Source organism: Lutra lutra, chromosome 5 (genome assembly GCF_902655055.1).
Source record: "Lutra lutra chromosome 5, mLutLut1.2, whole genome shotgun sequence".
NCBI classification, from domain to species: Eukaryota; Metazoa; Chordata; class Mammalia; order Carnivora; family Mustelidae; genus Lutra; species Lutra lutra.
In genome coordinates, this window is record NC_062282.1 from 98,221,317 (window position 1) to 98,293,405 (window position 72,089).

The 72,089-nt window shown below is 40.1% G+C and overlaps 1 pseudogene; it reads right to left on the bottom strand.

The window, feature by feature from the left end:
* Positions 1-25,548: 25,548 nt before the first annotated feature.
* Positions 25,549-26,033, bottom strand: LOC125101178 (stathmin-2-like; annotated as a pseudogene).
* Positions 26,034-72,089: the final 46,056 nt, after the last annotated feature.

The window sequence follows — 72,089 nt, forward strand, 5'->3', positions numbered from 1 at the left end:
CAAAGATGTGCCACAAACCAGTTTGAGAACTTCACATTCCTTCTGTTGCCTAATGCCATGGAGCCAAAATGAACCAATTTATTTTGAATGGGTTGCTGTAAATTTGATCTCTAAATTACTGGTTGGTAATTTTAGTGTCCATGATCTAAAAGTACCCTATGATTGTAAGGAGGAACTTGATATAATCAGTGTCATCAAAATAACAACCTCATTTCACACGCTAACACCTTGAGTTTGTTGACATTATTGGTAACTGTGCTACACATCTATTCTGCTTTCCACAACACTGGTGTGATTAGTGTCCTGAAGAGCTGCGGGCTCTTTGAAGTCTATTTGGAGACTTTTTCTGCCCCAAGCATCCATGTAGCTAGAAACAACAGGGAGGTGTTGATTGGTAGGTATATTTTTAGTCAAATTACTTCAACCCCAAACAGGGAGTGCTTCAGGCAGTAAGGAGTGAGATATATCTGATTAGGACTCATAAACTTTGTTCAAGACGACTCCTACAGCCAAGTGGCTGGCATGGCGTGGAATGGCTGCAGGTCTGTGTGTTTTGGTGGACTCCCTTAGGTGACCCACTCTCATATGAAGAAATAATGTTTCTGTGACAGACTACCTTGATTATCCCACAGAGCTTCAAAATTTATTCTCCAAAAGATAGCTTCCTCTGTTCACATCTCTGTGAGGTAGTTAGAAGCCCTATGCCAACCACCCTGTCCCCCACCCAATCCACACACACACACACACACACACACACACACACACACACACAGAGAGAGAGAGAGAGGGAGAAAGAGAGAGAAACTGAAAGTCAGCTTCAATATGGGCCAGTTCTCAATTACTTTCATAGAAGGGTCAGAAATCTATGAATTACATTCAGATGCACAAAAGTAAACATAGATTATTTTCTCTCTCAGATCTTATCTTATTGGAGGGTGCTTTACTTCTACAGGTAGCAGAGAAAAGTTAATATTGTTACTCCAGGGTTACCGTATCTTTGTTGTTCCTTGAATGTTCCAGGCCTGACATGATGTGACTGTTGGGATCGTGTCTCTGTTGCCCATTCTTGTCTCTAGTGTGATACAGCTTACCTCATTTGTACCTAGCACTTGAAGTAGAAGTTGTGATTTCTACCATAGGCTTCTGACCCCACACCATAAAATAACCTCCTCATTCTCCATCTCTCTCTGGTTCAAGGGCCTATAGCACTTCCTGATTCTTCTACTAGGACACATGAGGGTTCTGGAGCTCCATGTGGACCAAGAAGGGTACCTCTTGCCTTTCTGAACTCCCATGTGTGTGGTGCCATGCTGCTCCAGTGCTAGGCTGAAAACAGGGAGCTCCCCGCTAAAGAGGGATTAGCTAACATTTTTAATTAACTAACATTTATCTTGAGATGTCTGGGATGTGTCAACCTGCTGGGAGAGTTTCTCAAACCTTCTTCCACTGGGAATTCTGATCTTGATGGTAAAGTCATGTTACTCAGTTCTAATATTCTGCCTCTCTTTCTTCTCCCTTCCTGGACTCCTCTCTCTGAAACCTGAAGGGCTTTCTTACTTTCCCTTTCAGTCAGATAAAATTTATTCTTACATCATATCTCCCTTCTTCCTTTTTCTAGGTCTGATAAATAAAGCTCTGGAGTCCAAATTTACCAGACTTCACTCCAGATAAGCAAAGGGAAGCTTTACAAAGTAGAAGGCTTTTTTTCCCCCAAAAGCTTGGCTTTCAAGGTTATTGTCACACTATGAACTCAAAACATTAGCTTTTCAATTCAGAGGGAAATGATAACCTCTGAGTTTAAATATCTGCCTACCCTCTTTCCCTGTGGCAATCAACTGTAAACGCCAAAGGAATTTAAGGAAACAGGATTTGCTAGGGATTAATATTTGAAGGGAGGAGGAAGAGAGGGTAGTTTAATATTTTAAGAATATACTCCACTGAGTTTATGGGAGGGCCACTTGTTGCATATTAACAATATGCCAGGCACTGTGGTAAGAGTTTCTCTTGCTTTTCTTCATGGGATCCTTACAGTTCCCAAAGAGGACTTTACTAATGAAGACACTAAGATCTTAGAGAGGTTAACCTCTCTTACCTACCAATCAACACTAACCTTTAGAGAGGTTATCAATCTTGCTGAAAATCACAGAGCTTTTCAGGAATGGAGCCAGGATTTGAGCCTATGCAGAATGCAGTGACAGTGACCCGTGTCTTAGAGAGGACAGAAGGGTGATGACAAGTAAATCTGTCCCATGTCCAAGAGCACACACCACATATCTCATTATACCTTGCTTTCTTGTGTTTTCCACTAAAATTCTCATGCTCTTTGAAACACATCTGGCAAATCCAAGTATTGCTCAGTGGAAGAGAAGAACTGGCAAAAATCTGGCAGAATACAGGAGGAGGGCATAGAATGTTCACAAAATACCAATTCCTAGGAAACAAATCTCATTTTCCTGGTAAGTTCATTAAGTTTTCATCCACACCATTTTTGAAAAAGATTTTAATGAGCCATTTATTGGAAGTTTGTTAGGGGCCTACATTGTAGCTGCTATATTTTTATTGGTTTCTTTTTTATGAAAAGGCAAAACCAAAGTACACAGTGTTCAGAGGACTTTCTTAAAATGGGAGGCATCTGAGTCACAGAAGTTAAATTCTCTAAGCTTCCGGTCCCATAATATCTTTCTTTAAATACACTTTTGTCCTGCAGCTTCGCTTTACCAAGATCACAGAATGATTCTGTAGGAAGAGGAGACTCCATGTGACCTGCCTACACGGCAGTGAAGCAACCTTCCTGGAACGCGTTTCTTTTCACCCTCCGAAGAAATCATGTTTTAAACAACAGAGGTGGCAGGAATTTGGAAGGAAAAAAAAAAAAAAAAGAGTAAGTCCAATGTTCTTTTAAAAAATAGTGTTTCTTAAAGTATAGATCAATAGCATAAGCCCATATTTCAATACTGTCATGTTTTCTCACTCATACTATCTATAACTTAGTAGGCTCTTAGGAAGAAAGAAAAGCAAATAGTCAAACTTGTCTAAAGATAAATGACAAAATGTTCCAGAACAGCAGTGAAAACCATTAAGATCAGTGGTTGATGCATATGAAAACACCTCAGATTACTTAAGAAGGGTTCTTTTATATAATCAAAGGTTATTTTAAAAAAGATGAAGACCCCAAACAAACAAACAAACAAAAAAACAAACAACAAAGAAGGGAACTTTAAGAGAAAATGGAGCAAGAATTTTATACAAGGAAACAAGAATAGATTTAAATACATAAAGTGGAGGAAGATGAAGGAGTCAACAGGGCTATTAAGAGAGAACGCAAGAAATTTCTTTTCTTAAGTGGGAAAGATGGCTTTAGAAATGAAATGACTTCTTTGTCTCAGTGTGTGAGCAGGATACATGGGGACAGATGCCAGAAACAGGCACATTTCCCGAAGGAGGAAGAAATAGAAAATTGGTTTCCTGCCAGAACAGGTGGCGTGCTGACATGGACATATCTGACAGGCAGCATTCTGAAGCTTTCCAAGGGTCTGACCAGGCCAATCTGAGGTTGTCTCTGAGACTTGAGGGCAAGGCAGCACGGGGAAGGCTCAGTGAGATGGTTTCAGATGGTTTAGGACACATGGGGAATAGCAGTAGAGGGTGAGCACAAGGCTGAAGGTTGGGCTAAACTCATTTAGAGCTCACGGTCTGATATTTTTAACCATCCATTTTGGGAAAAGAGCCAAATGTCTGGTTAATTTCAGGTGCAGTTAGATATTAACTCACTCAACTCCCTTTGACCTTCTTACTGTGAAAGCTTTATCAGGACTTTTCTTTCTTCTTTCCTTTTTACTTCTTTCTCCTTTTTTCTCGGCAGTGGTGGTACTGGTGGTTAATAAGTGGGTGGGTGGGTCTGAGATTGGGAAAGAATATGGAGGTGGGGGTGAAACACTGATGTACAATGTTCCTACAGACCAGAATTCTGTGCTGTTTGTCTAACCCCCTTTCATTATCATCCGTGACTAGGACTCTAAATGGCACTCCTACCCAATCACAAAAATGTTTAAATAATAATCTGGGGCTAGGGGCACCTGGGGTGCTCAGTGGGTTAAGCCGCTGCCTTCGGCTCAGGTCATGATCTCAGGGTCCTGGGATCGAGTCCCGCATCGGGCTCTCTGCTCAGCAGGGAGCCTGCTTCCCTCTCTCTCTCTCTCTCTCTGCCTGCCTCTCTGTCTACGTGTGATCTCTCTCTGTCAAATAAACAAATAAAATCTTTTAAAAATAAATAAATAAAATAAAATAAAATAAAATTACTATCTTTCCCTCCACCTAACATTTAAAAAAAATAATAATAATAATCTGGGGCTAGATCTGGGATAAAATCATCAAACCGAATAGTGATGACTTGAGAATAACTTTTCTGCCTGGCAGTAACTGAGAGGCAGTAGAGAGTGTAGTTACATGCATGGGCTCAGAAATAAGACTACTTGGTTTTGAATCGTCAGCCTGCTTATTGACACTGACATTGGGTATTGAATGACATGATCTTGGGTATCAAAACTTCCAGTGCCTTAATTCCCTCAGCTGTAAAGCAGGAATAATAGCAGCACTTCCCTGGGGCAAATGTATCCCTATGCCTCTACCACACTGTTTCTTCTCCCTCCTGGGAACACAGGAAAACCACACTTCTCATTCTCTTTCTTCATCTGTGTGGGGCCCGGTGACCAGTTCTGACTATTAGAATGTGGGCAGAAGCAGGAATGACACTCCTGGGCTGACCACTAAAACCTCCCACGAGATCCTCTGGGCTCCTTCTCTCCTTTCATGGTTTTCTTCCCAGTTGCAGAGATCCAGGAGAAGATTCTGAGACCCCTAAATCTGCTGCTGCTTTCCCAAACCATGGTGTGAAAATATGTCTGCCAATCATGTACGTGACAGTGAGGTATGGAAGAAATCAATCTTTTACTGTATGAAGCCACTAAGATGGGACGGTGTTTGTTATAGCAGTTAGTCCCTTCTAATACCTCAAAGTATTGGTTCCCCATGACTAAAGAATATAGCACGAAGTCATTATAAAGATTAAATTAATTACCATCCAAGGAAACTATCACAACAGTATACATGCTAGGCTCTCAATAAATATTACCTCACATATCAATATAGAATTGGCCAATTGGGAATATCCAAAAATACCACTTGGTCCATTAACTCTAACAAATACTATTTGCACCCTTTCAGCAAATTTGGGCATGGACTGGGCCACCGATCCCTCACAGTTGTTGAACTGCCTCAATGATATGCTGCAAATAATCACTTTGGGACAGACTGGGCAAGACACGATATTCACATGGTTGGAAATCTGCAAGAACCTCTAAGTCTCAGGCGTTCTGGATGCTCAGAGATACCTTTCCATAAAACATAAGTTTCAGATGATCAATAACATGACTTCAAGATATCAATCAGGAATCTTGTGAGAGAAATCACACCAACCGTTTAAATACTTATACTGCAGTGCGTTTAGGTTTCTCAACGGTATATGCAAAGGGCTTACTTAGCACACAACATGCTAGGTAAGCCCATGCTAGGGATCTAATAAATTACAGCAATAAAAATGATAACAAATAGTATTTCTCACTATTATTTGAATACTTCTTTTTTCTTAGAACTTCAAGGGTGTGTCTGTTGTATGCTTTCTATCTGGCGCTCTTTAGAAAGCAATATTCTATCCTGAGGCAGCTGTGGCCTTGCTTATTACACATTGCCATCTTTCCTAACACTTCATCTACTTTTTCCTTCCTGCAGTCAGGGGCCATCACTTGTTCTTAGGCTGGCTTGACCTAATGAGGCTAATCGGTTCCTGCCCTTGTTAGAACATCCTTTACTTACTTATCAACTCCACCCTTGTTGTATTATTGAATATCAAGCACTAGATATGCCACATCACAGAGATTTCAACAATAATTAGGCAGCAGAAGATGATTTTTCCAAAAAAAATTAGTCTCAGCTCTAGAATTCCCCTTCTTTTGTATGTAGGTTCAGGTCAATAGATAAAGACCTTAATGTTCCTTTAATATGGAGATGAGCAAACCGGCTGCTTTTAAGTTTGGCAAACTCTATCTGGCTATTTTTCAAGCATTATATGGCTGGCAACTTCTCAAATGTATTCTGCCAAACACTTTTTCCCCTTAACCTCCAAGTGTGTATGTATTTCAAAGGGAATTTAAACCATAAATTTCTGATTTATTCTTAACTGATCAAAGTCATGGCATCAGTCTTGATCAACACTTATAGGTTCTAAATTCTGTTTCTTTGACCCAGGAAACCTACAGAGGCTAGCAACAACCACCTCCTAGCAAAGAAAGAAAACCAGCTGTCTGGGCCTGGGATACAGCTAGCTCACATCTGTCTTTCAGATAATATATATATATATATATATATGTATATATATATATATATTTTAATTTATTAAGATTTTATTTATCCTTTTGAGAGAGAGAAAGCAAGAGCAGGGGTAGGGGGAGAGGGTGAGGAGAAGCAGACTCCCTACTGAGCAGAGAGCCTGACGTGGGGCTCGATCCCAGGACCCTGGGATCATGACCTGACCTGAAGGCAAATGCTTAACTGACTGAGACACTGAGGTGCCCCATTTTCAGACAATATTTAAAGTAACTTTTCCCCCTTTGAATTCTAAAGGAAGGGTCAAGAAAAAGATAAAAATGTTCCCAAATCTCTCTTTTGATATCAACATGAAATGGAAGAAGTCCCAGACACTCTCAATGAGAGAGGTCTGGGGGCAGCAGTGTGGTTGGAAGAGGGTGGATGCCAGAGTCTAGTCCCACAGCTTAGTTGGCATGGCACTTTACATAAGACTGAGAAAACACACACTGTCCGTATCAAGGAAAAAGCAGGGCAATAGGGAAGGGAGAATGGTGGGGGCTGTTGGGGGGAGTGAATATGGTAGTAATGGGGATTCTTGGTACTCCCTCCAAGCCACTCTTTGGGACTGTGTCTGACCTGACAACACCAAAACTGGGATCTAGTATTTTGGGGGCTCCAATTTCTAGAAGCAGAAAGAACCACTAAAATCCTGGCTAGGCAAGAGTGACAATAAAAGGCAAATGTTTACTAAAAGTGTACGGACAAAGCATGCCAAATTCAGCCTGGTTAAATGCCCAGGTTACTTTGCTGTGATCCATTTTTTTCCCTGGCAACGTTTTATACTATTGGCTCTCCTCCCAAAGATGACAGAGCATCATGTGAGTATGTACGGAGGATGGTCACTCTGTAAATATTCCAGGGAAGGCTTGTCTCCTAGAAAGGCAGGTTAAAAAATTCCATGGATTTATTTTGGCTGCTTGTGATATAGAACAGGATGAAGTGGTCTTACCTCAAAAAGATGGGAGATAGCTTTGGACTGTCCCAAGTATCAGTAACCATGCAGACATTTGTCAGTTTACAAACCAGCTTTAAAGTCATGTTTCAAAGATGTACCTCCCCTTCTAGTCCCAGAATAGATCCATAAAGAACAAAGTTTTAATTTATAAAAGGAAAATGTTTAAGATGTCTGCTTATCAACAACCACTGAATGTTATTACATTAGTTATAACTTCCAAAGACAAGTTTGTTTTGTTGTTTTTTTTTTTTTTTTAAATAAAACCAAGTATGGTGGACAGACTCTAAGATGGCCCCATGATTCTTAGTTCTAGATTCTTGGTGTGCATATTCTTGTGTAATCTCTTCTTCTTGTGTATGTGTAAGACCTAGAACTTGTTTCTGACCCAACAGAATATAGCAAAAGTGATAGGCTATGACTTCAACTGTTATGTTGTGTTATGTAAGACTCTATCTGGCTGGCAGATTGGCCCACATGGCAAGGGGATAAAGCAGCCTCCAGGGCAGCTTCTGGCTGACAGACGCCAACATGCCAGAGGCATCAATCTTACAATTGGAAGGAAATGAATTCTCCCCAAAACCTGAGGGAGCTTAGAAGCAGATTCTTTCCCAGTTAAACCTCTAAATGAGAATGTAGCCCAGCAGATACCCGGATGACAGCCTTCTGAGACCCTGAGCAGGGTACCCTGTTAAGTTGTGTCCAGACTCCCAACTCACGGAATCTCTGAGGTAATAAATGTGTTTCATTTTAAGCTGCTAAGTTGGTAGTAATTTGTTGTTCAGCAATCGATAACTAACACATCAAGTGTCCATCACACATTTCTACTTCTCAGAGGTTTCATATTAAAACAATGAAAAAGCAAGCTGAGCTCTGTAGTTAGCTGACGTTATAAATGGCACAACGAACCACAACTCCACTACTGCCAAGTTACCACCAGAGTAAAATGAGATGAACATTTTGTCAGGGATAGGCCTTTCCTCACCTCTCAGCACAGTTAGGGAAAAAACCCATAGTGAATGTTAATGTGTCCCTCAGGCATTTGAACACTGTGTCAAGGAAATGTTTTTTGGAACAAAGAGAACCCAATACATGGAAGCTTTCCTTACCCTAAATTCACTAGTAGAATTTCCTTAAGACCCCCGATCCAAATAGAAGAAAAAATTAGGAAAGCCAACATATATTTATATTTGCATCATCATTTGACTGTGAATTGCAATTTTCAAAAATCTTATTATACCCACAAAGAAATCCATATTTCTTACTCTGACATTCAAGGCCTGTAGACTCTGGCACAACCTGCATCTTTGACCTCCCTACCACCCTTCCTGTTCAGTATGTCTGCCCTACACAGGTCTCGCTCCTATTCCTTAAGCACACAAAGTTATGCCTGCTTCTAAGTTTTCTATCTGGAACATGCACCAGAATTTTCATGGATATGTCCTCAGACTACAGGCTCAATTGTCCTCTCCCTCAGCAAGACCTTCCCCAGTGATCCTGAAGGCCCTCTTCCCACCCAGTCACTCATTTCTATGTTAACTACTTTTATTTCCTTCAAGATTCTAATACTATCTGAAATGACTTGTTTATGGGTTTACATAGGTGATAATTCTATGTCTCTCACTAGAATATGATTGCTACATAGCAGATGCTCAATAACTACTTACTGAATACATAAATAGAGATACAATTATCATAAAAGACCACTAATACTTGATTTATTTTTCTTCATTGCTCCTTGCACACTCTCTCACAGGCCTGAAATCCCATAGTGGTTTTGCCACTAACTAAGCCGGCATTTTGCATACACCCGCACACACACACCACTATACAAAGTATCTTCAGGCAAACAGAAGCTGGAGAAGTCAGAGTTTTGCCCTATACAAATCAACTGGGCGGGGAGATGTAGCACCCATAAATTGATCAAAATCTAACTATAAGGCATTCTCTACACCACTATCTGGGCCAAACTATATACAGAGTTACTTAGGGAGTGTAAAGGGGAGTGATTTGATAATCCTTGAGATGGGTGCGTCTGAGGGAGAGAAGGCTGGGCATTCAGAACGAGGTGAAAGGACTGAGGGGAAAGCACTAAACTCCTGGAGATGATGTATCCATCTCCCAGAAGAAACTATATCTCTAATCCAGAGCTTGCCTGGGCTTTGGGATCACTTTAAAACAAACAAACAAACAAACAAACAAACAAACAAAATGCTAGCCTCTACCTAACTGAAGATAATCGATATTGGCCTCAACTCCAAGTAAATCAGAATCTCTGGGGACTAGGTGGGTTTGGGATGAGTATTCTTCCAAAGGTCCCCCTGAGTCAATGTGCATGCAGGGTTGAGAGTCCCTGTCATCCTGAAACGCCATTACTGGGCTCAACTGATGAGAAGCTCTCCAGGATGACGAGCAGAGGCAGCAACAGGTAACAGGTAAGGTTCTGGAGTCGAATAGCCCATGTTTAAACCGAGGCCCTGCATATGACTGGGTACTCTTTGGCACGTGACTTAACCTCTGTGAGCCTTGTGTATATATCTGTTGCCTAGGGAAAAGAATTGTAGTTAACTCCTAAGGTCAATGGAGAACTAAATAGAGATAAGGCTTATAAAGCCTCAGACACTATGCCTGGCACATGGTCAGAAATCAGAAATTTTCATTGTCTTTATTATCTATATCCAAGAGTGTCTATTCTTCATTAAGGTACTGGGAAGTCCAATGTGTCCTTCTGAAGTCTTTGCTTCTGTCAGCTTTAACAAATTCTCTTAATTCTGACCAAAGCCTGGACTTAGCACAGTTACAAATTCAAACACATTTAAGCAGGACCACAAAGAAATAAGACAAGGCTGAGATAAGTCCACCTGGGAGCAAATGAGCATCTTAACGGAGAGTGAAATCATGAGCGATGGGGCCAGCTGGCTCCTCTGATGAAGGTGTCCTGGAGCTCCCAGTGTCAGAATAGCCCTTTCTGGAAAAAAAAAAAAAAAAAAAAAAAAAAAAATTACAGGGCGTTTAAGTGAAACATGGCAAAGATTTTCCACATTACTTGGATCAACAGTGCTGTCCTTCCCCTCATTAGTGTGGACACAGCCCTAGAACCCAGATTGTACCATGAGTCACTCCCTATCTACCTCACCCTACTTCCCATCACTTTACTCCAAAGTGCCCTAACATGTGGCGGGCCTAATAGTTTTCAGACAAGTCATTTAAACATTTTCCTCAACTTCTCAAAACTAGCAATGTGCCAAGAATGAAACCATTTAGATCATTTCTACTTCTCAGCGAGGAAGTTTATTCATTTAAGTGTTCAGAATTCACAGCATAATTCCAGTTTCACATTTCTGTATTATGTTTAAGATGCCTACCCTGTGGCCACATAGGGCACCAATTTGGAAATCTTGAGCATAGAGACCTTAAATCCTAGAAGGGAAAAGCTTTAGGAGCAGTGGGTTTTAGAAACGAAGCCGTAAAGGGGCTGCAGAGGGGGAAACTGACAAGAAACGTAAGAGCTCAAAGAGACATTGGGTCAAAAGTTTCAAAGGCTCTGGAAAGTCAAATAAAATAGGAATACAGAGGTGTCCTTTTAGCAAAGCAACACTCTGTGGTGTTCAGCAAGTTTAACCTCAGTTATTGTAGTTTCAAGGTCTAAAATATACATTTGGGTTTTCTTCTGTAGTTTAAAAAATGCACTTCTTGTATATTGCTAAATGCTTAGAAAATGAAGGTTGGAAGCAGACCTTCTGATCCTTTGATGATGGTCAACGCTGGGGTAACATTCAGGGTGACTTTAAGTCTCTTTATTAGTCTCTTTAGTGGCATTTGAAGCTTGTATAATGAGCATTTATTATTTCTGTACCACTAAAAGATACATTTCTAGGCAAAATGTGTGTTTTACAAAAAGGCTCTGGACACTTTGGAAAGAAGAAGTGCATTTAGAAAATCCCCAAAATCTTCTGCTGAGTGAAGAAAGGGCTGTCACTGAGTACAAATTTTAAATATTTAGCGAGCTGGGAAAATCTTTCTGCCCTGGAAAGAGAAGATGAAAAAGACTCCTGGTCAGAAAAGCACAGCCCTTCTGGCTCCCCCGGGTGGCTGTGAGCGACTCAGCTCCCTTCCAAAGGCTCGTGGCCGCCAAGGTGACAGTAGACACCCCACCACATGCATTCATGGAGGGCAGACCTCCGAGAAGCCTTCTTCTCGCCAAAGATTTAAGTCTCTGTTTCACAAATTCAATCAGTGCTTTTCATGATTCCAAAGGACTCCGGTTCACCTTTTTTTTTTCCTCTTCGATCATTCAACTCGGAAACATTCCTTTCTGTGGATTTTCGTGAACTCCTGCCCAACACCAGGTGCAAATTGAAAAACTCCCACTGGCCAACTTCAGCATAGGGAGGACTACTGTTCTTTCAACAGAGCCCTCTTTCAGGCCAGGGGTTCAGATCTTCACCCCTGGGCACACGAGTCAGGGGTTTCACTTTGATCCGCAAGCATCACTCATGAAAAACTCCCTCTCTGTGGTGGCTGCGTCTGCAGACCCCCCAGCCTAGATTCTCAGCTGCATCTGGCTGTGTGGACCTGGACATTCATCGGGGAGGAAAGCCGGAGGGATTCCTTGCCCATCTTAACCTTGAAATGTACAACCGTCCCTGGCTCAGACATGTAATTTTCCAGCCACCATGGTGTATGTGCAGTTGACATTATCATTTGGCAAATAAATACTTTACAGCAAGTTACCCTCCTTGGCTTGCAGTTCAGAGACTAATGGGTGGTCTTTCCCACTTGGGGCACTCCACAGACGGATCACAGCTGTGCCACCAACATCCAAGGTAGGACATGGGTGCCTTCAGAAACCAGCCGGTTAAAACAGGAATTCAATTCTGGTTTCAACTCAGCTCTGCATAGTACTTGCGGTATGAGCAATCACCCAATTAAATTTTATTTTACGAGCCTTTACTGAGCATCTACTTTGTAATTTCAGCTGCCATAATTAATCCAAACACCTATTATTGAATTGAATTGCCACCTCCAGATCTTGTGGAGGGATTGGAAGAGCAGGATTAGTTCTTTATATTTGCCTCCAGCCTCTGTATAAATATTTTATCCTCTGCTAATTGAGGTTGGGGTACACACGGCTAATAATAAATCCTACTATTAGAGTTTTCCTGATCTGAATTCATTAGATTTGCGCTGTGGATGTGGCAAATAAACATGACATCCAAATTCCCCAGTTGAAGTACAGGAATGGGGAGCTTGGAGTAAGGTTTTCTGGTGTTACAGGCAGGCTGTGTCTACCTGTTTTACAGCTTGAAGCCACAGTTCAGATTACATCTTGGAAGAAAGACACCAAAATAACAGATTATAAACATTACAGAAAGCTCCTGATCTTACCCTGAAAACTAGCTGTATCAGTGAGTGTCCTGCTGGATACAGATGGTTCATTTGTATTGAATTAGACTATTCACAATGGCATGGACAAGGTTTCAGGGAATAGACCAGAACAAGGCAGTGCTCCACGGCTAGTAGCAACTAAGAACTTCTGCTACCACTGGAAGCCCAAATACACAAGAAGGAGATGATACCAGAAGTAGGAGAAGGCAGCTAGAGAGGCAGCATTGCCTAAAAGGGACTACAGCTTTTGGCAGAAAGACAAAGACAAACCATAGCAACCAGAAGTAGGGAGGCAGGGGATTAATAACTCAACTCCCTCCTTCTCTTCCTCCTTCCTGATCCCCTGTTGGTGTCTCCTATTAGCCAAGGCTAACAGGGAGCTGGAAGGTTAAGGGGGTATGGGGTGCATATGGGTCAGCTTCCTGGGGTACATAGAAGAAAGGAGAAGAGTAGAGAGGGGGTGGGGTGAGGGGGCACGCAACACTATCGAGAACACCCCCTGGTTTTAAGTGCAATGAGTACCTGAAGAAGGGCACAGTAAATGCATTCTTTCCTGGAAGCTTAAAGCCAATGTGTAATTAAGGAGTTGATGCCTGAGCCGGCTCTTGTATGGGTAGAAGTCAATCTAGATGGAAGGGGAAGGCACTGTGGGCTTAGAGGGACTGTGGGGAAAGGAATTTCAAAGGTGTATGGCCTAAGTCTAGGGCAAGATGGGAGCGCCAGAAGGTGAGGGGGCCAGATTATAGAATGCCATGCTGGGTAGAGGCAGTGGGATTTTTTTTTTTTTTTCCAGAGACAGCGAATGCACATGTGCACACATGAAAACAAGGGCGAGTGGGCAGGGTGGGTGGGCCTGGGGTGGCGGGCAGAGGGAGAGAGAATCCCAAGGAGACTCCACGCTGAGCAGTGAGCCTACATGGGGCTCCATCCCACAACCCTGAGGTCATGACCTGAGCCAAAATCAAGAGTCAGAGGTTCAACTGACTGAGCTATCCAGGCACTCTGGACGTGGGATTTTTTATGGACTTTCAGCAGTGAAGTGTTATCATCAGACCCGTAGTTCAGAAAGGCTGTCAGCTACGTAGGCATGGGATCAATGACACTGCTGAGCTTCAAACCCTTTTCTGGAAACAAGCAGAGCAAAGAGATTAGATAATCAAAATAAATAAAAGAATTTCTTCTGACTATGACAGCCCCAGAGAACTTGGTGCAGGTAACAGCTGAGGAGTCAGTAACCCAAACAATCATTGGGCTTAATTATCTTCCCAAAAGATAACCTTCCTCTAAGTTCGATATATCATCCTTCCACAGAATCTATGGACATTCTTTGTATCTAGAACAACACTAAATATATCGCACAGAAGGGCTGGGTCCTTTTGTGTCATAGGAAGCTCATAAAGAGCCTTCCTTGGCACCTAAAGTCCCCTCTGGCTGACCTTTTTTGCTGCTCTCCTACACGACTGCAAATGGCTGCCCCATTACTTCATGTTGAAATATGCATACATCATAACCTGTGCAGTTCAGTTAGTTGTTACTTTTGATGAAGTAGACTGGAACCCCCTTGAACACACCATGCCAAATCCTGCTGTGTGTCCCTCACTACCACCCCCAGTGCTAAATATGCTCCAAACATAAGTAGGTATTTGGTTTTTCAAAAGCATATGCTCATTTCTTATGCAGGAAACAACTCGTGCTTTGAAAGGAGGGGTTCCCTACAACTCACCAAGGTGTCTCTCCCTAAAACAATCTATGCCTTTAGGTATCCTAATCTCTGAGCACCAAACATTTATTTAATCAGAACAACTATTTTTAACATCTATAATATACCAGCCTAGAGAGTCAATGAAAAACAATAATTTTGAACATAAAAATAAGGAAATGTGTGTTAATGTGTGAGTGAATTTAAAAAATGACCTATTGTGTTACCTTTCCCAAATAATATTTAAAATTTTGCAGACCTTCAAAGCCTATTCAAAGACTGAATATTGTAGAAGTTTTAAACACCGTGGCAGGGCTAGCAGGGAAGGTATTTTTGGTTAGGGAAGCATTTTAGCATTTGCCATATTATACCTCTCACAGCACAAAGGGCTGCTGGAGCTCTGGATTTAGGAGAACCAACTCCCACTCTTAAAACCTTGCTGAACTGTCACCTTTTCCATGGAGGCCTTTCAGAGGACTCCCTGCGCAGTCCCTGGGAGTCACTCCAAATTCCACATCCTTGCAGCTAGTACTGCTTAAAATGGGGTTCTCAGTCATGCTCTTCAGGGTAACCTGTGCATCTTGGTAAGGCTGCATCCCATCAGTACCATCCCTGGTTCAAATCATGCTAGTTCACATACATCTATCACCTCCATTAGACTGTGAACTTCTTAAACATGGGAGCCATAGATGAATATCCTTGTTTCACAAAGCTGGTGCAAGTCCCGGAAAATAGTAGATTCTTGTTAAATGTGATCCTTTTCCCACAACTGTAAGAGGTCCCTATGTATCACCATATTCAGATGCCTTATCTTGCTCCCAGCCAACATATTCTAAACATCAATTTCCACATAACAAAGTGCCACAGAAACACGGTGTTACCTCCAAAGAATTCTACTGGTCAAGCAGTCACAGAGGTTATCCAGATTCAAGCTGAAGACCCCATCTGTCATTGAAGGAACGTTAAAGAATTTGTAGCCATCTTTAACCTACCTCAATAGCACTAGCTAGGCCTGTTAAAAGAAGATGGGCCGTAATTCTTTAATCATATTGTCTGGCTTGGGAAATAGAGTTCAAAAGAGACAGGAAAATGTATAAAACAGAACAGAAAAATCCAAATCTTCTAGAGCCTGTGGCCCTCTATAGCTTACTGCCTAACTCAGCTACATTTAAATCCCATTGTATTCTCTAATAGTTTTCTCTCCCAGAAGTAAACTGGACATTTCAATGGTGGTGAATGCAGTAATTGGTACTCTTTATCAGCGGTGGGGCAGCATCAGAGATTAAAGCTGCAAAAGTATTAGAAAGTCTTGGGGATGGGTCTAGGGTACTGAGCCCAGAAATCCTCCTCTCGGGATTCTTTTAGCTTGACTTGTGAGGGTTCACAACTTGGAATGACCCTTGACTAGAAATATTTGCAAACTGGCAGCTCTAATCCATCCATATACCTAAATCAGACATCTGGTGATCCATTTCCCACAACTGAGAAGTAAAACCTCACCCACCTTGTTCCATGCCTGGACAAAGTGCATGACCTGACAAACAGACATGGGATCAACCAATGTGGTGGGCTATTAGGTAGTCAAAGTGAAGAAATTTACTTGGTCAACACAGAAACTAAAATAAGTCATCCTTGTGAAGTTAGGTTAAAGTGGCATTTGAGCTAAAAGCCCTTTTGTTGAGCTTGAAAATTCTTGACCAAGGGGTGGGAGGCATAAAGTGCTTTATGAGTCATGAGAAGGTCAAAGATCACCTTTCAACTTGTACAGCTAGCCCTAGCTACTACCATGGCTTGCTTGCTCACCCTCTTGCCCCCTCCTCTTCACCAGCTTCATCATCTCTGTCCAAGACACAGTCTATCTGTAATGAATTTGGATCCAGTTCAAGGAATACACAGGAGGACTTCAACTCCCAGAGCAGCCTGCTCTGTAGGAGGGACAGAGAAAAGAAAACACCCTGGGGCGGCTCTGTATATCCAAAAGATTAAAAATAATTAAACAATAAGATATTCAACTTGGATTATTTCAGAACAGTGATTAATGGCTCTTCTCTTTCTAACAGTGCCCTCCCCTAAGCAAATCCTTCCTAACCTCGTTTCAGAGAAAATGTTGGTTAACACTCTATTGGTTTCATTCCACGTACTCTTAAGTAAATCAAGGTTTATTATGGCCCTGACATTCATACCGATCAACTGCCTCCCTCTCTCCTCTCCTGGCATAATTTGAGGGTCAAAGAAAGGAGACATTTTCAAAGGCAGCAGTGCTTAACTAAGAATTACCTAACTTGCCAAGTCAATAAAGGGTAGGTCAACCAGTATGCTGCTGCTGGAAGGAGAGGTCAGAGCCTCGGTGTCTCCTTGCCCCGCGCCATGCCCACCACAAAATAGCCACTCAATAAATGTTTGTTGTACAAATACACTATAGAAACAAATGTTATGGGCACCTGGGTGGCTCAGTTGGTTAAGCGACTGCCTTCAGCTCAGGTCATGATCCTGGAGTCCCAGGATCGAGTCCTGCATCAGGCTCCCAGCTCCACGGGGAGTCTGCTTCTCCCTCTGACCTTATCCTCGCTCATGCTCTCTCTCACTGTCTCTCTCTTCTCTCAAATAAATAAATAAAATGTTTAAAAATAAATAAATAAATATAAAAAAACAAAAGAAAGAAACAAATGTTATCCTTTTTTGAAGTAGGAAAGCCAATCTTTTTCACAGGGTCGCAGATTGAGGTAAAGCAGAGGTGATGTTACATGGCTGCTCACGTAGAATTTCTCAGATACCCTAATGGGCTCATGTGTCCATTCAACAAGCATTCTGAACACCCACTATGTGCCAGACTCTGAATTCCATTTCCTAGTGTATTAAAATTGGCTATGCTCTAGCAGAGGTGGCAACAAATTGTAAATACATATCCCACCAGACGGTAGGTAGCAGTTCCACTGCACTCAGTGCACAGAACATTGAGGCACTCGGGAATTATTAGTTGAATAAATAATAATATAGAAAAACAACAGCCACAGATTATGTTAAGCATGACAACTCCAAAGCTCATGTCCTTGAATCTTAATGTAGCCATCTCTTGGCGGCCCAGTGTATTTTGAAGAAATGGTGGATATTCTTAAGTCATTTAATTTGAACTGTAAGAATAGAACAAAAGCATAGATTTTTAGCCCTTTTGTTTCTCTTTACCTTTCTGTGGTCCTGCAGAGAGCCATGTGCACTGGCAAAGTCAGAAGGTTCACTGGCAAGATGATGAAACCGTACAGGGATCGTGGAGATCATTGAAATGTGGCAAGCCCATTTTCCTAATTTCACGATAAATATAATTTGAAATAAAACCTTGACCTCTGACTAAATGATAAGATTAACATTAAACTAAGCAACTCTTAACACATTTTCAACTACTTCCCCAATAGACTCTGTCAGCTTCCAATGTGGACTTCCTAACAAAAGGCAACAGTTTTGATTCTGTATCTCCAATAGGTGACATGCAAACAACAACGGTTCATTCTTAATCAACTCCACTTGGTCACATCTTCCTTTACTCACCCAAGCCAGAAGTTTCCATGTGGACAACACTGACTCCCTTTTCTGATAGGAAGGAATGGAGAAAGTCCTTACAGGGATGGGTTCAAGGAGACTGAATGGTCACACTGTATGTTAGTTGAAAACAACAACAACAACAAATCCTTCCATCCTGCAGCACTGCTGTCAAAAAGCAACTAAGCGTAGCCTCTCTCTAAGTTGGACCTGAGCCCCTGAGCATCCCATACAAAATATAACTCCCTGATTCTGACTGAAGTCCCTGTCCCTGCATAAGCAAGGAACTGATCCCACCACCCAGAGAATGTTCTGAGGAGCCACAGAAAGATTGACTCCATCAGTTATAGCAAAGACTCCCAAGGCACTGTCCTCCTAACAAGCACAGAAGCACTGGGCTGAGTGCTTTTTGATAATATTATCAATACTTTCTTTCATTAATACCACAAATCAGATTTCTTAAAGGATGAAGCTTCTAATAAAACAATCTTGATATGTCTACCCAAGTGCCTACCTCATTGGCTATCAGCACGCTCACCTAATTTTTGGAATTCAGGAGGGGGGTCAATAAGGGAAAGCTGGCAGCTTCTGTAACAAACCACTCTAAACTGTAGTAGTTCAGCACCACAACCATTTATTTCCTGCTCATGTCAGTCTGTGAGGGTTGGATGATTCTCCTAGATAGTTCACCTCCATGGAATAACTCAAAGATCTTGTCTCCTCGTAGCTTGTACCACTGTCATCCATAGGAAATGGACTCCTTAAACATATCAAACGAGGAAAAAAAGAGCAAAGAAAACTGTCTAGAGAAATTTATATCTAGGCTTGGAAGGAACATATGTCATCTTTTGCCCCATGCCATTGGCTAGTATGCAGCACTGTCTCCAACTTAACTTCAAGTGAGAATAGGGAATTTAGACTGCCAGTGTGCCTGGTAAGAGGAGAGGGATTAGTAAGCACCAAACTTGTGTTTGCAATGAGGTTTATGTTTTATGACACTGATAGAATGAGAGGAATAGAACCATCCTAACAGTTTAAAAGTGCTGAAGAAAAGATCATTCTATGTAATGCTCCCTCTGCTGTAACAGCAAAAAGCGGAGAAGCTTAGTGCTGGGAGCATGTGCTCAGAAGTCATGTTGCTTCTGTCCACATCATGGCTCTGTCATGTATCAGTTATGTGATGGTGGGTAAATTGGTCAATTTCTTTGTGTATCAGAGTAATCTGCAAAATGGAGTTAATAGTATTTACCTCAAAAAGGGTTACTGTAAGGATTAAATAAGATGAAATATTTGAAGCACTTGTCATCGACTTTGGAGGCTGAAAGAAAGGGTAGCAACAGACCCATGGAAATATGAAGAACCCAACCTCTGAGATGGCATGAAATGAGAGGTGCTAGTGGACACGCATGGCAGGAGGAAGGGGCGGGGGGTGGGATTAGGAAAGTGTCCTCAATTTAGACCAGGAATTCCCTGGATTTCCAAAGATACAAGCCAGCCAGACATCAGATTAACCAGGCACCTTGTTAAAGATGAAACTGTTTTCTGCAGGAGCTAGTAGAAATGCACCCTTAAATGGATACAGAGATGTCTCATGGATGGCAACACAGGGGGAAAATGAATCTCCAAATAAGGACTGGAGCAACTGAGGGAACCAGAGTCCCTTTCACCTTCCCTTATCATTGCTTCTCTCCTCACGTTTATTTCATTCTTTTTCCACACTGCAACCGACTTTCTTTGTCATGATGGAAAATAGCCACTACCAATGTTTACATCTCTTCTACAAAGGTGGATAACCAAACAAAACTGGCATCTTACACCCAATTCCAAATCCCTAGGATCTGACTGGTCCAGTATTGTCAGGTGCCACCCTTGGTCCATTCAACTTCGGCTAGGCAAGTGGGTTCATAGTATGGGAACATGGCTTATGTAGTAATCCTGTGGATCAGGATGGGGAAATGATGGTTCCTAAAAGAAGGGTAAGTTCTGGGTAGACTCTTTCCTTCAGACTTCCAACATATTTTTAAGTATTGCCATTTCCACTGGGGATCACCTTAGTTTTTCATGGGCTTATAGTATCCTTTCTCTCCTATCAGGTTATACTATGATATGTATGTGTACCCCCCAAATTCAAATGTTAAAACCTAACCCCCAAGGTGATGGTATTAGGAGGTGGGGTCTTTGCAAGGTCATAAGATCAACACCCACGTTCTCACCAATGGAATGAGCACCCTTACAGAGGCATCTCTAGGGTACTCCCTGGTCCCTTCCGTCATGTGAGGACACGATGAAAAGTCAGCAATCTGAAACCCAGAAGAGGGCTCTCACCTGACTGTACTGGCACCCTAGTCTAGGATTTTCACCCTCCAAAACTGTAAGACATAAATTTCTATTGTTAATAAGCCACCCAGTCTATGGTATTTTGTTATAGTAGCCTGAACAGACTAACACAGATTGTAAGTAATGAAAGTTAAGAACCATGTGTACAATCTTTTTTTTATTCTGAAGTGCTACCACAGTGATCTATAATAGGCATTTAAAAATATGTAATGAATGAAAGAATAAATGATTAGTCTGGGGAAGGGACAAATCTTCCCAATTTAGTGGCTTTAAAAGGTCAGTGTCACACCCTTAAAGGACTGATTTACTTAAAGAAAGCGGATGAGTCATAAAGAAATGGTACAAAAGTCAAGCTGATATTTTTTAACTTTTTTTTAACTCTTTTTTTAGCTCCCTTTTTTTTTTAAACTCTCCTTGCAAATGACTGGTTAGAGGCTTTAAAAATTAACCTTGGCACTGACTACTTATTACTGTTGTATGCCAGTCCTTGGATGTAGCAGCTTCACCGAATACCCTGACCCTTATCCTTCTTGTCATCACATTCCTAAAACTGAATCTTCATGTAAACAGTAAAAAGTATTTTTCATCCTAATGTCACTATCACAGATGCACGTGGTAATTATACTTATTTAGTGCATTTGTTACCATAGCACTCAATTCTGAACTCTTTGTCTTTGTTGCTCCTTCATTCATTTGCTATCTGTTGAGGGCCTCCCCTGAACAAAGCCCTGGGTATACAACAGTGAGAAAGACCCAGGACCTCCCTCGCAGAGCTACAGTGAAGGTGAGAAGTCATCAGCAGGCAGGTACTTAGGAAACTACTAGTCCACCTTTTTCGTATTTGTGGTTCTGCAGACAACCATCACAAATAAAGAAACTTTAAAATATTTTCTGTTCCATAGCATGTAAGCAAAAAGAATCACTTGAAAGGTTACAAATAGGTCAAAGTAAAAATGTGCACCTAATTTGATGAATGAAATTGTATGCATTCTCTATAGTAACCACAGTCTCTAGTCTCAAGTGGAAGACTGACCACTGTTAAAGTGAAGACCCACTTGTTTTTCTTCCTTTCTAATCTTTTCTTCCATTAATTCTCATTGGCCTGGAGTTCAATTCCCAGAGGGTTTAGTTGTGAGAGAGGGCTCCCTGTGGGCCTGGGGAGTGTGGGAGTGAGAGATAAATGCAGTCTTGAGAGGTCAGCAAAAGAGGGATATGCATTTAATTTCACTTCCCTCCCTCATGACAGTGAACCACCTCAATGCCTCAGGTGGCCACAAGGTGAGAAATTTTACAGTCCTACTTGAGGAGTAGAGTAGTTGGCCCTTTCCTTTGGCTATTTAGCACTTATTCCCATAGCATTACCCAGTGAGAAGGAAAAGTCAATTGCTAATTCCCTCATCCCCTCATCATTGACAAGATGTCTCTTTGGAAACTCAATGGTGCAAATAGTTTCATGTGAAAGACAGAGGTCGCCATCACCCTTTTTCCTACAAATCTACCTGCATACTCCATTCCCCCATCACCACCTTCCAATGTAACTGTGGAAGACACAACCAACAAACCAACCAGCCAACAAACAGAACACTCTAAACGCAAATGGGACACAGACTCGTGATGTTAGCCAGCCTGAGAGGGATGCAAGCTTCTTGTTGGAGTTCCAGACCCCTTGCACATGTAAGTACACAGTTTGGTTTTGTGGTAACTTCTGGATCTCAGGAGGCTGCAGAATTAGCAGTCCTTGTGTGAGAATGTGGTTCCATTATTTATTCAGAGTAAATAGCCACATAAAAGCCCACAGGAGTTGTCAAAGCCAGCGTTCGACCAGGCCGGCGGGCAGAACTGTTCTTTCTTATGTCTTCTTCAGAGGCCCTTTCTAAAGAAAGCATCACCACATATTTAAAACTTGATGGGCTTGGTCTGACTTCATTTTGGGTGGTACAGAACTTTGTTTTTTTCCAACTTGGGAAAACAAGTACTGGCATTGAGGTTAACCTTGGGAGACTCACTACCTACTCTCCTCCCACATTTATAGATTGTTCCATTCTTACTTAGTTTCTTCTTCCAAAGAAATGTGGATTCATTGTTCTACCATTACTCTATTCAGCTTTTGCCAGTTAAGCGGTAACAAATTTCAACCCTTTCTGAGATGGCGGTTCTCTTCCTCATTTCTAGGGCCATATATCACAATGCCGAGGTTGGCCATTATCCACTTACAGCTGGGACTTGTCTGACCTAGACTTAGGTGCCAAATATATGAAGAATAGAGTTTGACAGTAGCCAAGGGCCTTTGTACTATCTTTGTGCACTTTAAAACCTTAGTAATTTAAGTTGTAGGCCTATGAGAAATAATCCAAAAGTGACTTTTAGAAGGCCATTTATTAAGTTTAAAACAACTACATTAGATAAGAACACATGCTGTATTTTCTTCCCCCAGAATCCATGACAAGTAAAAAGGCTTCCATAGATGATAAGGTGAACTGTACCCTGTGGTTAGCAGACAGAAGTCCTTAGCATTTGGGAGAAAAGAATTCAGTTTGTGTTTAAATGCCATTTATAACTTGTTTCTTTCACAGTTGCAGCCTGTTGTTAAACGTTTAAAAGCTGCTCCAGGATTTTATGATGTCTGAATTCTTAAAACAAAAACATGTTCACCTTTTTCAGAATTATTTAAATAATAACTTTAAAAAGTAAAAGGGCAAAAAATTAAGTACAAGGGATTTAATATAACCCATGTAAGGAAGTATCAAGGTCATTTAAGAGCTGGGACCCCTGAGCCAGAGGTGTCAGATGAGTCGTTCTCCTCATCTCTGAGACTCCTGGCCCCATGTGCACCTGGACCCATTCTATATTCCATCTGGATATGAGCTGGGCAGCACTGGGGACTTCAGCTTCAGAGAGTGAGGACTGAGTTTTGCCTTCTCTGTTTCAAGTCAAAGGACTATAGGGGCCTCCTCTGGCACAAAATAAAGGTGTCTTTACAGGCATGATGCAACCCGATGCCAGGAGGCATTTGCTGTTCAACATTGCCCTTATCTCTTCTGAGTAAGTGAGGATATCATCGTGCCCCAGCTCACAGTATAAGCCCCTGAGCTCTCTCAGTATCAGGTCCACACACATACACTCAGAATGACTCTGACATGAAATAGGCCTGAGTTCCAATTCCAACTCCACCACTTAAACCAGCTCTACGGTCTTGTTTCTGAGCCCCCGGCCCCTTCTCTATAGAATGAGAATAATAATAACTAACCCATGGCATGACTCTGAGATTTGATGAGAGGCTACATGCAAGGCAATTCCTACAGTTCCTGCAACAATCACTGGCAGTTATTATAATAAGTGATATGGATGAGGCGAAGTAAATGTTTGCTCTGAAGGAGAAATCACTGAAGTCATAGACTCTTTCATTTTGACATAAAACACCCATTTATATTGATGTTGTGAAAAACAGAGTCTAGAATTCTCTTCTTTGAGTCATTCCTGAACTTAGAATCAAATTCCAATGTCTATGCAGAGTTGGAATATAGCAGCTTCATGTTCAAAGCAGAAGTCCTCAATAATTAAGGCAGCTTAAAAATCCAATAGTTCTCTCCTGGGAGAGCTCTTCTCAGTTCTTTCTCTGAAAGGGTTCTTGAATCTGTTCCTTCTCCTTCTGCACTGCTTTTGTAGAGTTGTAATGGCTTCATCCTGATCTCCCTAACTCTAAAGGTCTACCTCCAGGCAACAGAGATAGAAAATACTATATGAACTCAAAAACATAGTCATTTGGAAATTTGCATTGCAAAAATTTCCATTGCTGTGATTTTTTTGGTCAACATATTGACTGTAGTTGATATTTCAAGTAACTATAAAAGAGGAAATTAGATTTTTGTGTTTATCAAAAAGCCGGAGGCTGGGTTATGAGAGGTATAGGTGTTGCTCCTTAGCAAGGCACACAGAGTCTGCACAATCCACCCCAATGTGTCTTTTCGGGCTCACCTATTATCACTTCCTCTATGAAGGCTACCTCAGTCTCGCTGAATTACAAATTATGTGGCCTAAGCTCCCAAACACCCTGTTCTTTCAACCTTACATCTTTGCATAGTTGGCTGCAACCATCTCTGGAATGACCTAAAGGCTCCCTTTCAATTTACAAACCCTCTTTTCAAAGGTCACCTCACAAAAGGAAAAGATCTGTAGTCCAAAGAGTCTGGGTTTGAATCCTGGCTCTGCTGTGTCCTGGTTCCATGACCATGAGCAATGAATAATCTTCAGTTTTCTCATCTGTAGGCGGCTCAGAGACCTCCATTACACTAGGATTAAAAAATCTAGGCACTTACCTATCCCTGACTCTCACTAGCTTGACCACCCTGTCCCTCCTCCAGCCAGTTTAAAGGCAAATTCAGTTCTGATTTCATGGTTTTGTTTTATTTATTTTTTTTTTTTCAAATAGATCCCATCTCCCCAAGTATTTTTAGGAACTGCTAAGGAAGACTATTGAACACGGACTCTAAATCCAGACCAAGCTAATGCATGCAGTGCATGTGGAGATTGGAATTTTGTTCTCATTGTTAATGCCACAGTCATCTCAGTCACCTAAAGGTAACTGACTTTCCTTGCCGGGTGGAGCAGATTGGCTGCCAGTTAGGAAGAAAATCTACCACCATCCCTGTCACCATTTTGATCCTCCTTGCTCAAGCCTTTGGGCACCATCACTACCATGTTTTAAAAGTTCTTTTTGGAGCAAGAGAAGAAGTTCCCATCAAACATGTTTTGGTCAGTCGAGGATTTCCCAAAATGAAGCAACGACACTGACTGGATTCCAAAGTTTGGTAGCTCTTCTTCCCCAGATACTGATGGATTGGAAATACAGGGCACACTTTATCCAGAAGTCTCCAAACCTTAAACCTTGAACAAATCTTTAATTGGATCAACTCAATAGGCTACCTCTACCCCTTTAGGACTTTTCTCCCAAAGGTTTTTCCACTGTTCCCACCTAAGAGTTCAAGTCCTTCTTAAGCCTCGGGACCCTCTTATGCAAATCAGTATATTCAAATGAATACTGGGAATGTTACAGAGATAGTATTTTATGTCCTGTCAAAGAAGCTTCAGTCACCATTCAGGGAGAATCTATGTGATCGTAAAATAGGGGTAAGAATATTTACCTAAAAGGATCCCAGAAAATGATAAATTATATTAGATGAGAAAATTTCTTTTTTTTTTTCTTAGCCTCATGGTTTTCTTTAATTTGTTCCATTTTCAGGATCAGCTTTTCCTCCACCATTTTGCTGAAGTTGTTCTCCTCCAAAGCCTTCTGAAGGACTTATCGCTCATGTTCCCTCTTCTCTGCCAATTGTTTCAGCACCTGGGCTTCCTGAGACTTACTTCTTTCCTCTGCAGCCTCCAGTTTTTTCTGGGTCTCCTCCAGAGACAGGTCCCTCTTCTCTGGAGAAGCTAAAGTTCGTGGGAATTCTAAGATGGGAGATGGTGGCTTCAGGATCAGCAAATAAGCCTGGCCAGAGGCACATTTGTTGATTTGCTTCACTTCCATATCATCGTAAGTATAGATGTTGATGTTGCAAGGTCTGGGGTAAAAACAAGAGCAGATCAGGGACAGCATGGCAGCTCCTTCATTTTTTCCTTGTAGGCCATTGCTGTCTTAGCCATTGTAAGGATGTGCAGATGCTGAGCGGTGGTGAAGGCAAAGGGTCCAGCTACAGCAGTGGAGAGAGCCTAGATTATTTCAAATGGCTGGTGTACTCCCAGGTACATAGTTCATTCTTAGGCAGATGTAAGCAACCAGTGCTCTAAACACCACATTAAAAGAGCTGCTTCTCTGGGCTCCTACAAAGGTTAGTATGATTTCTGTTTAGCTCTGACTACACTGTGTAAAAATTGTACTGCTCCCTGTTGCACTGGGACCATTTCTTCTTATCTCTATAACCTTACCACTCTACATCACCCTTGGCTTAGCACAGCACCTGGTATATCACAACCCCTAGGAATCCTTAAATGAGTGAGTTAAGAGGAAAATAGACCTGAAACAAGTAGATTCCAATTTTCCTTGCAACATAGATTTTAGCACATCTTCTGAAGCCTCTGCGTTCTTTTCCAACTCTAGGTGAAGGTGTTTAATTATTTTTTTTAGTCTCCAATACCAAGCCCCAGTATCCTATACATGGTTGACATTCAATGGATGTTTGTTGACAGTGATAACTGAGTTAACATTACCTAAGAACTGTTCAAACCATGACAAAATTCTAGGTATTATCATTAACCCAAATTCCTGAACACCTATCCCTCAAACAAACAAACAAACAAACAAAATATCTGTACCCTTATTGCTGACCCCTGTGAGTGGCTGCTCATGGTCTGGCTTATAGGTGAATTTACTCTCTCACTCCTATTATCCTGAAGGCACTGTGTTGCCCTGAGTCTAAAAGAGGCCTCAGTTCCTAATTTACCACCACTGTAAGAGTGATTTCAACATGGAAATCAGAGAGCCACATGAAAACTAAGGAGGCACCAAACTAGCAATTCCCATGCCTAGGTCTACAGTATCACCTGGGAATGTATTTCAAAAACAGACTCACTCTCCTGTCCCCTTCCCCTATCCCAGGTGTTTTATTAAGTAGTACATGGGCCTAGGAAGATGCATTTCCCAAAAACTCCACAGGCAATTCTGATACAGCCTTCTGGTTCTAGGGAGTGGAATCACCTTTGGAAATACAGTTGGGTCATCCATCAGGGCTCAGTTAAGGCTTTTCTAAACCCAATGGTCCATTGTGTTACAAAGGAATGTAGAACCATGGAAATGGGAAGGACACACAGGGAGTGGTACGGCAATATCCTCAGCCAACAGGATCTGTCGGGTAGAGAGATACATTTGGCAGAGATACGTGGGTACAATGGCATGGAATGTGAGAGCATAAGCCAAATGCTGATTTCAGAAAGCTAGGGAGGAATTCGGGATAGGATATGAATATTAAATAATAATAATAATAATAAGATAACTCCACAAACAGAATTCTTAAGGAGCAAGGAAGGAAGGAAGCCTAAGGAAACCTAAGGAAGCCATGCAGCAGTTCAGGAAAGGGTGTAGAGAGGTTCAGCTCTGGGGACTTCCAGTGCACAAGACAGGAAAGATTTCATAGGCACAGCAGTAAGATTGGCTCAAGGCTAGGTTCCTTTCTTGCTGCAAAAGGTAAAGTTGTGAATGCCACCTAGGGCCAGTGTTAGCCTTCTAGGATGTCTTACTCTGAGAGCTCTAGAATAATCCAACTGAATTTGAAGAATAGTAAAATCAGAGAATGTGACTCAAGGAAATGATTTCTTTAAGTGGAAAATATTTGACAGTATTTCACTAAACATTTTCTAGGTTTTTAAGTGGAGAAAAAGATACCTAAATCACATTGTTCCCAAGCCTCTGCTTCCACACAGAGAGGTCTGGGGATGACTCCCTAAAGGCACAAGTTGAGCCAGATGGGGGTATTCTCTGAATGGAACAAGAATCAAGAAGCCAGGCATAGGCAAAAGCAGTCCCCTGACACCATGGAGTTACCTTAGAGACTGGCACATATCAGCTCCAGGATGGTAGGGTGAGACTCACAACTTGGAAATATTCTTAGAGACAAGAAGAGTTCTATGTGTGAAAATGAAACCCCATTTTGAACTCTGTGTCAGGTACATTACACTTGCTGTTGATATTCCTTGTGCCTCTGCTGGGCCACAGGACCTCTCAATACCTCTCTGGCCCCTCTTTGGCCTTCACTAGGGAATGTAGGAATCCTGGGTCCCTGTGTGCCCTGCCCAGGCCACAGGGAATCACGAGTCCCCAGAATAGGTCTATGAGCCTAGACTCCACAGATGCTTTCAGTCCAAAAATGCTGTAGATGTGGCACTGAGACAAATGTGGAGCCACCCATGGTCATCATCAGAGAAACAGGCCACTGACCCTGTCTGATACTCTCTGGTTTGCCTTTACCAAACTAGATGCTTCAATAGCTGTCTTGTAGTGGACAATGGGATTGCCTCCCCTTTCTTTCCTTTTAATAGAAACCCAATTTTTTTTTTTAGGAATCCATGTATTTAGAAAAAGCTGACCCCACTCCCAGCCCCAGAAGTAGACCTGATTGGTATAAGGAAGATTTCAGAAGTGGTTATGGGACCAAATTCTAGCCAAAGAAACATGAGGGGGAAATCTAAGCACTTCTGGGGAAACTTTTCAATCTTCCAAGAGTGAGTGACAGGAAGAAAGTGTTTCCCCCTTCCTCTGTAGATTGCCATGCCTGGATATAGTGCCCAGAACTGCTGAGGCCACCTCACTGCCTGCAAGATGAGGAAGCCAGCATTAAAGTTGAAAGGGAAGAGCGATGGTGAGAACACAGGTCTTTTAAGACACTGTGGAGCAATTGTGTCAACAGACTCTGAAGTCTACTCTTCCTTGGACTTCCAATTATGTGAAATAATACACTTCTTCTTTGTTTAGAGCAATCTGAATCAAGGTTTCTTTTCCTCATACCTGACAGCATTTTAATTGGTGTAAGTCCCAGGAAAATAATAAAGAATCTGAACACATCTTTTCCATTCTTTTCCCAAATCTTCAAAGAATGAAACAGTGGTTTCCACTTGCTATTCCAGTCTCTCAGGGACTCCCGCATCAAATCCCTCCCCTCTTCCTGAAGTGGCATTTCCTCCTCTTTGTAGCCTCCAGTATTTGTACCATGTTTAAAACTTCTGTTTAAATGATCTGAGTCCAAAAGGAAGAAGTTGTCTGATGCAATGTGATTTAGGAAAGGGAAGAAGATGAAAGTAAAGATTAGGGATAAAAATTATGTGCACTGTATTAAATGCTCACAATGTCTCACATGCAGGGATGGTCATGGCACATATACCTACAGTGCAAGTCCAAGTCACCTTTCAAAGTCAATGACCCTAGGACCCTTTCTATAAAGTTGTGCTGTCCTATACAGTAGCCAACAGCAATTAGTCACTTTTCTTGGCCAATAGCTATATATATTTAAATTTTTAATTAAAATCAAATTTAATGAAAATTTATTTTTCAGTTATACTAGCCACATTTCAATTCTCCATAGCCACATGCGGTTATCATATTTGACAGAACTGATATAGAACAGTTTTGTCACTGCAGAAAGTTCTATTGCACAGACCCATTACAAAAGTACCTCTTTATCCAAAATAATATGATAACCAGCAAACCAATCATAGGCTTAGAAAGCATGAAATATGGACCACACAAAGACAAAGATAAAGTTTTGGTTGAGTCCTGGCTCTGTTTGCTTACCTAACCTCTATGAACCTTAGCTTCTACATAGTCAATGTCGAGATAATATTTACACCTTGCTAATGTTATGATGACTAAAGCTGATGTATAGTGAACACCTAGGTAGAGACTTACCACACAGATGATCAATGACAATACTATCCCTGGTTTCTTTCCTTGGGGATCAATCATACAAAAGTTTGTTTTGTCCATACAACCTTCTACACTCTTGATTCAAAGTGTGGTTCATAGATCTGTCCTCGCAGCAAGACCTTGAAACTGAATCAGAACTTACATTTTAATAAGATCCCTAGGTGATCTGTATGCACATTAAAGGTTGGAAAGCATTAATCCATACAGCATAGGCCAAAATTCAAAACAAGTATATTATGTGAGTATAAAATAAAAATTTCAATAGTGGACTATGAAACCCTAACCATAACTTTGAGGCCTCAATTTGACAAGCCTATGACAGCCTAGTGGCTGAGGCTAGCAATGACGGGAACTTAGGTCAAGAAGTAACCCCCAGGACAGAGAGAAAGCGCTTATACCATTCAAGCAAGATAATGCCACAAAAAGCAGAATCAGCCAGCTCCCTGTGTGGGTGATCTGGTAGTACCCATGAATTCTCTAGGGAGGCATACTACTGCTGCATTACAAATTACTCCCCAGAAATAGTGATTTAAAACAGTAATTCTTTATTATCTTTCCCATTTCCGTGGGTCAGAAATTCAGACAAGTCACTGGATCTGGAGCCTCAGCTGGAAGGCTTGCAGGCTGGAGGTTGGGATCATCTGAAGGCTCCTTCAACCATGGTCTGGCAGTGATGCTGGCTATCAAGTGGGGGCCTAGTTAGCACTGTCAGCTGGAACACCCACACACAGCTTCTCCATGTAGGCTGTATTTCTCAGAAAGTGGTGGCTAGGCTTCAAGGACAATCAGAGAGAGCGAGAAGACCAAATAGAACCCCTATTATATATTGTGTCCTAGCTTTGGAAGTCATCCAGCACCATGGCTGTCACATTCTATTGGGCACAGTAGTTACAAAGGTCTGCCCAGGATGAGAGGGAGGAAACATATACCAATGTACATCAAGGTCATACCTTGACATAATAATATAGGTATGTCAGAGTTACATTGTAAGAACATATTGTGGGAAGAGATGGCTATCTAATTGAGGCCATCTTATTATGGCCATCTTTGAGAAACCCAATCTGCCACATGAATATTCTTTTTGGTTCAAGTTATTCCAGATCTCAAATCACCACGCCCACCACCATCATCATAAACAAGTTCTTATTTAGTGTCTTCCATGTGGAGGGCACCATATTCTGATTCATATTTATTTTATAGAAAAAGTTACAGGATATTCATTTCCCGTTGGTGTATCTTGTTCTTGGGAATTCTTTCATTTTTTTTCCCAGGAAAAATAGTTTCAAAGCTAGTTTCACTTTCCATTCTGTCTTGTTCTTCTGCATTATTTCATTATAGTCAAACTCTTTGAGTGTGACATCAAAGAGGTTAGAAAGTAAAGTGAGAGTAAGTGGGATAGGTAGAGATAATGGCTCATTCATTGGCACTAAGTTCCCAAATAGGTTTTTGGTTGGTCTACAGCTTAAGAGTTATTGAGCCTTACTGCTAATGGCAAATAAAATAATTAGAGCAAAATGTGCCCATGCATTAAAATTTAGATTTTCTTTTCTTTCTTTATTTATTTTTTTTAAGCTATCTAACTACCTTGTATTTTCAGACTAAAACTTTCCTCTGTGCATTTTCATCTTTATAATAAAACTTTCTTGGCAAGACTGATCTCAATCTGGTGGTTCTTATATTAGAGTAGAATCAAGAAAGAAGGAGGAAGGGATATAGTTTTCTAAATATGACAGAATAAAAAATACTAGTGTTTGTTTCTCATTAAAAAAAAAAAATCAGAGGCAAAAACTACAATTGGATCTGGCCTATAGCCATTCATCCTAAATAATGGAGGAAGAGAAACATAAGGCAACTGGATATAGACCTGGCACAGACTTTCAGGTTTCTAATTTTACATAATCTTCTGTGTTCCCTTTCATTAGAAAGTCACATTCTAACTTCCTATAGTTAGATGCTCTGCCCCTGTGATTGTCCTTTCTCCCACCCACCTAACTGCTGTTAACATCCCAGGGTTCCCATTACTGCCTTCTAGAAATTTCACACACACACACACACACACACACACACACACACACACTCATTCACCCCACATGTACACATTCACTCACATACATGAACTTTCACAGAGTCACAGTCATTCACATGCACATAGTCACGCACAAAGTTATGCACATGGACATATGTGCACGCGTGCACACACACAAGCTTAAAACAACCCAACTCCTGACTTTGACCACCAATTTAAGTACTCGGCCATCTCTTCCTTGAACATCCCAGCTCCACCCATAAGCAGAAGGAAAACCTTCCACATTTTGGAATCTACCTGGTAATCGCAATATTCACTTTCAAGACTCACTTCCAAAGCTCACCTTCAACTACTCACTGCTGATAGCACGTGATTCCGGCCCATTCTTTTCCGCTAAACAAGACTATCAAAAGCAACTAGAAGTCAGTGAAAACTGCACAGGGTTAACTTGAATCTGTTCTAATTTATTCTTAATTTCTTAAAATTCTACATTAAGTGTTAGATTGAATTGTGTTCCCCAAAAAGATAGGTTAAAGTCCTAGCTCTTAGTACTTGTGAATGTGACCACATTTGAAAACAGGGTTTTTGCAGATGCAGCCAAGTGAAAATGAGATCTTTAGGCTGGCACCTAATCCTCTTAAGAGGAAAAGTTCAGAGACACAGAGGGAGAACACCATGAGACAAAAAAAGCACAGACTGGAGTGTTGCGGCCACCAGCTACCATCAGAAACCAGGCAACAGCAAGGAATAACTTTCCAGTGTCAGAGGGTCCTGCTGATAGCTTGATATTAGACTTCTCGACTCCAGAAGTGTGAGAAAATAAATGCCTATTGTTTAAGCTACCCAATTTATAGCACTTCGTTATGGCAGCCCTAGGAAACAAAAACAGTAAGTATTAAAATAAATTACCTGGAATGAGCCTCATGACCAAGGAGACAAAATGGTCTGTTGTTAGCAAAGGCAAGGATGAGGAGAGAACATGGGAAACAGGCTGGGTAGGAGCCTGGTTGTCTTAATCAGCTTCGGATGCTGTAGCAGAATCCCATCAACTGTGTGGCTTATAAATAACACACATTTAATTCTCATAGACACCAGTAGATTCAAGGTCTGGTGAGTGCCCTACAACCTCATATGGCAGGGCAGGGAAGGGAGCCCTCTGAAGTCTTTTTTTTTTTTTTTTAATAAATTATGAGGGCTCTACCTAAGCACCCTCATGATGTAGCACCTCTCAAAGGTGTTAATAAAGGTGTAAATAAATCCAAATATATTGGATTTAACATGAATGTTGGGGAACACAAATATTCAGTCTACGGCACTGTCCTTGGCCAATCTAGAATTCCTTAAGTCTCCACCAGGGTCCTACTTTAGGGATCACATTTGCCTCAGCTCATCCAGGAAATTTGATTCAGCCATGATGACCAAGTCTTGTAAAAAGATAAATGCTTATCCCTGTGCCCATTAGCATTTATATTTATGGAAGTCTTAGGTATAGCTGTGTGTGTTCTGCATGTTTCTGGGTGAGCATCAGTCTATGGAATGTGCTCTTGGCTGAGTCATTTTCTGTTTACAATGACAGCATGGCAATTCCTGCAGTAAACAATGTACCCTGAATATTCTGCGGCTACCCTTTTAGGTGAACTTGTCGGAAAACATCCAAACCTAGAAGAGAAGATGTCTTGGGAGACTGGGAGTGGAGAAATGGTCAGAGCACAAAAGAGCAGGGAACAAAAGAGAATGGAACAAAAGTTCTCATTTATTCTACCAACTCTATCTGTATTCCAGGTATTTAACATCTCTACTGATACCCAACCCTAACAAAATTGTTAGGTATGGGTGCTATGACCATAACAGGAAAATGAAACTGCAGTTCTGAAAGTTTAAGTAATCTGCTCCAAGACACACAGGTACTAAGCAGAAGAGCTAGGATTTGAATCCAGTTATATCGGATCCTCACTTGTAATGAGAACTCATATATTACATCACCCTTCAGAAGAGCAGTTCAAGATTTATCAGAATCAAGGAAGGAAGCTAGATTCTTTTATTACTAACTTAAAATTGTAGGTAGCCACATCTTCTACTTTGCGTAATGGCAATTTATACAAATGTTGCTACAAAGAAGGCTAGACCAACATGTACTGATTAAATTAATGACTTACTGAGAACTGGGATTTAGGAGATTACCATTGCACTTTCCTTTTTCCATAGTAACAGAACCCCCAATTTTTAGACTCATGACCAGATGTCTTGGTTTCCTTTACAGCTTGAGGTAACCATGTCTCTAGTGGCTGACCAATGGGAAAGAGATGGATCTGTCATGCCATTTCCATGAATTTTCTCAAAGAAAGCTTAAGATACCTTTTGTCCCTTTCTTCTCCATCCCTTCTTCTTTCTTGGAACTTGGGTATGATGGCTTGAATTCTAACCATCATGTTGGACCCTGAGGACAAAAATCTCACTCTAGATACAGCATAACAGTGAGTTGGAAGAGTCCAAGTCCCTGAGGACTTTGTGAAGCAGAGTTGCTAGTCAGTTCTGAACTGCCCACCTCCTACATGTCCACAAGAGAGAAATAAATGTCTATCTTATTTGAGTTACTATAACTTGGGTCTTTGTTACTGGCAACCAGTACTAATCCTAACTGATGTAGGTTCATCCTAGAGAGACACTCCACTAAGACAAAGGATAGAGCCCGGATTGACATGTTCCATCAGCTTCTGATATCATGGAGGCTTCTGTCCTTTTAACTAACTAACTAACTAGATAGATAGATAGATAGATAGATAGGAAAAGGAAGGGAAAGGAGAAAAGGAAAAAAAAAATAGGATGGTTCCTTCTTTATATTTTCTAGGTAACTTCATAGACACTGCTTCCCCCACAAAAAGCCTAAAAGCTCTCAGGTCAAGTACTGCATACTCAATTCCCATCATTTGCCAATAAAGTCAATAAAAATTTTTTCCATTTTTTTGTTTTTCTCCATTTCTTTATTTTTCTCATTCCCTGCTACTTTTACTGGTATATGCTCTATAATCTGACTTATCAAAAACAGTGATGAGAAGGGACATTGTTACCTTGTTTCTTGTCCTAGTGGGAGACATTATGCTAGTACTTGGCATGCGTATTTCAGAAAATCCTTGCAAAGTCCCTGTGAGATAAGAACTATTGTAATTCTTATATTTTCATAAAAGGATACCAAAATCAAGTGAGGTCAGGCCCAAGGTTACATATCTTATAAGTGGTCAGATGTGAGATTTGAACTCGCATTATTCTGCCTCCAGTATCTGGCTTCTTAATTACTATTTCAGGCACTAAGACACCCTTTGTAAAAGTATCAAGATCCAAAGATACTCAGGCTTTTCAGCAAGTATAGAGATCCACAGAGGTATGAAAATGAGCACATATTACAAAACTGACTTAATGGATTTTAACATTTAGAATCTATCTGAATTATACCTTAATAGATAAAGCTCAGTAGAATCAGTCTGGTGAATTCACCATATTCCTGGTATAATTAATTTAGTCACACACATGCTCCTAGACTTGATACTGTTAGCAGTCACACAACACAAATTAATGTGATGTCACCCTAGATCTCTAAAGTCCCTATTCTAAAATGCAATGGACATTTTCAAAGTACAAATACAGATAGTAACATCCTCTGAAATCATTTCATGACAAAAGCAAATCTGATAAACCTGTATATACTGTCATCATAGGCAACATCCTAGGTTTGTCCTGGAATGGCTCACCTGATGCAGTGGGTGGGAGAAGAAACAAATCACTATTCATCCATATGACCAGAAACAATTTTTAAATGAGATTAGATTTAAGGAAGGGCCTTTCTTTAAGCAGGAAAGGCACTTCTCCTTTCTGTGTAAATTTGGCACTAAATGAGATTCAGCTGAGTTTTGGCTTAAATGTAAAGAGCTGGAAGATAAATTATTGCTGAATTTCTGAAAGTGCATAGTTCAAGACACAGAACAGCCTCATAAGAATAATTGCTAAGTGTAAACCTGGCGATTCATAGACCTGTACCCCTGGGGATAAAAATATATTATATGTTTATAAAAAATAAAATTTAAAAAAAAAATTAAAAAAATTAAAAAAAAATAAATAAAACAGACAAAAAAACAAAAAAGAATAATTGCTAAGTGAATGGATGAATAAATGAAAGAACCACAATGAATGGCTTATGAGGCATGGGGAAGGGGATGGGTTACATTCTCTAATCCTTACCTCTGTGTCCTAAATACAGTGCTGGTGGGTGTAACAGGATCCTGAATGAGGATCTGAGCAGTGTATCTAGGTGTTAGTAGAAAGGAGATGAGACATGGTTCACTTGCATAAGGATCCCAGGTGTTCTACAGGAGAAATTAAATGCAGTGAGGCTGTTAAAGGACTCAACTGTTGCAATGAAGTCTGCCCTAGCATCCCAGTCCTCCACTCAGATTCACCCTCAGGAAGAGACTGTAGGTTCTGTACTAGTTTCCTATGCTGCTGTAACAAATTACCACAAATCAGGGGCTGAAAACACACTTTCTCCTACAGCTCTGCAGTCCACAAGCCCAAAGTCACTATCACTAGGCTGAAATTAAGGTGTTGGCAGGGCCACAAGGGAGGCTGTCAGAGAAAATCTGCTCCCTGCTTCTTCCAGCTTCTGGGAGCTACAGCACTCCTTGGCCTATGGCCACATGACTTCACTACTCAAGGTCAGCATCCTCAAACCTCTTTCTGCTCTGGTTTCACACAGCATTCTCCACTGCATCACTCTTACTAGTAGTTACAGTGAGTAGTAGTAATCCTAGTAATCCTACTATTAGGATTACCTAGTAATCCTTACTAGGATTACAATGGGATCCCATTTTGCTAATTGGGTCAATCTCTGCATCTCAAGAGCCTTGCACTAAATCACAGCTGCAAAGATTTTGCCATATGAATTAATGTTCATGTGTTCCAGGGATTAAGACCTAGTATCTTTGGGGACTATTATGCAGCCTACTATAGGAACATAAGCTTGACCCTAGAGTCTGTGGGGAACACTCTCCTGGCCAGGTCCCTAGAAATTATTCTATCATTCTAATGAGGGACTACTGCCAAACAATGGCTCTAATTACAGTGTTATGTGTAAATCTGCTATTTAAATGCAATTTGTTATGGTTGTTATGATAGCTAATGAAATACAGATTTGATCATTATTCAGCTACTTCCCATAGCATAGTCAACCCCAGAATTATTTGGGTTTTGCCTGGATTATTATCTCAATTTAATTAATGCTGTAAAAAGGAATGTAACTGTATTTATATGGAATCAAGTTACAAAGTGTTAAATTTAGTATACCTTTTCTGAGGTGTGGCTCATTTGTGACTTCCGTTCCTATCATCTTGTGTTTGCACAGCTGGTAAGTGTAAATTCAACATGAAAACACCCTTTGAAAAACCAGCAGACATTTCACTGACCTTGGAGGTGAATTTGTCACTGCTGAATTCTGTGATGATCTATACTCTAGTCTGTTGACTTTGCAGGGAGGTTAAGGCTATGGTGTTACTCACATAGGGGGTCCAATGTTGGTTCAGCTTGTCATAGCACAAGATATGTGAACCATCCCCAGAAATTTTTCCAGGTCTAACCACAGAGATGAATGTTGTGCCATCTCCTTTGTGTAAGGAAAGGTATAATCCTTGCATTGGGAAATTGGGGTGTGGGGGAGGTGGGGTGGCTCAAAGAGTTCAAAGTTCAGTTATAGCTCTAGTTAACCTCAAGCTCAGAGGTCTTGGGGATGTGGAGGCAAAGGATATTCTAGAAAGCATTGGACCATACACTCTTTCTAACAACCATGGTCCAATCAGTGAAGGTTCTACTGCCCTTCCCTCATGCCCCTTATCAGCAGTTGGTACCTTTTACATTCTTTTCTAAGGGTCTGGAAAGAGGATCTCAGTTTTAAGAGTGGCCCTGACTACAGTTAGCAAAGCCTTGTCATGAAAATGCCTGCCCAAGTTCCTCCTCTTCAGTCTCTAAAAGGCTCAGAGTGGCTCATGAAAGAAAATGGATCTTCCGCAGCTGCCTTCAAGGTTACCAGCCCCCTCTCCCAAGCAGCCCCTGCCAACCCCACAAAAGGTACATAGTCCCACAAGGACCTGAGAGGCTGCCAGTCAATGGCCAACAGAAATGGAAAATCGATTTCAGACTTATCTCCCCTGGGAATTAAGTATATTCCTTAGAAATAATGAATTATGAGGTCACCGAGGGCTTGGTTTTTTTCCCTGCTTGCTGAGACATTTTAATTGAAGAAAAAGTGACGAATGAACAGGACATTCTAATTCCAGTGATGTGCTTTTTCCCATTTTAAAGTCAGCTAAACCACAAAAATGTTCATTTTTCTCTCTTCATTACTCCTCAGGGTTCAGGAAGAACAGTGTTGCCAAAGGGGAAAAAAAGCTAGGTAATTCTTCCTCCCGCCACCCATTTTCCAAAAGACAAAGTTAGATGCAGCTCTGGCTTCAGCCAGCCTGTGTTTTCACTATTGGTGCAGCCATTCTACTCACTGGCAATGTACTCGAAAAAGAAACATTCTCCACACCTCTTAAATAATAGCAGGACACAAGGAAGGCATACTCATTCAGAACCCACAGCACTGAACAAGGTAGAGAGGCTTAATATGCAAAAATAACTGGTTCCTTTGGCAAGCCTTTCAACAAGCAAACTCAGGACCCCCTCCTCACTCTACTCAAGACTATAGGTAACATCTACTAAGTGCCGGCTAGGATTCTGATTCTGCTAAAACCCTGTCAACAGACACTTTCTTATCTAATACTTGTAACAGCTCTTAGACAACCGACATTTAGTAAAACATAGAACTGAGATTAGAACCCAGGGAACACAGTCTGCATTCTTAAACCCTGTGTTCTCATCCAGCAGTTCAGTTCCCACACAGTGGCACAAATCGGAATCACCCGATGAGCTTATAAAGCCAGAATGCTGAGCCTAACCCCAGAAATTCTGATTCAGTACACTAGGGGTTCACACTTGGAAAACCACTATTCTAATATCTGACTCTAATGATCAATAGTCATATTCTAAAAGCTTTATTCAAAGAAGATCCTCAACTACAGAACACCATTCTAGGACTTCTGTTCCTTTCTCTGCTTGCTAAGAGAGAATCTGAGAGCAATGAACTGATATACCCAAGGCCAGGTAGAGAAATAGGAAAAAGTTGGAAATCAGAGACACCTGCTTCTCTTCTAACAACTTCTCAGTTCAAATAAAACTCTCTAGAGTGGCCCAAGACACCCATCCTCAAGACTGTAGCTATGCCCTTTGAAGTGAATGCTTCTTTCCAATGGGCAGGAATTGATTCTAAGGGAATGACTCTCTCTTCTCTACCATCCCCATTCTTGCATTAATTCTCAAGTTTTCATGATTTCAAGTACTTTCCGTTTTCTGTGGGTTTTTTTTGAAGATTTATTTATTTGAGAGAGAGAGCAAAAGTGTATGGTGGGGGGACAGGGACAAAGGGAGACGGAGAGAAAGAATCTCCAGCAAACTCCCTGCTGAGCATGGAGCCCCTCTTGGGGCTCAATTCCACCACCCATGGGATCATAACCTGAACCACCCAGGTGCCCCGTGGATTCGAGGTCTTAAGCTATCCAGGCCCTACCATTTTGAAGCCACAGTGAACTGAGCCACCGATGCACCACAACAAAGGCAACTTCACTACCATGTTCTCTGTGAGGTAGAGGTTTTCTCTCTGAGGGTAGGTCCCACTGTCTCACATTCTTTTTCTTGCATTATTATTGTTCTTTCTGGCATTATTATTGCTTACTGTTTTCTCATGTATTAGCTAACCATTGGTTGATTCAATAGCAAATCTGGTGCAGTGCCATAAAAGGAAATGCCCAATAGAGACATAGCCAAATACTTTGACTACACTGGGCAAGGATCTAACAGGACTCTCTCTTCCCACACTTCTCTTTCCCCAACAATATCCATGTCCTGGACCTGAAACAGCCACCCTTTTCCTTTCTCCCATTCAGCTGGCAATGACTACAGAATGGACTACAAGTTATGTAATTCCCTCCAGTGATGAATGGGACTTCTGTAACACTCCTGAACCTCTATAAAAGAGGGGTTACCATACCATAGCTCATGGAGCTATTGTGAAGCAGGTGTACTCCTTAAAAAGGAAGCCTGATGTGACAAAAGCCTACTTTACCTATGGACTACGGTTTTATGTTTTAATACCAAAATCCACACGATAGTAATGAGAGACAACACTTGAAGTTTCACCTGTCTATACTGAAAGACTTATTAGAAGTTATTTCCTTACCAAGAGTTTACGAAATGGACACCATTTGCGTGAAATGGCAAGGAGAACCAACACTTTTGAGACCCATAATATAGAAGTTCCACCTATGCTATTCAATTTAGTCCTCATAATAGCTCTGAGAGCTTGACTTTATTATTCCCATTTCATAGTGAAGAAAGCTGAGGCTAACAAGTTGTGTAATTTAACCAAGATCAAATTGAGCCAAGGCTGGAACTGAGACTTTTCTTTCTCCCATATTATGTGGCTTTCTCGAAAAAGGATATACTAAAGCATGGCCAAGTGAAGGACAAAGAACCTAACAAGGAAAATAATAATGAGTATACAATGGAAAAATATCAAAGCCATTTAGGTGGATCACAGACCCATGATACTTCCAATTCTGACACCATTTCCAGTGTGTTTTATCTTCGACATACCACCAAGCAATTAACTCAATTCTCTGTGGATGCTGACCAGATGTCCCACAAATTTAACTCAATTCTGATACTATCTACCCAGAGCTAGCCTTAGATTCTACAGGTTAAGGACCCAGTCTCAGGAGACTGTACCACTCTTCTCCCCACTTTAGATGCCAAATAAAAGTGAAGGTTGTTACCTCTGCTTCTGACAGACTGGCTACAAATGAGAAGTTCCCATAAGCCCCTCCCTGGGTTCAATTCATTTGCAAGAGCTGCTCACAGATCTCAGGAAATCAGTTTACTTACTAGACTACCAGTCTATTACAAAGGAAATCACAGGATATGAATCAACAGCCAGATAAAGATACAAAGGGTAAGGTTCCAAGGCAGGAGATTTGTCTCCAGGGAGTTTGGGCCCTGGCACAGGGATGCATTCTGGTTCATCAACCCAGAAGCTCTCCTAAATCCCATTCTTTTCTGGGGTTTTGTGGAAGCTTTATTACCCAGGCAGAATTGGTTAAATCACTGCGCATTGGTAACTGAATTCAGTCTCTCTAGCCAAGGTCAGAGGGTGGGGCTGAACTTCCAACCCCCTAATCCGGGTTGGTTCCCCTGGCAACCAGGCCCCCACACTTGCTCTACTGGGAGCTTTCCGATGTTTCCCTCATTAACATAATAAAAGACACCTTGATCTATTGAGAGCATCTCAGAAAATTCCAAGGGATTTTGGAGCTCTGTGCCGGGAATGGGAAGGAAGACCAAACATGTATTTCTTACTATAAATCATTATATCACAACATTTAAAAACCATTAACACAAAAAATTTTAAAATAGAGATTTGAGAAGTATTGAGAGATACTGGGGTGCCTGGGTGCTCAGTCGTTAAGTATCTGCCTTGGGCTCAGGTCAGGACCCCCAGAGTCCTCCCATCCAGGCCTGCTTCCTGTTCCCTGCTCAGGAGAGAGTCTGCTTCTCCCTTTCCCACTCCCCCTGTTTGTGTCCACCCCCCCCCCCACCCCCGGCAAATAAATAAAATCTTTTTTAAAAAGTATTAAGAGATACTACCAGAAAGTTTCAGGACAGTTTAGAGTACGACTAACAAGTAGAAAAGGAGAATGGGCTTGCTCGTGTATATACAAATATACCATTATGAAGACGTAGGGAAACATGACCACTATTATGAAGAATGGGAATGCAGACAAAGCCAACTAAAAGTATTTCTTTAGTTTTGTTAAAAAAGGAAGTGGAATAGGAAATAGAAATAAGCATGTTATATAAAGGATAAACCCTAGAAATATGTAAAAGAATTAAATTGCCTAAAACAGAGCAAGGAGCAGGAGAAGGAGGTGAAGAGAAGAGAGGGGGAGGGCAGGGGAGTGAGAGCAGAGGAACAAGACACTAAGGAAGAGACAGAATTTTAAAAATGCTTCCAAGGAAGAGGCATGTAATTATTCTGATGTTTATAGAAACATTGATTTGCTGTTAATGAGGGGAAATACCAATATGAAATACCTGTAATAATTTCAAAATAAAGCTACACAGACAGCTTAAAGTGATAATATCAGCAAAGTGTTCTTCAGAGGAAGGAACTATGTGAATTAAAATCCTAGGCTGAACTTTTCAAGGTGCCTGAAAGACCCCTGGTGAATTCAATTGCCTTCCCTTCTTTGCTTTTCTCTAGCTCATTACCGAGGTGCAAGCCAGCAAATGCTGTCACAATGCCCAGGCTTATAAAGGGTTGGTTGGGAAGTCACACCTGCTACTCTTGCTTTTATCCTTAGGAGCCAACAATGCCAGGGAGGATTTTATACTGTGTCTGAAGATGCCCCAAACGCAATCACTGTCTATAGGATAACTGGTGGGGACAGCCCAGACTCAGACACAGATCCCACATGGAATCTATCTGATGCAGCTGTTTTTATGGACTACAGCATAGTAATTGAGGTTAATTGCCACCGAAAGAAACACAGCGTATGATCTTTTTATGTCCGTTTAGTGAGATGGTTCCAGCACCGAAATCTTTTCCCAGGGGCACCACAGTGATTGGCTTTCACCATTTATGCGCTCCTTAAACATTTATGGGTTATGTCCAAGCTAATGGTGCTAATTGCTATTGCTCCAGTGGCTGCCCCTTTAACATGTTCCCCTACCTCCTGCCTAAACATCAGACCCATTGTCTTCCTGTGCTTCGCTTATTCCACATTTTGTAGTCTTCACCTTTTAACAGCAGTTTGAAAGAGAAAAAGAAAAGTTAGCACGAGTGGAGGTTGGCAGTCTTGACCGTTGCTCTCTGCTCAAGAGCAATTTTGTTTTTCAAGTCATAGAATAAAATGATTTAAGGAAAAGAATCCTCAGCGCTCAGGCTCTGCCTTCTAACTTCAAAGCCTTTTACAAGCTGCAATTCATTAAAGGCAATAATCATTTGAGGCCAGTGGACCGACCTCTGCAGGGAGAAGGGCCAAGCCCTCCCACCCCACCCTCTTTCTCTTTGTGTTCCCAGCCACAGAGAGCAAGAGGGGGTGGAATAATGGGGCTCCCACCAGGCACGCCGCCGTGGCCCTCAGCCCAGGCCTGCTTTTCTTCTCTTCCTTGCCAGGGCTCCACGCTCCACTTAGCCATTGGGTACAGGCTCTTCTCTCCTCGGGCTGCATGTGTCGGCTTTTCACAAAATAGTCTGCCCACATTCTGATTTCCTTTAGACAAATGAAGAATTTCCTAGCCTCTGTGCCCAACCAAGCCTAACGTTTGCCCCGTGGGACATATTCCTCCCTCATGGCCACTCAAGGGCAGAGAACTGAGAGGTATCACACCCCACTATCAGAGAGAGAGAGTGAATCAGTAACCTGCTGGGTCCATTGTCCCAACCTGTGCCCTCGCCTTCCCAGATGGATCTGTTTCCCCTTGGCAGTTTCCCATCTACTGCTGACAAATGGTTGCCTCTACAGAGAGGGTGTTAGCATGGCTGACTGTGGTTCTTTGGTATTGGGGTCACTGAAATCAGAAGTATGTGGTCTACGGAGGTCCCATGGGTCATTCCATAGTTTGAAAGACATATTTCTTTTGCCTTCTATTCTTCTGCATGTACCCAACCCAGACCCTTTCTTGAAAGAGGGGGAAAAAGTAATAAAGCACCCACAGGCCCAACTGTGGCATATTAAATTTCCTAAGAAAACACTAAATTAATTTTTATAGTTCTTTCTTTCCAGTTGCCTTTGTTCTCCTCAATTCTGCCCACTAGTTTAAGGAGGGGGGAAAAGATAATATGCCCTTAAAACACTACAATTATTCCCGTGTAAGAAGGTAGATTTGGTCTACTTTTAACAGCTGATCATTTCCTAATGGTGCTGAAAACATTCATGCATTTCATCCACACAACAATCTTAAAAGCAGAAACTTATGCCAGAATCTTCGCAGCCAGAGTTCATGTGGATGAAAGATGCGTAACCATGCTCGAAGCTGGTCCCGCTGCCTCCTTGCCCTTCTCCATGCTCTCTACCTCTCCCCCGACCTCTCTGCTGTTCAGAAAGTCTGTCTCCAAGGCACAGGTTTTCTCCAGTCCTCTCTCCTCTTGCCCGAAGATTTATATCCTGCCCCATGTTGAAGGCCCCACACCACTCCCAGCCACTCCATGAGGCTTTTTCTATCTGCTCCAGCCCACCTGGATCTCACTTCTCTTTGAATTATTAAAATGTTCATTCTCACTGATGTTCAAAATCACAACTCTGAACTTGGGAAGAGCCTTAAAGTCCAACCCTCTCCATTCACAAAACAGAAAATTGAGTCACTGTGAGCCTAAATGACTTTTCCTGTGTCACAGCTAGTTTGTGGCAGGCCAAGAAAAGAATTCGAGTCTCCTGACTATGATCTGCCTTACCACCTTGCCCTCAAAGATTGCCAGAGACAGAGATGCCAGGACATCACCAAGGGCATCATGTGGACTCCCTAAAAAGCAAATTAGGCAAAAGGGCCACCTCTTTCTGCAGAATTCATTTCATTCCACTGTGAATCAGACTCTTGCCTCCAACTACATTCTTACAACACTCAACACCACCTTGCTCTGAGCATCTCCAGCAAGTTCTATCCTGAGCCCTTGCTGTTCACTCTTTGCCCATTCTCCCCAGCTCTGCACTACCCTGCTCAGGTCACTAGCTGGGACCCCTCAGGACACGGAGCACTCAGATGTGTTTAATAACACATCCAGCATTAAAAACTATCATGATGTTAATTGGCACCAATAGGACTATGAAGACAAACTGTACGATAGGACTTAGTCGGAGGTCCAAATGTCTCAGAAAACACTTGCGTTGATCTTTTTCTTTTTAAACAATTTCAAACTTAAAGAAAAGCTTCTCGAAAACTTTTCCCTTGAACTTTTTGAGTGTGAGTGGCTCACATGATACAGCATAACCCCCAGATAGTATAGTGTGTACCTCTTACTAAAGAAGATATTTTCCTACATAACTACAATGTAAGCATCAAAATCCAGACATTCCCACTGATACATTACTAGCATCTAATTCACAGACCCCATGCAAGTTTTACCAATTGTCCCCAAAATACACTTTATGACAAAAGCATCCAATCCAGAATCAGATTTAGTTGTCATGTCTTTTAATCCCCATCAATTTAGAGCAATTATACAGTCTTTCCTTGACCTCTGTGAGTTTAATGTCTTTGAAAATACTACAGGCCAATTGTTTATAGAAAATTCCTCAATTTGGGTTTGTCTGCTATGTCTTCATGATTAGATTAGATTACATGTTTTGAGCAGAAATAACACAGAATTGATGCTCTCATATCTTATCATGTGGTACAACAATTTGTATAATTAACATTAACATCTTACTAATAGAATAATACAACATTGAAATACATAGCACTTATGACCCTAGATCTTCTGTAAGAATTTATAGAAGGACAAAAGACTTTAACAAAATCCTATTTATTATTGATAGATCAAGAGGTAAAAAAGAATGGAAGGAGAAAGAGAACTGGAGAAATATCATTGATATGACTGTCTCATTTTCTATATATTGACTTCTGGACCATATAAACAAATAAATATTTTTCCCCATAATTGATATGCTTTGGGACACAAAGAAAACAGCACTAGTTTCCCAAATATTTTATACTTCATTTTAATAATAAAAGTATAAAACCTTTAAGTCAGTACTTGATTATTCAAACACACTTTTAAAAATTACTCTGGGGACAGAGAAAAATCAGAACTATGATTAAAGAATACTTAGAATATAGTAATAATGAGAACATTGCATTTTAAAATCTGAAGTATGAGACTGATGTAATCAGAAGCATATTTGTAACATTAAATGCATTTTTAAAGAAAGATAAAACAAGTGTACTAAAAATTTATTGAAGACATTATAAAGAAAGCCAAAATACCAAAATAAAGAGGAAAAGGACTCATTAAAGAAGCAACAAAAACTAATAAACTGATATTGGAAGAAAAAAAAAACTTGACAAATAAATAGAAGGGCTGCATAAATCTATGATCACTAAAGGAGAGTGGTATTGCTTCAGAATTCTATAGACAGACCAAGCAACAGAGTTCATGTGTAAGTATTTCCTATCCCAACAAGGTGGCATCTTATATCAATGAAGGATGACTCTATTATTCAATAAATGGAGTTGGGAAAATAGTTTGGGAAAGAAAATTAGATTTCCTACCTTATCCATGGAGCCTTAAATTACAAATAGATTAAAGAGTTACTTGTGGGGGCACCTGTGGCTCAGTGGGGCCTGCCTCTGCCTTCAGCTCAGGTCATGATCTCAGGGTCCTGGGATCGAGCCCCGAATCAGGCTCTCTGCTCAGCAGGGAGCCTGCTTCCCCCTCTCTGCCTGCCTCTCTGACTACTTGTGATCTCTCTCTCTTTCAAATAAATAAATAAAATCTTTTTAAAAAATAAATAAATAAATAAAGGGTTACTTGTGAAATTAAAAAATTATTTTTCAATACTGGGGGCAGGGGGAAGATGAGTATTAAATCCTACAGTGGAAACAATCTTCCTAAGTAGCATCAAGTATACACGATAACATCAAGATACTCTAAAGGAAAAAGATTAATACATTTGATTATATGACATTTAAATAATTATAAATTAAAATTAAAAGGAAATGACCAATTAGCAAAGTATTTGCATCAAACAAACTGAAGATAACCTAATATATAAATAGCTCTAATAGAGCAATTAAAAATAGAAAGATCCCATTTATTGGTGATATGTATCTATATATTTCATCATTAAATACATGAAAAAATACTGAATCACACTAATAGGCAAAAAGATTCAAATTAAAGTCATGAGATAGAACTTAATGCTTTTCAATTTGACGAAGATTAATAAAGATACAATCTATCCAGTGTTAGACTATAAAAAATATATTTCATATACTACTGATGCAAATATAATTTAGAACAATCTTACTGGAAGGAAATTTTGCAATATGTATAAAAAATTTAACATGCATATTCCACTTCTAGAAATATATTTTAAAGATATAACTATGAAAGTGAGCAAAGACTTATGTTAAAATTAGAGACAACATGGGGTGCCTGGGTGGCTCAGTAAATTAAGCATCTGACTCTTGGTTTCAGCTCAGGTCTTGATCTCAGGGTTATGAGTTCAAGACCCACACTGGGCTCTGTGGTAGGCATGGAGCCCACTTTAAAAAGAAAAAACAGTTAGGGTGCCTGGGTAGATCAATCAGGTAAGCATCTGCCTTCAGCTGGGGTCGTGGTCTCAGAGTTCTGGAATCAAACCCCACACTGGGCTTTCTACTGGATGGGGAGTCTGCTTCTCCTGCTCACTCTCCCTCTGTGCTCTCCTCTCCCCCCTTTCTCTCTCTTTCAAATAAATAAAGAAAATCTTAAAAAAAAAAAAAAAGAAAAAAATTAGAGACAACCTAAATGTCCAACCATAGGTGTTTGATTGAGTGATCATTCTGCAGAAAAATATGTAACACTGAGTGGGGGAAAAAAGGATATAATAGAATGTGATTCCTCCTCTGGTTAAAAATGTGTATACATATATAATATACAATTTCTTTACATATAAGAAAAAAAGATGAGTTTATACCAAAATATCAACACATTAACAACAGTTATCCCTTTGAATGATTTTTGTTTTTCTATTGGTGATTTTTGTCTTTTCCATGTTTGTTACAGTTAACATGGATATTTTTATAAACAAGAAAAAAAATGCACTACTAAAAAAATTATTTGAGCCCTTTCATAACAGTTACTAAATGTTGTTGTTTTTTTTTTTTCCCTAAGATTGCTGATAATGAGCTTGGCTCACAGCCAAAGCCAGGTCTACTGGTGTTTCCTTCTCCTCCTTCATCACTGCCCATCCAGCCCTCCTCCCAAGCCCTGCATCACCAGAGGGCCCCTCTGTACACTTTGCACACAAACAGCTCCTTCTGTAAGCCCTTTCCTGGGTTTCTAAGATAAAGAAAGGGCTGGAAAAACCCCATCAGGCCTTGGACTTTGAGAACAGCTCCAATCTTCTGTCTTAGACCCCTAGGCAGCATATGCTCCAGCAGACTCTCATCCCCACGTGACTCTCCGGAGCCTCAGCCAACCCCAACACAATGGGAACTTCACAGCTTCTGTGGAAAGGAAGCCAAGCCCAGAGACCAGCATGGTCAGAACAAAGTGTCCGAGCAACAGAACGGAGTGCAGCCTGTGGCGACTGCTGTCAGTGTCTGTGTGTCCAGGGCTGACAACAGAGGCCCATGGAACAGCAGGGACTAACCAGAGCATCTGAGGCCAGCCTGGGATGATTTGTCTACAACCAGACAAGAGTCTTACTGCAATAATTGAGGTTAATTATCCAGAACAAAACTCAGAAGGCATTGCCACTCTCCCCTAGCCCCCATGCACATGGCCTGGATGGGCCTGGCTTCTCTGGACTTCTGTAAGAAAAGAGGGACAAGACACAAACAGTAGGTAGCGTGGGTAGAGTGGGTTCCCAGCTATAAAACAGTCTCTAAGTAGGTCTCTCTCCAACTAGCTTCAGTCAACTAAAATCATTTCTAGACGCCTTAACACAGTCATTCCATAGCAGTCCCTATGAGTGGATTTGCTGCCTTCTCCCGGAAAGGCACACAGGCAGGTATGTTCTGAGGAAGGAATGGGATGGTGAAGGCATTTCTTAAGTGAACAGATCTAGGAGGAGACCAGGCATGATGAGGGGTCACTGCAGGGCTCTGGGGCCAACAGGGAAGAGGAAAAAACAAAAGCAGGGAAAAGAGGTTCGGAGACATAGTTTTCCTGACTTTTTGTCCTGGGCCAGCCCTGGGTTTGGGGTTTCTGCCTATCCTCAGTGCTTGCCTCAGTGGGGTGGTACACACGGAAATGGGGGCTTACTGTTTGATTTGCCTGTGAGTTGGGCGCAGTGTAGTACTATTCAGGTGAGTTCCATCCAATTCTTGTTCTGCATTTTAGGTAACAGTCTTTATAAGCTTGATTGTTTAGAAGGAAATTTAATATAAAATCCATATGGGTTCAACATTTAGAAGGGTCAATTCGTTTTCACACATTTAGATCCAAACCTTTGCTTCAGAGGCAAATGCTCACTTGTGCCTTGCTCAAGGACTGTCTGTCTCTTTTGTTACTCATCAAAACTTACCTAATAACCTAGCTCTCTGAAAGCCTCCTTCTTCAGGGAGATCAACAACATTTTTCAGAGAATCAACATTACTGAAAATCACTAGGTGCCAGTAATGTATTGGCCCACATACTTTGTAATGTATTCATGATTGCCGAGTTCTTATTATTTTCACCTAACCTAGTAGGTCAAGGAAGAGACTCGGACCATAGTATTGGGTGATGTGGAACTCATTTCACCTATAGATATGGAAGGCCTCCAAACTAATTCTAGCTCAGGCCTACCCTCTAAGTCTCAAAGATCCCAAACAAGATGCTCTAGACAAGGCATCTTGAAGAGGCATGGCCACATCTTCTTAACATGATTCCAGGAAAAGCCCTTTATTCTGTATTGTCAACTTCTGTTGCTTCAATGAATTTCTTTCATTGATCTATGAGGAGCTTAGGAAACAGTGATCCCTTTGAGGAAGCAATTTCAATAACTCATGATTCCGTAAAGGAGATTTCTTGGAAACTTCTGCTATGAATGGACTTCAATCATGTACAAATGTCTTCCTTGTCCCTTGCATGTTGTTCTAAGTTATAAGCATAATAATAATAATAATAAATATAATAAATATAATTATTATATAATATATAATAAATATAATAATATATATAATATATAATATAATAATAAACCAGATTTGTTATATTGTTGCCACTTTCAACAGTATTTGTGATGATATGTCCATTTTAAAAAAGATCACAGAAGCTGGTTGCGTCTGTACCTAGAACAGTAGCAGATCCCTGACATATGAGAAACTGGGAAAAAGGATGGAAATAGTAAGAAGAAAGGAATACTAGAAGCTAGAGCCTACCACCACTATCTTTATCAAGGTAGCTTCGTTTTTGCCTATTTTCCTTTTCTTAGGAAAATGGGGAGGTGTTTCTTTTTTCATAAATCATAGTTTTGTAGAGATATCTCCATTAAAAAATAGAGGTTCTTACTAAATTGCTCCATGTCTCCAATCTTTGAAGAGTTTGGGCAAGAGAGAGAGAGAAATATTTTCCCTAACTGACCACCTGGCTCAGCTGTCTCATCGCCTGTCCCCTGCCTGGAGAGCTTCCTTACTAAATTCAAGTGTTGTATTTGCTTTGGGCTTTCATTTCATATAGTGGGTCTTCTCTACATGAAAATCAGTTTAGTCACACAGATAGCTCTGGTTCTGGGTTCTCCTTTCATGCAAACCATTTCTTAGATCATCTCATTTCTCCCATTTCTGGCTGTGGGAAGAGTTATATAAAAAAAAATTTCAGCTCAATTTCTTATGTCCAATTGCAGTGATTCTCTTTAGACAATCAGAATTTCAAAATAATCTAAATCAGAACTAACCACCAGCATAAGGATACATATAAAGATACAAGCAAATTGAGAGAAATAAATCCTTATATTTATAGTCAACTGATTTTGACAATGGTGTCAAGGAAATTCAGTGGGGGAAAGAATCATCTTTTTAACATACGATGCTAGGAAAATTATATATCGACATAAAAGAGTTAACTCAGACCTCACATTATACACAAAAATTAATTTAAGATGGATCAGTGACTTAAATGTAAAAGCTGAAATATCACACATTTAAAAGAAAACAGGAGAAAATCTTCAGGAACCTGGGTTAGCAAAGACTTCTCAGATACAACACTAAAAGGATGACTTAAAAAAAAGAAAAAAAATAATAATAAATTGGACTTCATCAAAATTCAATACTTTTGTGCCTCAAAAGACATCGAGACAATGAAACTAAACCACAAAATGGGAGAAAATATTTTTGCAAATTACATAACTGGTAAAGTGCTTATATCCAGAATATAACAACAACAAAAAAACCCCAAAACCCTCTTAAAATTCAATAATAAAAACACAAAGAACTCAATTAAACATGGACCAAGGATATAAATAAACATTTCACCAAAAAGATATTAAATGGCTAATAATAGCACAAAAAAAGATGGTCCGCATCATTAGTCACCAGAAAAATGCAAATCAAAACCACACTGAGATATCATATTATATCTACTAGGATGGCTGTTAAAATGACAGATAATAGAAAATGTTGTCCAGGCTGTGGAGAAGTAGAAACCTTCACACAGTGCTGGTAGAAATGTAAAATGGTATAGATGCTTCGGAAAAATATTTGACAGTTTCTTTAAAAGTTAAACATAAATTTACCATATGATCCAGAAATTCCAGACCTATACATGTAACCAAGAGAAAGGACAACATATGTCCACACAAAGATTTGTACTCAAACGTTCATGGCAAACGTTATTCATAAGCACCTAAAAGTGAACATAACCCAAACGTCCATAAATTGGTGAACAGATAAACAAAAGGTGGTTTTACAACAACAGAATGGTCTCAGCAGTAAAAGGGAAAGAAATATTGAAACATGCTACCACATTAATAAATCTCAAAAACATTATTTTGAGTGAAAGAAGCCAGACACAAAAGATTACGTACTGATTAATTATATGTATATGAAATGTGCCGAAAAGGCAGATCTACAGAAACAGAAAGTAGATTAATGGTGCTTGTAGCTAGGGTTAGAAACAGAATTAATTATAAATAGATACAAGAAATCTTCCTGTAGTAGCGAAGATGTTTTAAAAATGATTATTGTGCCACACCATTTAGTAAATCTACAAAAATACATCACCGAATGATATACTTAAAATGAATGAATTTCATGATATGTAGACTGTACCTCAATAAAATTAAGTCAGTCACAACCAAAGTAAATACAATGAAAGAAAACTGTAAATGAAACTTTCAATCTCCACTTCAAGTATTTTCTAATCCTTATCAACTCTGAGAGAGAGAAAAAAAACAGCCTTTTAAAAAATAAATAAAAAGGAGAATGTCTTTTCTAGAAGTATACCATGATCCATTAACAAAAAACAAGTTCAAACTAAGCTAGCCATAGTCAAAGAGAGTACTAGTTACCATCCATAAAGGAGCCACCGAAGTGATTAAGCACCTACTCTCTGATGGCCAGGGAAATACGCAAACTACCACCCATTTACAGAATCCCCCAGTCCTGAGAAGGCAGCCTGTCCTTTGTCTTCAGTGCCCAAACCTGAAGTGAGATGATTCTTCATAGGCTGCTATGACCTCTTTAACAATCCATTTTTGGTTTTTGTTTTTGTTTTGCCTTTTGAGAAGGTGCTGATCATTAGAGAGTCAGGATTCTTCTAAAGAAGAAACATGTATTACAAGGTTTCAGAACATGTGTCTGCAAAAGCAAAATCTATGGCCTCTTTTTTTCAGGGTTAGCCCTGAAATGATAACGAAGGTATATCTGTGTTTAACTAATTGTCAACCTCTGTGACAGGGTCCCAGTGAATGCTACTTCCCATCACATTCAACTAGAGGAAGAATTCCAGTTGGGTAGGACTTGAAGAGCAGTGTTACTAGGAACATGACATGGATCTAATTTTCTTTTAAGACCTGGGAGCTTTGTTTTGGTAGGCTCTAGAGAAGGGTGTGAGAAGCGAACCTCCTCCTGACACAAAGAAGCAGTTCTGTTAACTGTTTATTTTACCCACAAAAGCTCTACGTGTCTATCAGACAAAAGGTGGTTTGTTCCTTTACAGACTCAGTGATACTGTGGAATTGGCTGAGGTGGTTCCAAAAGGTGTTTGGCCAGTGCAAATGTATGAGCTTGGAGAAGGGCTTGCCAAATCCTGTTAAGGTTTATAGAAGTCAAGAAGCCATGGCATTCCAGCTCTGGTACTATTCCTCCAGCTCGGCTTAAGTTTTGTGCTTGCAGTTGACTGGCTTTTTGTATTTTGATTTTCATTAACATAGAAGGCTTGCTGTTGGCAATAACCCCTTGGAACGTCCTTGCTGGAGCTTAACATTTCAGCACATTTCACATTGCCTAATGATGGAGTTTGTGGTTTGCCAGGAAAGGACTGTTAACGCTTTCCTCCTGGAACTGGGTAGAACTCTCCCCATGCAAACCTCAGCTAGTTCAAACAGAGCTTCTGTAATGGCAAAAGGAGAGAAAAGCTGCTATAAATACTTTTATAGGCTGCATAGGTGATTTACAACCCGCTTTATTAATCCTATAAAAAAGGCACAGCTGAACGCCTTTAAGTTACATGCATACAGATGACTAATTAAATACACAGTTAAAAGTCTTGACCTAGCACAATTCTGACCATTAAAGAAATAAGTCTTGAATTCCCCTCTAGGCAAAAGTTTTTAGATGAATTTGTGGGTGGGAGAGGGTAGGATAGGAGGGAGGTGGAGGGGGAAGGTCGGCATCACTGATGATGGCAGGTGAGAGAGCTGAGGGGGAAATGGGGTTTCTGCTGGTTCATGTTTACCCACTCTTCACTACACTTACTAAAGACAACAGGGGAGCTGTAGGACTCCCCAACATTGCCAAAGGCTGCTTCCCCTGACCTCTGACAATGACAGTTAGGTTGAATGGGGATGAATTAAATTGCCTTTGGATATAGAAAGAATAATAGAATCCTAACATTCAGGTTGGGAGGAATCCTATTAGCAGCCTTTCTCGTCCAACTGGTTTATTATCTCAGAAACTGAAATTCAGGGATGAGAGGGGACTTTTTTCAGTCACAGGACTGATAAATGGCAAAACTACGATGAAGATCCAGAAGACACCATGAGAACATTAACTTCTGTGAGACACCATTCATTCCTCAGGCTGTGTTGCCCAGAGACACAACTTATTCTGTGGGGGTGTAGGGGTGGGGGATTAGTGGAAGGCAAGTCAGGTAAGGTATAATTCCAAAACTCAAAATGTTTGCCAAACCATTTATCAGAAACATAAAAGGCCCTTTCAGTTTTATGGTTCTTGGAAGGGAATGGAAGAGAAGGGAGTGGCCTCTCCCATCTGAAGACAAGCCCCAACAATTCTCCCATCAGCTAAGTGGGGTTTTCTTTGTTGGTTGGTCCTCTCACAGAGTTGAGCTCTGTTTAAAAAAAAAAAAAAAAAATTAGAAGCTTCCAGACCAGGCTATGAAAGTGTTGCATGAGAATACTAGGCTAGTGGGTCAGGAAGGCTGAGGGGTCGCTGAAGGCAGCCAATTTATTCCTCCTGCATTTAGCATTCAAGGTTACCTGCCGAAATCAAGGTCACTTCCACAGCTGCATGCTACCTACAATAGGGACTGCAACTGAAAATTTTTTTCCCACTCACACATTCTTACCCTCTTTGCTCAGTTCCTTCATGACTCTGGGGCCATGTCTTCAGCTCCAAAATGGAAGACAGGTTTTCTTCCCTCTTTATATTCAAGGCACAGAGACTTTTGCCTCCACCTAGAAACACTGCTCTCATTCCCCTCCTTCTTTCCTTTATCTTCCACACCTATCGCCAGCTAACTCCTACCAATTATCCAGGTCAGAAGTCACTTCCAAGTCAGAGAAGTCTTTCTGGATCCTAAAAGTAGGATCTGCTCTCACAAGAGGCCATGCATACACTTGTCACAGAAAACATTTGCTACACTCTCAGAATTGTCTAGGTTCAGGGTGGTTCCTGCTAGACTACAGGCTCCAGGAAGACAGGAGCCATGCTGTCTTATTCACTATCATACCTCTCACATACAGGATGGTGCCAGAGATGTTTATACAACAAACACTTGTTAAATCACCAGATATCCCTCTCCCTCTTCCTCCTCCTCACCATTTCTCCATTACCTCTCATACCTGAAAACAGTTTCAAAGAATATACTTTTTTTTCACTTCAAATTAAAAAATTATTATAGTATAGATGAGGGCATATGGAAGAATATGACTGAACATGGGGACTGGATTAGTCTGCTAGGGCTGACATAACTCAGTAACAAAGACTAGGTAGCTTAAACAACAGAAATTTATTGCCTCACAGTTCTGGAGGCTAGAAGGCCAAAATCAAGGTATCTGCAGAGTTGATTCCTACTGTGGGCTATGAAAGAAGGATCTGTTCCAGGCCTCCCTCTTTGGCTTGTAGATGCCTGTCTTCATGCTCATATGACATTCTCCCTGTATGTCTCTCTCCAAACTATCTCTTTTTTATAAGGACACTAGTCATTGGATTAGGGTCCTCCCAAATGAACTCATTTTTAACTTGATTACATCTGTAAAGACCATATCTCCAAAGAGGGCCACATTCTGAAGTACTAGGGATGAGGACTTCAACATATGGATTTGAGGGGATGAGAGGGATGGTGAAAGTGACTGCAACTACAGCTGGCCACTTGAAAGCCTAAAATCGTAATAAAATAAAAATACCTCAACTTTCTCTGCAGACTGGATATGGTCACTTTTTTGTAGGGCTTGGAAATCCAGGCTGGGTAGCATATTCTAGGGATATAATCTTCTCCAAAACTGAGCATTCCAATCTTCAAGACCCTCCACTGTAGTGTTCAATCACAACACAGGTGTTATAGAAACACCTTGCTTAAGGAACACCCTGGATCACCTGTTACAGTCAAAGAACTGTACCCTTTTCCCTTCATGATCATTCCTGTGACCATGACAAGAAAAATGGGAAACTGAGTCTTCCAAAGGAGTTATGGGGTTTCCATTCCTTGCTTGAAACTCACATTATTATTTCCAGAATAACTCTGAAATTACAATTTGAGCCATAAACTGGTGAGTAATCAGCTAAGTTCTCTTATAGCTACATAGGCCTCTTCTTGCTGATTCATCATTTCTTCTTTGAGTCTCCTTCCCAGAAAGGCCTGAATCCAGCAGACCTCTAAAGCACCTCCCTTCTGCCTCCATTGGTTTCAATCAGCATTTGCATTGTGAGTGATATTGAGCATCTATTTATATATTTATGAGGCACTCCTATTTTTCTCTTTTGTTAGTGCTCTTTATATGTGAATGTGTGTGTGTGTGTTGAGTATAGCTGACACACAATGTTACATTCATTTCAGGTGTATAACAGTGATTTGACAACTTTATATACTATGCTACAATCTCTACAAGGTAACTATCATCTCTCACCATACAATGCTGTTGTAATACCATTCCACTATATTCCCTATGCTGTACCTGTTATTCCTGTGACCTATTCATTCCGTAACTGGAAGCCTGTATCTCCCTCTACCCTTCACCCATTTTGCCCATCTCCCCAGTCTGGCAAACAGTTTGTTCTCTGTATTTACAGGTCTGATTCTGCTTTTCGTTTCTTTATTTCTGTTATTTGTTTATTCATTTGTTTTGCTTTTTAGATCCCACATGTAAGTGAAATCATGTATTTGTTTATCTCTGTCTGACTTATTTCACTGAACATAATACCCTCTGAGCCCATCCATTTTGTTACAAATGGCAAGCTCTCATCTTTTTTGATGGGTGAGTAATATTCCTGCGTGTGTGTGTGTGTGTATGCGTGCACACTACATCTTCTTTATCTGTTTATCTATTGATGGACACTTGGGTTGCTTCCATATCTTGGCTATTGTAAACACTGCTGCAGTAAACATAGGGATGTATATATCTTTTTGAATTACTGTTTTCATTTCCTTTGGGTAAATAGCCAGTAGTGAAATTACTGAATCATATGGTATTTCTATTTTTAATGTTTTGAGGAACCTCCATTTTCAGTGGTTGAATCAATAAGATAGGATTTAATGTGGTCCTTTTCCACCCCCCAAGTTTCCAAGTTTCAGTTTTATTTATGATTTCTTCCCTGCTAAATGTTTAAATATTTATGTAGTCAAGTAATAAGTCTTTTCCTGTTTATCTTTTACTGTTCACATTGTGTTTTCCTCTTGGGAAATTTGCTAATCCCCTAGTGGCATCTTCTGTCCCCGTTTCCTATATCAGGAGTTGTTCTTGTCTGACTTCTTTAGGAGCCCCGAGGAACTACACAGGCTCCTTAAGTGATAGGTTTTATTTTCTCAGAGGGGTTTTGCAATATCGCTTAATAGCACCAAACAGTACTTCTATTCATCATGTTTATCATATTTTATGTAATTTTCTGAGTAGATGTCTATATCTCTCATCAGACCAACCTCCACGGAAGGTAGGGACTATGTCTTGTTCAGTACTGTAGCCTGGAGCTTAACATAGTGGCGGGCAAGCAATAGGAGTTCAATAACTATTCTCTTGAATATCATCACCTGGGCCTTTCCTGTCCTTTGGATGCCCCTTATCTTTCCAATATCTTACATACTAAGTTCTCTCAGATTATTCAGAGCTCAGCATCTGATAACATCATGAGCCCACTGGTCACATGGTATTAAGATGATCAAGTGTGACTTCACTCCAAAAATAGTTTTATTAGCAAAAAGGAGCTAAGGACTGAATCCTTTTGGAGTCTCTTAAATTCTATCTGTAAGCCTATTTTTTCTATGTATGAGGCTGAGCCAGATTGAGCAACTTTATCACCCAACACCTTGGCCACTTCTTAAATTCATTTTTGTCGGTGGTTCCCTCTCAGAGTCACAAAGCCAACAAACACCCCGTTTTTAGTGGTTTCCATTTTGCTATTAGTGTTCCTACAGGTGGGAAGCTTGATCGCTACTGAGAAATGGATGCTGTAGAAAGAATTTTGGACACTTTTCTATGTGGCCACTAAATAGAATTATAGAATAATGGGATCCTATTTCTCAGGGTACACATGTGGGGCAACCACCACTCCTGCCCACTCATTTTTCCTCCCCCACAGACTCCTGCTAAGCAAAGAGAAGACACATGCTTGCTGAACTACTCTAAACCTAGAAGTCAGATGTAATGATTTTCTTCAAGAAAAATAACCCTGCTTTGTGTTTCTCATTTCCACCTTACCAAAATTGGGCTGCTAATCAGATGCTAGGCAAGCATGTGAAGGGAGGGAATGAGAAGAAGGAAGGGGGAGGTGTCTGTCAAATCCAGCACAAGTTTGCTTTTGGATTTGCTATGGAAGTGATTCATTTAATCAACAATACAGCTGCTGTAGGAGGCAGTCCTGTCAGATTTGATGGATGGCTGTGTATATCTGGATCTTCTGCAGTTGTCGAGGCAGACATGCTTTGGGGCCAAGCAACCATATCAAATACATCTTGAGTCAATAAGAAATATGAGAAGTCTTCCTACCAATGATAAAAGATAAGGTAAAGTTTTCTGGGACCCTGGGCCCACTCTATATGCTGGCTCCAGCCTGCCTTTTGACCAGTTTCACATCTAACTACCTGAGTGCTCCTGCTTTGCAAGGGAGAACGCTACAGAGTCGTTCTCTCTTTCATAGGGCAAGACCAAACTTGGTTGCTCCCCAAAGAGGAAAGCCTGAATACAGGTATGGCTAAGTGATAGCCATTATGAAGAAAGACTTGATTTCTGGTAACTGTGAGCTTAAGAGGAAAAATCAGTGAATTAGATAATGACTGTTCCCCTTTTTTTAGCCCCACTCCTCATTACTAGCAGAAATACCACCAACAGGACAGCTCCTGGATGTCACAAGCAGTGTGAGCCCTGAATAATCACCCATGGGCTGTTTGCAGGTAAAGAACATAGCCAGGATCTCTTAGCTCCACTCAGGCCTAAGGGACAGTGGATTTTCCTCTAATCTGACCTCGCAAGTCCTAGGAAGCCCAAGTCCTGGCCAGGAAAAGCACTAATTTTGACAGAGGGAATGTGATTGGAAGAACTCTGGAAAAGTCTTCTGGGTCAGATACATCTATACACCCACTCACATCTCATGGTCTCTCAGAGCCCTGCCATAACACCTTTCTTTAAGTCATTGTGAAATGCAACCATAAAAGGGTGAAGCACTAAGTCATTTCTCACAAAACATTCCTAAAGAAACTTGATTCTGGTTCCCACAAGCAATGTATGAGTGATTCTTTGCTCTACATTTTAAATGTTTTTATTTGACTAATGTCAAAGTCTTTCCGGCAGTTTCCTCTAAGCACCAAAGAAGCAATAACAGAAAGGGAAGCCCTCATCCTGTTGGAGTTGCATGGTTTATGCCCCTCCACTCTCAGCTATTCAACTCTCTCTGCCCACGCTCACTTTGATTTTGCAGACTGCCTTCGTGTTTCTCCTTCCTCTGAGTACCTTCCAAATCACTTATCAACATCAGCTGCAATTCCTTTGTGTCTTGTTCCGATTGTAATCTCCTAATCCTCCCCAGATGCCACGCCAAGTGCAGTGGTGCAGCCGGGCCTGCAACCACAGCTCATGACTCAGCACCTCGGACAGAAGAGCTGGGCCCCCAGCCCCAGGGATCTACGCCAGCACTAGCCACTCACTCTTTCCAGGCCCAAGGGACAGTTCTGTGTCCGTTCCTATTTTTCCAGGAGTAACACAGAACTGTGCAAGGACAGAGTGCAGGCCTGAAGTGAACAAGGCTGGAATGGGAGCCTGCCGACAGGAGAGTCCACACAGGGCCAGATGCAGTCCTTAGCAGCAGGAGTTCACCATCTGGGCCAGGCCTTTCCTTGGTGTGGGCATCTTGATTATAAGTATAACAATGCCAGCTATCATTTATGGAATATTTGGTGTGGATCAGGGACTTTTCAAATATTCTTTCCATGTATTAGCTCCCAAAATACTCAGAGCTGTATGAAAAAGAAAGTTCTGTTCTTTCCTCCATTTTTCAAGTGAGGGATATGAAGCCTGACATCACAAAGGCATTTAAACCCAAGCAATCAACTTCAGAGTCCATACATTTAACCACATTGTTCCTTTTCAAGTGAGTAGGATTTTGTAGCTCCAGGTTCTACAAACCTTAAGAGAGTTCTGTGTTCTCTTCCTACTAATTCAGATCCAAATCATTTGCATACCGAGGAGGAGGGCCCATATGGGGTGGGAAGCATGTCTAAGCAATAGATGTGCTGCCTATAAATCAACCTTTGGTTCTTATCTTAAGAGTCAAGTGACAGTGCCTTATCCACATAAACCAACATCTTCTGTCAATTTACCAACTCCGTGATGAAAGAGGACAACCAAAAAGTTGCTGTCCATCCAAAAATGTTTGAGGGGATATGGTATGCAGGAAGCTTCAGACAAGGGACACAGGCAAGCATGGCTCTCATCCACCTGCTTGTGGCCCTGTGGCATACCACAAACTAGCAAGGACACAGTGCACTTCATGGTATGCCACGGCCCCAAATGCATACTTGTCACATACCATTCACTCTGGCAACATGCATTCCACATACCCCAGAATTCTGCAACGCAGGTTGCTTTGCCTTCTGATGCAACAGCTTGCTGACAGTAAATACTTCTTAACAGAAGACCTCTGCTCCCAAGCTGAATGTTATTTGACTAATGTGTTAGATTCTTTCCCCCCACTCACTTTAGGCCACACCTCCTCAATCTTCACACACCCCAGGCCTGCATAGCAGCTAAAAATTCCATTCTGTCCCAAAGAGGACTGCATTCTAGATGATTCCTTGTCTCTTTAACCCAGACTTGTCATGGGACCTCTTGACACTTAGGGCTGCCAAGAACAACTTGGAATTCTTGCAATCAACATACTCCATGTTCCCTCTGGCCTTCGCTGACACTTGGAGAGCCCCACCTTTCCTGGGCACATTCCATCCCCACTCATCCCACCCACTCTGGTCTCTTTTATTCCCTCATTGGGTGGTGCCATTCAAGTTTGCAAGCTTTTCTTTTCCCTTAGGCAGGGGATTTGGATGTGACAGTTTTGTCAACTCTGTGTGGTCCAGGCAGGATTTACTATTTAACAATCAGGAGACTGTGGCTTTCAGTCCTAATTTTCATGCTAAGAACATACCCAGGAGCCAGTTGTGTTCACTATTACTAGGTTACCAATAATCCATGTAGACATAAAATCATGCCCCTACTTCTATTTCTTGGAACACCTTCAATGTCAACTTTACCCCCTGATGCTTTATCTCACTGTTCCAAAGCAACAGATTTGTTCTATTTAATGATCCCTCCCTTGCTTTATTTTCTTCTTTCATCTCTGCTTTTTATATATGCTATTCTGTATGCTTCATGTATCTTCATAAACTGATTTTCATACTTTCTTATTATAAGTGGTAGAAGGAGCAAAGGAAGAAATTAAAGAAGAATGGAACAAAAGAACAAAGGAAGGAGCAAAGAAAGGAAATAATGAGGGAAGGAGAGGTGCCTGGGTGGCATGGTCCATTATGTGACTGACTCTTGGTTTCAGCTCAGGTCATGATCTCAGAGTGCTGGGATCAAGCCCAGAGCCAGGCTCCACGCTGAGTGTGGAACCTGATTGAGATTTTCTCTCTCCCTCTCCCCTCTGCCTCTCCCACTTCTGCTGTCTCTAAAAAAATAAATCTTTTTTTTAAATATAATAGGGAAGATGCAAATAAGTTAAGGAATTCAAGACAGAACTCTGTCCATAGCAAATAAGCTCAGAAGGCCTTAACAAATTTATCATTTCCATCTAAGCAAAGCAAGGGGCAACCAAGAAGCAGAAAGCTTTGAAATACCATACATAAGAAATGAATAGCTTAAATTTCTTATATTCTGTGTACATCTTCATAGGTGAGTTAAACTTTCTGCTTCTCTTTTCCCATCTGTTAAATGAGATGGGAATTATGGAACTGGACCACAATAACTAGGGTAAGACAGGTTCTCATAAAATATTGCCATTACAAATACAAAGTAGCATTATTAAGGTAAATGAAAAACTCTGTTCTGAGCAGTGTGCTAACTGTTGGAAGAACACAATCATTTGTCACTATTATCTAGGTAGAACCACAAATGTTAATTCCACATTAGAAAGTGTCCTCTTTGGGGGCGCCTGGGTGGCTCGGTGGGTTAAGCCGCTGCCTTCGGCTCAGGTCATGATCTCGGGGTCCTGGGATCGAGCCCTGCATTGGGCTCTCTGCTCAGCAGGGAGCCTGCTTCCTCCTCTCTCTCTCTGCCTGCCTCTCTGCCTGCTTGTGATCTCTCTCTGTCAAATAAATAAATAAAATCTTTTAAAAAAAAAAGTGTCCTCTTTGTTTCTCGTTAAAAAAAATTCATGATAATTATGGAAATGAGTATAAATAACTCAAAAGACTCCAAGAACTTTCTTTGCCTTTGCCCTGCTCTGTTCCCCTTAGAAAGAACTGATCTTGGTACAATCTGTTTAACATTTTAGGGCTTACTCTGCTTGGTCTCTTTACTTCTCATATGTTTTTGATTCTGCTTAATCTTCTTGAAACTCTCTCCATTGGTTTCCATCACTTTTTGCCTTTTCTCTGCCAATCATCTTGCTTTCTGTTGCTCTCTCCTCCTTCTCAGTCTTAACCGTAGCCTCTTCTCTACTCACTTTATACCCTCTCCCTTCTACTGTATCAGTATTTTCCAATGGAGATACTATTGGCATTTTGGCTGGGGTAATTGTTGTTTGCAGCTGTCCTTTGTATTATAGGACATTTAGTGTCCTTGGTCCCCACTCAGTCATGCTAGCAGAACCAGGCCTGGTCATTGTGTCAGCAAAAAACATACTTGCATATTTCAGCATGTTGCCCAGAGAGGCTACATCATTTACATAGTTTGAGAATTTCTGTGTTATTTTACCATACTCAACCCAAATATCTTCCCTATGGTTTATTCCATTATCGACTAATTATTTTTACTTGGATAATGCAGAATAATGTCAAACTTCTGTCTGAAGCAGAAACTACCATCTCCCACTTCCCTCAATCTGATTTTCCTCTTGAATTCCTATCTCTGTGCTTGCTTCAGCAGCACATGTACTGAATTCCCATTTCTGTTGGCCACACAAAATCATCAAAGCCAGAAATGTAGTTATCAACTTTCATTCCTCCTTCTTCAAATCCCATATCAATTAATAACCATGTCTTTTCAATTCTACCTCTTGAATACATTTGTCTATATCCTTCCCCTTTATCTCTACATAATAACCATTCTTTTGTAACCCAATGATTGTAAGCATAGGATCTTCAGTCTGTTGACTGGCCATGAAAGTTTTCCCAATAAGCTGCATAATGATCAAATAAGTTTAGAGGGAACTGTTGAATAATAAACATCATATCTAAACTCAAATACACTTAAACACACATTGAGTAAAAACATGGTTCTATGCAGAATCTGTGTTTCCCTAAATTCTTTTATTACTACAGAGTGAAATTCTTAGAACAGGTTTGTTGTCCTCTCTCAGTGAACTAAAGTCAAAAAAGTTTATGTACCACCATCATATTACACCACAATGAGTTCTTAAATGTACTAACTCTAATTTCATCCTTTCCCCTCTCTCTCCTTCCTCCCAAGTTTGTTCTACAAAGTCTCAGAATTATCTTCCTAAAATATTTATTTGATGTTATCATGCTTTTGTTGAAATTTGTTTGATGGATTTTTATCACCTAAAACATAAATCTTACTCGACCATGCATGAAATTTCAGGATATGATATCTCTTGACTTCTTCATCTTCTCTCCTTTCCTTGGTCCCCAAATTTTATATGACGTTCTAGTAATGCCAAAGTTAGAGTTTCCCAACTATACCTTAAAGTTCTGTACCTCCTTGTATTTGTACATGTGGCTGTCTTGGCCTAGAATTGTCTCCTACTGATTCGATTTCACTAATGTTTTACAAGTATCCATTCTGGTACTAAACAGAGGATAGGGTTCAGTGGGGCAAAAGCAGAAGCAGGGAAACCAGAATTGATGGTGGTTTGGCCCATGGCAATAGAAGTGAAGGTGGAGAAGGGTATTCAGATCTTCACATATTTCAATGTATCATTTTTATATTTCATTTAAAAGCCTACCAAATATACATTTTCTTAAAGTGTTATTCTCTGTCAAAAAAAAAAGAACAATTCTCTTTGTAAATTAAGCAGGGATGTGATTTCTACCCATCTTAAGGATCTTAAAAAGACAAGTGTCTTAATTATCTTGAAAATAATTCCCCATATGAGCTTTTTTCTAACAGTGCTAGTCATAAGAGAAACCATAAAACAAGAAAACCTAGAGAGAAGTTCATAAAGTTCTTCTCTGGTTCTTGTCCTTCCTCCTTTTTCAGGATTCTCTTAATCCTATCCTCATAAGGTCATTTATCCTAATGATTGTATTGGTAATAGTAGTAGTACTAATTAGTATAGTTGTACCAGAAATAGTAGTAATAATACAATGCATTAACTGCCATCCATAGAAACATAAATGTTTCTTCAGATTATATCATTTAATACTTACAGGAACCCTGAGAAGTAGCTATAGCCCCATTTTTCAGGTAAGGCAATACAGGTTCCAAGAAGTTATAAAACTTGTTCAAGAGCATTGCATCTAAAAATTGTGGAATGGAATTCAAAGTTGTATTTCATGGCTTGTTCCATTATACAGTACACTATATTGGATCCCTTAGGGCCATTTTTTTTTTTTACTTTTTTATTTTTTCAGCGTAACAGTATTCATTATTTTTGCACCACACCCAGTGCTCCATGCACTCCATGCCCTCTCCAACACCCACCACCTGGATCCCTCAACCTCCCACCCCCGCCCCTTCAAAACCCTCAGATTGTTTTTCAGAATCCATAGTCTCTCATGGACTTCCAACTTCCCTCAACTCCCTTCTCCTCTCCATCTCCCCTTGTCCTCCATGCTATTTTTATCCCACTTTCAATTATCATGTAACTGTGGATCAATCCAATGAAGAATTTCAAAATAATGCTTTTAAAAATGTTTTAAATAAGTTTGTATTTGTTGTAGAAAATTTGGTAAACCTCCCCCCAAAAAACCACAAAGCAGAAAAACATTTCTATAATCACACCATCAGGGATGGCTACTTTCATATTCTCTATATCATACTTACTATTTATTAGTATCATTGTGATTAAGCTCAGAAAACATTTTGTAATCTGATTTTTTCATCTTAATGAAGTTGTTAAAATACTTTCCTATATCATTAAGTTATACTTACACAAAATCATTTTTTGTAAATAAGAAGTCATTATGTGGATGCACAAAAAAAAATTTTTTATCAATTTTATCCTGCTGGGCATATAGGTTAAATTTTTTCCTTATTATAGGTTAAAATTTTTATTTATTATAATTAATTCTGTAATGAATACTTTTATAAATGTCTGATTACTTCCTCTGGATAAATTCCTAAAAGAATTGCTAGCTCAAAAAAAATGTTTAAGTTATTTTTCATTTTGCCAAAATGCCTTTCTGAAAGATTGTTCAGATTCAAACATGAACCAATAATTTTTTAATGTGGCCTGCTTCCATATACTCTAACAGTATTAATTTTACTATTTTTACTGTCTGGAATTTCCTCTTCCTTTTAATAATTTTTTTTCCATTTACTTTACTTTTAAAATCAAAAGGGGGAAATATTTTGCTTCCACCCATGAAGGAATGTAACTTTATGATGTTTGCATCCCTTCCCCCATAAACAATAAATTACAGAATTAGACAAAATATATAAAATGCCTCTTTTCAGGTACTAGATAACAGGGGGTGCAGACTTATGATTTCTGAGAGCATGACTTGCTGCCTAGAACCAATTTGCTAACCTCAAGGCATGGAGGAGGAGGAGCTCATCTCTGAGTAAAGGAGAAAAAGACAGGAGCTTAGAAAGGTTGAAGCAGCTGGAAATTGCGGAGAAGCATTCCTGAGAGCTACACAAAGCAAATGCTTCAGAAATATGCCTAGGAGTTTCAGTGAATCTCAAGTCAAATCCAAGACTGTGCATGTATAAATGAATGCCACAAACCAGGCAAACAAACAAACAAACAAACAAAAAAAGGAAAAACACTCTCTAAGAACATCCAAACCTTAATAGTAGCAATAAACTAGTCATATAATAAGGCTACTCTAGACCTGTCCTAAGAAAGCTTACCAACAATTTTAAAAAGGATCAAGCAGGATATAAGCAACATAATTGCCTTCCAAAATAAATTTCAACACTCTTTAAAGGAAGACAACAAAATACACTCAATAATGTTATATTCCTAATATCCAACATCCCCCCAAAATTACTAGATATGTCAAGAAGTGGCAAATGTGACCCCTAGTGGAAAGAAATCAGTTAATGGAAACAGACCTAGAAGAGCAGAAATGTGGAATTAGCAGACAAGAACTTTAAAGGAATGATTATAAAAGCTCAACAACTTAAAAGAAAAAAAAAAAGATATAAAGAAGAAAACAGTTGAAAATATAAAAAGAAGCCACATAAGTACTCTAGAGGCCCAAGACACAATATGTGAAATGAAAAAATTCACTTAATGGGATTAAGAGTTGATATTACAGAAGAAAGGATCAGTGAATTTGAAGACATAGTAATAAAAACTAGCCAAAATCAAGCTCAGAAAATAGAGAGGCTAAGGGAAAACATAAGTGGAACTTCAGTAACATGTGTGACAATATCAAGCAGTGTAACATGTATATAATTGGAGTCCCAGATCAAGAAATGAGAAAGAAAGAGGCAGAAAAAAATGTTTAAAGAAATAATGGCTGAACACATCCCAAAACTGATTTTAAAAATTATACGCTTACACATTCAAAAAGCATGAAAAATCCCAAGCAAGATAAATACAATAAATACTACATCCATGAAAAGAGACCACATCCTGGGCCATAAAACACATCTTAACCAGTGTTAAAGAATAGAAATCATACATGTTTTTTCTCAGACCACAGTGGAATTAAACTAAAAAATAATAACAGAAAGATAACTAGAAAAATCTCAAAATATGTGGAGATTAAACAATACACAGGTCAAAGGAGAAATTTCAATAAAAAATTTAAAATACAAAATTAATATACAGAAGTCAGTCACTTTCCTATATACCAGCAGAGAACAAGTGGAATTTCACATTAAAAACACAATACATTTAAATTAGAAACCCCCAAAACAAAATAACTATATACAAATTTTAAAAGTATGTATGAGATCTACTTGAGGAAAACTGCATAATTCTGATGAGCAAAATAAATGGAGAGATAGTCCATGTTCATAGATAGGAAGACCCAATATGGTCAAGATGTCAGTTCTTCCTGATGTGATCTACAGATCCATTGCAAACCCAATAAAAATCCCAGTATGTTATGTTGTGGATATTGACAAACTGATGGTAACGTTTATCTGAAGAGGAAAAAATCACAGTATAGCCAACACAATATCAAAAGAGACAAAATTGGAAGACTGACACTACCTGATTTCAAGGTTTATTATAAAGCTACAGTAATCAAGACAGTGTGGTATTGTTCAAAGAAAAGACAAAGAGATCAATGGAATAAAAATAGGGAACCCATATGTAGATCCATACAAATATATCAATATGTTGTTGACAAAGGAGTGAAGACAATATAATGGAGCAAAATAGTCTTCTCAACATTTGGTATCTGAGCAACCAGACCTCCATGTGCAAAATAAATTATAAATGAATCTAGACACAGACCTTATTACATCCTTCACAAAAATCAACATAAAATGGATCTATAGCTAATTGTAAAACTCAAAACTATACAATTCTTAGAGGATAACATGGGAAAAAAATCTAGATGACCTTGGGTATGGCAATGACTTTTTATATACAACACCAAAAGCATGATCATGAAGGAAATAACTGATAAGCTGAACTACATTAAAATTAAAAACTTCTGGTCTGGGAAGGGCTGTCAAGAGAATGAGAAGACAAGTCACAGACCAGGAGGAAATATCTACAAAAGACGTATCTGAGAAAAAGACTATTATCCAACAATGTACAAAGAACTCTTAAAAAACCACAAAGTACCCAGTTAAAAATTGGGCCAAACACCTTAACCAACATATCACCAAAGAAAATATACTGATGGCAAATAAGCATATAAAAAGATGTTCCACATCATATGTCATCAAGAAATGCAAGTTAAAACAACAATGAGATACCATTACATGTTTATTAGAATGGCCAAAATATGAAACACAACACCAAATTCTGCTGAGGATGTCAAACAGAAGGAACTCTCATTCACTGCTGGTCAGACTGCAAAATAGTACAGCCACTCTGGAAGGTAATTGTGTGGTTTCTCACAAAACTAAACATGCTCAGGACACAGGGGTGGCTCAGTCAGTTAAGCATCCCCCTGCAGCTCAGGTCATGATCCCAGGGTCCTGGGATGGAGCCCTGCGTCAGGGATGGGGGAGGGTGTCCCTGCTAAGTGGGAAGTCTGCTTGTCTCTCCTTCTTCCTCTCCCCCAACCATGTTCTCTCTCTCTCTCAAATAAATAAATAAAATCTTAAAAAAATATATTTAAAAAAAAACCTCAACATGCTCTTACCCTATGATCCAGCAATTGGTCTCCTTGGAATTTACCCAAGGAGAAAACTTATATGCACACAAAATCTGCATATAGATGTTTAAAGAAACTTTATTCATAACTACCAAAAATTAGAAAAAAAACAAGATATCCTTTAATAAGTTAATGGATAAACTATGATACATTCAGACAATGCAATACTAATTAGTAAAAAAGGAAATAAGTTACCAAGCCATGAAACACAAAAGAACTTTAAGTGTGTATTACTACATGAAAGAAGCCAATCTGAAAAGGCTACATAATGTATGATATCAACTATATGACTTATTGGAAAAGGCAAAACTGGAGATAGTAAAAAGATCAATGGTTGCTCAGTCTTGGGTTTTTATACTCTTGTGTATTTCCCTCCCATATGAAATAGTGCTGACCTGTGTAACCAATTAGATATTGTAGAGGTAACAGCATGTGACTTACATGAGTCTAGATCATAAGCGACACTTCAACTTCTTCCCAGCTCTTCTGAATCACTTGCTCTGCAGAGGCTCATATAAAAAGAAATTGAGCTGTCCCACCCAAGATAGCACCAACTTGCCAGCCACATAAACGAGACATCTTGAAAGCAGATCTTTCAGCTCCAGTCAAGCCCTCAGATGACTGCAGCCCCAACCAATGTCTTGAGTGAAATGTTATGCGAGGTCCACAACTGAACCATCCAGGTAAACAATACCTGAATTCCTGATGCACAGAAACAGTGAGATATAAGAAATGTTGATGATTGGGGCGCTTGGGTGGCTCAGTGGGTTAAACCTCTGCCTTCGGCTCAGGTCATGGTCTCAGGGTCCTGGGATTGAGCCCCACATCGGGCTCTCTGCTCAGCAGGGAGCCTGCTTCCCTCTCTCTCTCTGACTGCCTCTGGGCCTACTAGTGATCTCTCTGTGTCAAATAAATAAATAAAATCTTTTAAAAAAAAGAAGAAAAGAAATGCTGATTATTGTTTATAGCCACTTGATTTTGTGGGTAATATTTTAAACAGCAATATTTAAACTTGCTATTAAAATAAAACTGGAAATTAAATTCCAAAAAAAAGTTTATAGTTGCATCAAAACCACATGAAATACTTAGAGATAAATACAACAAAATAAGGGAAAACTTTTCACTAAAATTGCAGTGCATTCCTAAAACAAATTAAAGATCTAAATAATTACAGCGCTATCTACCATGTTCATGAATTGAAAGACAGAGAATTGTTAAAATATCAGTTCTCCCTAAACTAATATAGAGACTCAGCTGTGACTTCAATCAGAATCCAGCAGTATTTTCATAGGAATTGATAAGCTAAGGCTAAAATTAATATGGAAATATAAGTAATCCAGAATAGCTAATAAATCTGGAAATAAGAATAATAAAGTTGGAGGGAGGCCTTAAATTATCTTATTTTTGAATCATTATATAGCTATAGGATTCAAGACAATGTGTTATCAGCATAAAAGTTGGCCTAGAGATTAATGAGACAGAATACAGAGTCCAGAACTAGGCCACACATACAGACTTAATTAGTTTTAGCAAGTGTGCTAAGACATTTCAGTGGGAAAAGGAAGATGTTTTAACATATGATTCTGAAATTACTGGAAATCCTTTGGTGGAAAAAAATGAACATCAACTTTTATCTCACACCACATATAAAAGTTAGCCAAAAATGGTCATAGAACTAAATAATTACCCTGAAACAATAAAATTCCCAGGAGAAAACCTTTGTGTTCTTAAGATAGGCAAAGATTTCTTAGTATAGTACACAAAACCACAAACTATAAAGGCAAATGACAAATTAGCCATTATCTGAATTGAAAACTATTGCTCTTCAACAATCATCAAGGAACCAAAAAGTAAAGACAATATGGGGAAAATAATTGTAATACATAAATGGCAAAGTACTTGTATCCAGAATAAAGAACTCAAAACTCAATAATAAAAAGACAAACAACCACATTAAAAATGGGCAAAGAGGGGCGCCTGGGTGGCTCAGTGGGTTAAAGACTCTGCTTTCGGCTCAGGTCATGATCCCAGGGTCCTGGGATTAGCCCCACATCAGGCTCTCTGCTCAGTAGGGAGCCTGCTTCCCTCCCTCTCTCTCTGCTTGCCTCTCTGCCTACTTGTGATCTCTGTCAAATAAATAAATAAAATCTTTAAAAAAAATGGGCAAAGGGTTTAGAACAAACATTTTATAAAAGACGGTATATGACCAGTTAGCACGTGAAGAAGTCTCATCAGTCATCAGGGAATTGTGAAATCCCTTCACACATATTAGAATGGATAAAATTTAAAAGATTGATCATACCAAATGTGATGATGTTGTGGAGTTCTCATGAAAAATGGTACAATGGTACTTTAGAAAACTGTTGGACAATTCTTTGGAAGTTAAACATGAAATATTTACCATATCACCCTTGGACTAGTATTTGCACAAGAGAAATTAAAACATATGTTCATAAGACTTACATATAAAGGTTTATAGCAGATGTGTTTGTGTTTTTGTTTTTTAGATTTTATTTGCCAGAGAGAGAGAGAGAGCACAAGCAGGGGGAGCGGCAGGCAGAAAGAGAAGCAAGTTCCCCATGAGAAAGGAGCCCAACTTGGAACTTGATCCCAGGACCCTGGGATCATGACCTGAGCCAAAGGTAGATGCTTAACCAACTGAGCCACCCAGGTGCCCTGATTTATAGCACTTCTATTAATGAAAGCCAAAAGCTGGATCAATTCAAATGACCATCAACAGATGAATGAATAAATATAATGTGTTATATCTCCATAACCAAACACTACTCAATAAAAAGGAATGGACCTCTCATACATGTTAACACAATAGGTAAGTCTCAAAATCTTTTTGCTGCATGAAAGAAATGTGACACAGTAGAGTATATAAAGGGTTCCACTTACACAAAATTCTAGAAAATACAAACTAATCTGTAGTGACAAAACAGATCAGTGATTCCACTCCTCGTTATATGCCCAAAAGAAATAAAATACATGTTCACACAAAAAACTTACATGAATATTCATATAATAACATTATTCATAATAGCCCCAAACTGAGAACAACCTATCTATTAACTGATAAATGGATAAATAAAATTTGTTTATCAATGAAACAGAATATTATTCAACAATAAAAGGAAATGAAGTACTGATACGTGCTACAACATATGAATCCTGAAAACATACCAAGTGAAAGAAGTCAATCAAAAAGACCACATACCATATGATTTCACTAATATGAAATGTCCAGAATAAGCAAATCCATAGAAATAGAGAGTAGTGGTTTCCTATGGCTATGGGGTTGGGCCAAAACAGAATGACTGCTAATGGGTATAGGCTCTCTCTTTGGGGTATTGAAAAATTCCCAAATTGATTATGGTAATGGTTGCACAAGTTTATGAATATACTCAGAACTCTTGAGTCGTATGCTTTAAATGAGTTAATTATATGGTAGGTAGCTTTATCACAGTAAAGCTGTTATTAAAAAAAAACTAAGCAGACCAGTTGCTACCTGAGGCCAAAAGTGGATAGCAAAGGAGCACAAGGAATCTTTTGGTGGTGATTAAAATGTTTTTTATCTTCATTGTGTCAGTGGTTTCATGGGTGTTTGCAACTGTGAAAATTCACTGAATTGTACACTTTCAACAAATGTAGGTTACTGTATGGAAATCATTCAGGTTGCTTTTATAAAGAGTACACACTAAAAGGTCTCCCTTCTGGGTGTGGTGCTCATTTCCCAATCCCAGATGCAGTTAACATCAC